This window comes from Gasterosteus aculeatus, chromosome 20 (assembly GCF_964276395.1).
Source record: "Gasterosteus aculeatus chromosome 20, fGasAcu3.hap1.1, whole genome shotgun sequence".
NCBI classification, from domain to species: Eukaryota; Metazoa; Chordata; class Actinopteri; order Perciformes; family Gasterosteidae; genus Gasterosteus; species Gasterosteus aculeatus.
In genome coordinates this window covers 13,162,359-13,234,447 of record NC_135707.1, presented here as the reverse complement: position 1 = coordinate 13,234,447, position 72,089 = coordinate 13,162,359, and the positions used below count along the sequence as shown (strand labels likewise).

At 41.3% G+C, this 72,089-nt stretch overlaps 1 protein-coding gene and 1 long non-coding RNA gene across 2 annotated transcripts; one reads left to right on the top strand and one right to left on the bottom strand.

Moving 5' to 3' along the window:
- Positions 1-37,294: 37,294 nt before the first annotated feature.
- LOC144389460 (uncharacterized) lies at positions 37,295-38,678 on the bottom strand. Its single transcript, XR_013453545.1, has 2 exons — positions 38,511-38,678; positions 37,295-37,726 (listed from the first exon to the last, which is right to left on the bottom strand). It is a non-coding gene; the product is annotated as an uncharacterized LOC144389460 (long non-coding RNA).
- Positions 38,679-39,744: 1,066 nt separating this feature from the next.
- On the top strand, positions 39,745-45,272 carry irx2a (iroquois homeobox 2a). The gene is made up of 3 exons (XM_040166244.2): positions 39,745-40,331; positions 41,514-41,919; positions 42,682-45,272. The coding sequence occupies exons 1-3, from the start codon at positions 40,092-40,094 to the stop codon at positions 43,587-43,589; spliced, it is 1,554 nt and encodes a 517-aa protein (XP_040022178.2). The 5' UTR covers positions 39,745-40,091; the 3' UTR covers positions 43,590-45,272.
- Positions 45,273-72,089: the final 26,817 nt, after the last annotated feature.

The window sequence follows — 72,089 nt, the reverse complement described above, 5'->3', positions numbered from 1 at the left end:
TGGACGTAAACCAAAGGCAAGAAAGCTGAAAAGGATGGAGTAAGAAAAAAAAAAAAAAAAAGCAAAGGGGGGGCAGTCGAAGAGTAAGAGAGAGTCTTTACATTGCTGGGCAACTGCAGGGTGTATCTCCTGCCGAACAGTTTAGCAGACTTGGGCATTTAAGGGATTGTGGGGGAGATCAAAAGGGTCAGGGATCCTTTTACCAATTAACAGCAGAGAGACGGACATCAAATAAGGTGTAAATTTCAGCTCGGCACTTTTCACTGAGCCGAGCATGAGATGCATTCTAATGCTCTTTTTGAGCTTTTGAACCACCGATGATGTCACCGCGGCTCTCGGGGAGACGAGCTTAATCGCGTCTCAGAACGGCGTGTAGCCGTCGCGTCCTCTGTGTAGGTGTCAAAGCGAGTGTCGAGTCAGTTATTGATAACAGCGGGACAATACGACTCTAGATTTAGAAAACCGTAGAGGAGACAATGCACTTGCAGTGACAGAGGTTTGACCTCTCGGCTTGTGCTGCAGTACTATTATAGTCTGTTATTGATAAATCCGCAAGCCCTGCAAATGAGTGATTACTTGAGTGATTTGTTTGGGTGAATTGAAATGTGTGCTTTAGCACTGAAGGCATCTCTTATTGGATTTTCATACTGCACAGCAGGGCAGCTGCTATACACATTTTCCAGATACCCTGATAAAGTGATCATGGAGGAAAATGCATCCGGGGCAGAGCATCACATGTTTCTGTAAGAGCGTTTGCTACACTTTGCCTTTACCAAAAGATGATCTTGTTTTGACTGCATTGGTGGTTCCATTATGTTAAAGTCCTTGAGATTCCATATAACACTATTATTAAACTCGTATCAGCGTTTATGAGCAAACCTCCATTGTGAGTTTCCATTTGGATTAGAAGCAAAAAAATAAAATTATGAGTTATTGAAAATAGATAATTTGACCAGACGCTGCCCACCTCGACCGAACGCGGGCCAGACCATCATGGTCAGGGGAAGATGGGGGTGTGGGCGGATGTGGGGGGGGGTGCTGACGATCCGACCGGCGAACGGTGCCGCGAGTTGCGAGTTTGAGACCCCTGCTTTAGTACTTGCACGCCTTTAAAAGTGGAATTAACTAATGTAATTTCTACAATGCAAACGTTATTACATTACGTACATTAATGTGAGTATTTAGTATTTTGATGACATGTGACGGCACACTGAACATGTGTGAAATGTGCTTGTTAAATATACTGTTGACAGAACCTGTATAATAACCACCGAGACAACGGATCTGTATGCATTTGAAAATTACGATCACGGGAATGGGAAGTTACGTATCATCTGCCGACGTAAAAACTTTCCTCCCGCGTATAATTTCACACTGACAGTGTACTTACCAAGAACCATCATTATTAGCATCATTAAAATCATCATGTAAATCGAGGTGAACACGTCTCCGGTTCACAGTCGCATCACTGGAGCTTCTGCTCCATCTTCTTTCCCTTTCCATTATGCAGGCGCTGGCTAGGGGTAAGTAAAATAATCGTTTGTAATTCAATCGGGCGATCTTAACTCATTTAGTTGTGCTAAAGGCTGAGTGAGGGAAAAACAAAGAGCCTCAACATTTTGCCACCGCGCTCATTATGCTTATTTTAAAACAATTTGCAATTCAAGGCCACACAAAGTGGTGGGTAGAGGGAGAGAGAGAGGGAGGGAGCGAGCTAGGCGCCTCGGCTTCAAAGGCTGCTGCTTGAGAATGACCTCGTACCCCACTTCTGGGGTCGCCCACCCCTGATGAGAGCCGGGAAGATGCAATTAAAAGAATTTAAAAACAATGTGCAACCAGAGATGGTTGGTGCTTATTATCCTATGGTGCCTTGCAATATCAATGACCTTACTTCCCCCCCACACCCCTTTCTCTCCCTCTCCATCTCTCTCAGGGCAGTCACCTATTAAAATATCAGGCTAGTTCTTTCACATGGGTGTAGTATTAATCTGGAAATGTACTTACGTTAAGGCTACTAATTGTAGGAGTCTTTATACTCCACGCGTGCACATCCAACTTATCTCTATAACTACATCTCCAGAGATGTAAAAACAATTGTGACACAACAGTTAATATACACTATTAAATGGATCACGGCAAACCTGCGCATACACACAGCAACATGCCCAGCAACACAGAAATCAACAGTTGAATCTTCACATCATATGTTTGCGTTACAGTTCCTATAAATTACAGTCCTTATTGTCAGTAAAAGGCTGCATGTATCAGCTCTTATAATTCAACACAGAATGCTCACACTATTACGAATCAGTTGCTATCAAATTACAGTTTGCTGCAAAACCCATTATTTCAGTCCTCATATTAAATGTGATATCTGTCTGTACCACCCATGTCAGAGTCACTTTGGCGGAACAGTGATGTATTTATTTTTCGGGGATGTGTTTTCACATTCCCTCTCCTTGTGTCTGTCTCCCTCACTCGCTCTCATAGAGATATTGTTGAAACAAATGCAATCAAAATGTCATTGCAGAAATGAAAAGGAGCTGTTTAAAAATGCATCAGGAACCCGCCACAGAGGGTTCATTAATTCTACTCAGGCTCTGTTGAGCAGTCTTGCTGAAAGTAGTACTCTGAAACCCTAAAAATTCTCCGAGACTCCCTTATCTTTATGGTGTAATTTCCTATTTAGCGAGTTAGTTCCCAGGGAGAGCACAGTGTTGCTGGTCTAATTGGGCAAATGAGAAGATGATATTAAACAAGCTCAGTCACTTTGTTTACAGAGCTGTCCCCATTTGAACTCTATGAACTTTATATATGTATATATATATATATATATATATATATATATATATATATATATATATATATATATATATACATTATTATAATAACAATTATTATTATTATTAACTATTCTAAGGCCTGGCATTGTAAAAGTGAACCCCGAGCATGTCTAACCCACACCTACATAAGGGATTTTAAATGCAGCCAGAATATTTGATACGACTTCTTTGTCGAGTCCATCATTGTAAGATAGATGGTCACTTTGACAATTTGAGGAAACTATTCATAAAAGTAATCGAGTAGATTTGAAGGCATCCACATTTCCTCATTCACTGTATCAGCGTGCTATCACTTAAGTGACAGAAGTGGAATTACCATACACGTCATCAATAACTGAAGCCGGGGTGTCACTTCATTTGATGGATCACAAACGACAGGTGGAAAGCTGCTTCAGGTACTCGATCCAGCCGGCTGTTGTTTCAATAAGCGATGCGGGCACACACACAAACACACACACACACACACACACACATTTGTATCATTTCCTTATACGGTATGTGGCAACATGCAAAGACCTTCATGTACGCACATGTGCACTCCCCAGCCACTTTCAGTCAGGCACATGAACTCACTATTCCGTAGGATACAAGGAAACACACACTCCCTCACACAGAGTGAGGAAGGAGAAAAGAGGGAGCTATTAGGTTGGATTGCTAGTGGGCGGGCGGGTGGGTCTAGTCTATCAGCACGCGGCTGGTTCCGACACTGACACAAGCGATCCATCATGTCATCAGTACCTGGTGAAGCGTCTGTGTGTCTGTGTATGTGTGTTTTCACACGGGTAGGAGACATCCGTGTGCTTTTACGTATCTTCTCATGTGTCCTTATATGAACTTAAATGTGTGTACACACATGGTGGTTTGGAAATGTTTTTTTCTGTGTGAAGAGAAGAAGAAAATATTTGTCCCTCAACCCGGTCCGTCAGTTGTTGCTTAACTCCCACCTACCACCTGACGGAGGCCTCAACCCGTCAGTCTGTCACAGCCTGGACAGCAAATCCATACTAACTCTCACAATCTACCATCATGGCCATTTCTCCACACTGTAGTTCTGGCCTGCAACAGAATGGCAGGTGTTAAAGAGCTCTGTGTCTGTCCAGTGCTGTATCAAAGTGTCTGACATGGACACATTTCTGGCCCTGATTAAAAAGTCCGGACAGAAATGCCTATACAAAAATATCAGTTGTGTGTAGAAATGTGCTAGCTACTCACTGTACAGTATTGCTAAAAAATGCCCAAATAATTTTACAAGCACTTTATTTTGATGTTTGTTACTTGAATGGCTCTCCCCTTTTATCGAGCACAAAAAAGGGTATCAAACAATTTGTGGTTAAATAAAAAGTATGCCTTTGGCTGTATTAGTTCCAACGTTATTTAAAAAGCTGTATTTTTTGTTTTCTTACTTATACATACCATTTTATATCACTGCTGTGAGAATGAAGCTGTAGTTTTGGGGAAACACCGGTTAGTCGGTGACAATGATCAACAGCTCAAGTGGAGATTTGCCTGGAATGCTTCATGAACAGAGATAAAAGAAACCGTCACATATTGTTATTTATTTCGTTTACTTTGTCTCCAGAAAAAACGGCTGCCTTAGCTTAAAAGTGGAATGCATGCAGCCACTGTGCTTTTTATGACACACACTCGTGCCTCCATGCACATGTAGCAACCACACGGCCTCAAAGCATCAGTATTGTGGTTCCTCCTGTACACATTTCTCAGGAAACAAATGTGCCCTATTGCAAAGACAAGCAAGGCCCAGCTGTGGCTTCTAGATGCTATCAAGTGTTTGTCTGCCTTTTTTTTTTTCCTTTGAGGTTTTATGTGTGGTAACTTACAGGTCGAACGGCACGAGAGCTAGATGTTATCTTAAAAAGCAACCAGTTTAAAGTGGGAGAATAATGCGTCTTTCGGCTGTCCGGTGACTCGCAGAGGTTCGTGTCCGATACGTAACAGTCAAAAAGCTGCTCGCCACATGCTGCATCCCAAAGCACATAACAGGCAAAGATGGAGGGATAACGGAAGAAAATATGTGGGGGAGTGAATGAAAAGATATGAGCAAGTCTTGGAGTGAGGCAGCGTCTTTTAGCCACATGCTACGCAGATGTCTTGCAGCTAACGTTGAAGCGTTAAATGTCGTCAAATGCATTTGTTAATCATGAAGAAAGATTCTGAACATTTGTGTGGCAAATGTGTTCTGATCCTGTGTCAGGAGTGATGTTGGTTTATTTCAGGATCAAAACACTGTTTCTTCACATGGCACACTTTCTAGACGGGGGAAGAAAACATGCAATATCAAAAGAGGAAATAAACAAAACTGATACAAAATTCAAACAAATTCACTTCCACTGTGGCATGTTGAAAATAAACACCGACGTGTTCAATTATTAAAAGCTTTTGCATATTCAGAATGATAATTCACAGAGTAATACAGTGTGGATGGCAAAAACAAAATGTGCATAAAGTGAATTATGTATAATAGAATCTGTTTTTGTATAACAAATGAACAACATTTCTCTATTTCTGTCCCCCCATCAGATTCAATTAGTGACAGAATGTCATCTTCACAAGTTTTGTTTCTGGTAAGCATTGCTTTGTTTGTTACTTTGTTCTTCCCTCGCTATAAAGAGATCTGTCATACACATTTGCATGACAAGTATCTCAGTGTAGCGCTTTGAGAGCGGTTTGCTAACAGTGTACTGTTTTCCTTTGATTGCGCAGTCTCAACATTTCTGCAGTAACTAAAGGAGTATCTGTTCAATATATTTTATGCCTTTCTGGGAAAACGGATGTGCGGCTAAAAAATAAAATCTGGACTGAAGTCTATTATGTAAACATTTTCTATTACTGTTACTTCAGTTACTTTAATATTTTACAATGAATTAAGCTGCACGTTTCCGGTATCTATGCATTTATTGCAAGAATATGCTTGACTCTTCTTAAACCTGTGTAAAGCTTTAAATAATAATAATGATATCATGTGGATTTAATGTGCAGAAACACTCACGCACACAATCTCCAGGATTATGTGCAAAACAGCATGCAGGTCCACAGTTGCAGGTTGTTATTTTTTAGTGAGTACTGTACCATTGCAAAAATAACAGCCCACTGTGAACACTTGTCTACCCCGGCCGTTTCCCACTGTTAGCCTAATCTTTATGATTATTGGAATGGCTTTAGCAGCAGGCCATGTCTTCAGCAGACAGCAGCTCTCGCTGTAGGGGAGACGCAGCACACACACACACACACACACACACACACACACACACACACACACACACACACACCCAGCCTTCAATCAAAGAAGGCAGACAATTAGCTGAGTTGTCAATGTTTTGCAGGGTATTTTTACTTCATTGATTGTTTACAGTGAAGGGCAGGAAGAGACAGGGGAAGCTCGGTATCAATGCGATGGTAATTATGATGAGAATGCTTAAAATTAAACATGGTAAATACGTTGGTACGGTAAAAATAAAAATATGAAGGCGCAGACAACTCAGAGCAAAATGATTGGCATGTAGCGTAACACATGAGGTTTGATTGAAACAGAGAAATGAAAACATTTAAAAAGATTCAGACAATGAAGTTTAAGTAGCAATGAAAGAAAACAATCAAGCCAAATTTATACAATTCCCACAAATCAGTATAGATTATCATTAAAGAAATGTTTTGTTTTCATGTTCAGCAATGGGTCTCGCTCTGTTTTCATTATCTCTCCAAGTACCACATGAGGTGTCACACTCAAAGAATTTCTGCCCAGGGCCAGTGACCTATGAGGCCCTTTTAGCACAAGGCAGCACCGCAGGAAATCACTGAAGATGATTCCTGCAGCATTTAGCGAGATAATACTCCCCCCTCCCATTAGAAAAATCCTCAACAACAAACCGCAGACGGAGCTAAAACTAAAAGATGGCTGATAAGGTTATTAGCAGCTCACGCTGAGAACAAAGGGGGAGGCTCACAGCTCAGATCAATAGCAGATGTTAGCAGGTAGTCTTGAATAGTTTTAGATTACAAATACCCCCCCAGTTAGAACTGGGTAAAGCAAAACAAATCTTGTTATCAACCCCAATATAAGTGTGTAATACCGAGGAATTGGGCAAACCGTATACAACATTATACTTAACCACATTAAATTAAACATTAAAATGAAAGGGAATGAGAAGTTGACTGCCACATCCATGTGTCGGTGCATGTGTTTGTGTAACTGTGCACGTTGTAGTGCACAGGGTGCCTGCTCTATTCTGCTCCTCACCACAGAGAAGCTTTTCTTCCACAGAGCTCAGTCAGGCGTCAGCTCGCATTAACCAAAGTTTAACATCATTCAAGGGCCAGAGATGACCTACTGAGGAAGTACATACGTAAATGTGTGGCAATACAGCGCTTATTACTGTTCCCCCTCAGGCAAATACCTTTTGCTTAAGCCCCACGCATGGGAACATTTTGTTTTATTACCTTGCAAGATAAGTCGTGAGTGAAGACAGAGGCGTGGGGGGGAAAGGGGGCTCTTAAGTACACCTGGGGAATTAAAATATCCTGGTTCATCATATCAGTGTCTTAGTTCTTGGTTTTCATGTGGGGGCACGTAATTATAACAGTGTTTCAAAATTGCGCCCAGAAGAGGGATGGGTTCAAGTGCAAATTAATTTCAGATTACCACAACAAAGCCCATCAATTCTCAACGAGGATGCCAGCAAAATACTCTTAAAAGGGCCCAAGGTCTCTTCAACACACAAACACACACACAACTCAAAAAAAGACTTTCCCTAAATGATACTCGAGATCTAAAGCAGTGTCCATGTTTACCTGGTACAGCTTCTTTCTCCACAGTTTTTCTCCTCCTCCCTAACGCCATCCCTCCCTCCAAAACCATCCCTCCCTTGTTCCACTTCCGTTACCCCACGTCTCATCTCTTTCAGATGTCTCTCTCATTAAGAGTCGTATCAACAGTGGACTATACAAGGCCTCATTAAAGCAGCCTGAAAGCACGAGCGTACCTCTGACTTTAAAAGTCAAAGTAAAGGAGGAGCAGGTGGGGGGATGAGGGGGGGGTGAGGGATGAAGAGTCATCCTGGCCTGGCAGTGTAACACAAGGTCAACGACAGGAATAGTACATTTTCGTCAAGCCAATTTTCCAGATAAAGTCAGAGACTGAGAGCATCAACATAGTTCAAAGGAGAGCCGAGAGGACAAAAGGACATAACATACAAGACAAGAACATATTTGAAGATGTTCTCATCATCAATCTCGTGTGTGAGAGACATTGAAAGAAAATGTATTGTTTAAGTTAAGATGATTTAAGAATGAGCCATACTTGTCTTCTTGCATCTGTATAGTATTGTTATTAGTATTGTTAATATCCATGAATTAAACATGTTTTTATATTTTCTGTAATTCATGGATATGATGGCGTCTTACTCAGTGTCCACTCATTAAATCAAGGAATTTTCTACGCCAGCAATACTGAACTCAACTCAATTCAACCGTTCATAGTCCAAATCCTTGTGACTATGTATGTATAACTGTTTAGTTCTGCCCCTCCATCCACTTTCTTTACTGCCTCTTGACTCACTGTAGCCAAACCACAAAATTGTTGCACATTCACGCGATCTCCCACAACTTCCCACCTCTCAGCGGTAACAAGGGGGTTATCCACACTTCTGTGGAATCTGGCCCTCCCTCTCACTGTACCCGTCCTCCCCAACATCTCTTCCCCACCCAGTTTAGAAAGGCCTAAATATTCCTCCCATCCTGCGTGATTCTCCTTGGGGAACCTCTTGTGGAGAAGAGAGTGGAATGGCCACTTAGATTCTCATTACCTTCGCAAAGTGTGACATGCTTTGTGTTCCTATTCTATTCGAGTCAAATACCAACATTTACCCACATGTAAAATATTAGACATATGTTAGTAACTTAGTTTATGTTCCCCCCTCTCTCTCTGAACCCGATTGGCACAAATACCCAGAGGAAACCATCAATACAGCCAAATAATATAAGGATTTAGGACACAGAGTTCTTGCAGGCTGGAGGTGGTAGTGGCAGCATGTGTGCACACGTATGAACTTGTTTGCGTGCATGTTTTTGAAGGTGGGTCACATTTAGGAATGGGTTACTTGTATAAATTGTGCTAAGTTTAGCCATCAAACGGGTTAAGGGGTTAAATATAATATGAAGATTTCTTTGCAGAACAAAAGCAAGGTAGTTTCCATTATCAATCAATCACTCGCAAAAGTATTGAAGTTGAGAGCCCTTGATGTGAACGATGGTGGAGTCACTCCCAGTCGGCGTGTAGGCCCTCACACAGAGAAAGAAAAAACAAACACGAGAGTCACGTCAACATCATATTTTCACTGAAACATGGTTTTCGTATCACACCACACGTGGGACGTGCCGTAGATTTACTCAAACCGAACAGCATGGAGTTAAGAAAAAATGCTGTGGATTGAGAGAACACAAGTGCTCCCGGTGCAGGTATTAAAGAGGAGTTGATTAAATGTGTTTGTCATTAGTCTGACCCTTTGTTTATGTCGGAGTGTACTTTACCAGTGAGGAATGGTGTTTCAGAGCGTTGCCAGCTCACTCGACATACTTCAGAGCTGTTGGACAAAAAAGCCTCTCTTGCTTTCTACAGGATCCCCTTATCATCTAGATAGAAGTCATTAAACCAAAATTGTCCCTATTAGTTTGCTGCAACCTGGCTTCAAACCAACCATAACTTTTAGTTCACTCAGTGTTGCTAAGATACCTTTCACCCATCCACTTCTGCTAATATGGTCTCAAATCTCAAACACAGAAAAAGAATTAACGGAGAAACAAAGATGGTTACACAGGGACAGAGCAAGAAAAATAAGATTAAAAAAATGGAGAAAAACAAAGCAGCACAGAAAAGACACGGAGAGACAGAAACAGAAAGAACGCACAAGTTCACCTATTCCAACTAATGAACCCAGCTGGTATGGTGCGGCGTGGTCAATTGGGGTTTGAGTTCTTTGTTGGGCATCAAAATAGGATTATCCCCTTACAGTTCAAGGCTACCTTTCACCCACTCACCCATAATCCCTCGTGGGTCAATGGATACACACAAACATGGAATTTAATTGTAGATTGAGGCCGTATTAACAATTTCTCCTTCTACCTTTTGGAATTATGCATCATTGACATTTGGTTGAAATGAAATATTTTGTAAAAATGAATTGAAAATCAATTACATCTTTGTTCATGTGGCCAACTTTCTGTTATTCTGGGAAACTGGTTGTATGACATTGGTGAACGGCGCTCGATAGACCCTTAAAATAGAATTACGATGATGTTAAAACATCCTAATGTATGGTCGTACATCTTTACATAAAACAAAAATGTCTTTGAAAAATGTTTTATTTTTTCTGGACATCACACCACTACGCAGCTATTTGAAACAAGATCTCTGTTCGGCATGTTCTACTTCTTTGTAGACGGCCCTCGTGATCCTGATCAGTCCCATATGCTGAGATCACATTTACACATGCTCTACCCGGAATGAAATGAAAACAGAGTCTCCATTCCATTATTTGGTCTCATTAACTGAACTTGTATTATGTGAAAACAAAAAACTTTTCTTCTGTATGCATCTGATAACTTTTTATATGTTATTCTACTTGGTGATAAACAGGGGAGGGGAGTGTTCTTACCTCCATATTTATTTCAGTGCCTGGAACCCAGCGAACCACAGCCTATCTTTGAACAAATGAAGAGAGAGGGTTATGTGATTAATGAAGTGGCCAACAATAGCAAACCGACTCCGATAACGGTTTCCCTTGCAAATAATAAATTACTAACGTAAAATTCCTCTCGGAAAAATAGCAGGGAGCTATGAGGGTAGATGAGGAAAGCGAAGGAGAAAGAGTTGAGAGTGATAAAAAGGGGGTGGATGGTGAGATAGAAAAAGATAAGGGAAAAATACATGGTTAAATAACAACACTAAAAAAGAGTAATGACACATATGCAGCCGAAACAGAATAGCCATGGATATAAGGTATTCCTTCTTTTGCCATTTATTGTTCTGCTTGCTTTCCCGCTGCCCTCTTTGCTTTTTGCCACACTGCCTCCGCCGTCCTTAACAACATCTTTCCTTATTTCTATCCAGAATTTTACTCCTCGTCACAAACTAGCAGAGATATAAAAGAACAGTATGTCCATTTGTATGATGTAGTTTGTGGACCATACTGTTGTCTCTTGTGTGATGTTTAGCCTCAGATCAAGGAATCTAGTATTCCCACTGAAGGGGAAGCAATCTCTCAACTTGTTTCTGAAAGGTTTCAGATTGTAAAAGTTTTATCAAGAAATAAAAAAATATTACATTGCAATATTGGTCTGTTTTGTAAACTTAGATTACATTTGATGACAATACTAGTCTTAACTTTGTTATATATTATCCACGGCAATTAAACACACGTGTTTTCTTTCTATACTTGCCATTGGGAATCAACCGTGCAAGGTGGAACTGACGTACATGAATGTGATTTTGGTCTACTGGGTTGAAACAACATGTCCACAACAGGCTGACGGTAGTGCAACTTCATACACCAGCTACTGTGTTGATGGTTGTCAGTGCGTGAAGGTGCTGAACCTAACGAATGGGCCGTGCAGTAGCTAAAATATTAATTGAAAAGTGTATGAGAATAAAGACAGACTTTGCACTAGAATTGAACAAAAAAAAAGAAGCAACTGTGACAGCATCACCTTCGGCCCCTGCAGCACACAACACAGCTGCAACCAGAGGAAGTTGCCAGGCCCACAGAAGCCTTGGAGGTAATTAATCATTTTAACCTGAAGCCTGTCAAGATACCGCTCACTCTGTCTCCCTCCCTTTGCTGATTTCCCTGTCAGTTATCTGTCCAGGCAATTCCACCACCTTTCAGTCCGTCTTTTGGCCACGCTCTCTCCAAACTACCATCTGTGATTGTTTAAAAATGTTGCTTTAAACCTACAGCAGTTCCAACATTTCTTGAATGCCTGCTGTTTTAGTGAACTTGCTTATGAGAAAGGGAAAGCGGATGTATAAAAAACTTTAAATAAAACCACAACCATTTGCAAAATTATGGATCTACAGGATGTGGTCAACCAAACAGAAACAATTGTATTCATTTATGTCATATTGGTATAGTTACAACAAGAGCTAATGCAGGCATTTTATAAATACAGTGTATTCATCAAACGCTTTGAATGTTTGCTTTAAAAAAAAGAAAAAACACTAATCGTCTCCAATCCCTGTAATCTAAATTTCGGTCCATTCCAGCCTGCGCAGTGCGGTTGTTTCCCCACAGAGGCCCGGTCCCAAGTGTTGGCGCCCCCATTTCCCAATTATAGTTAACAGACTTACTAAAAACAACACCAACACTTCCATATTGCTGTCTTTAACTGTTTTCACTGCAGTGTGGTTCTGTGTGTGATGTGAGTTTTTTTTGTATCCTCCACCCCTTCCCCCCAACCACCATGCCTACATCCCTCCTTGTCCTCCAGGGAGCGGGTGCAGGACTAGCACTGCTGCTGTGCTTGCCAAGAACAGATGTCCAAGAAATACCAGCCCAGCGAGAGAAAAGGAGTCAGTGGGAAAGAGAGAGGAAGCACATGGAGGCAGATTATGTGAACCGTAGGATCGGCCTGTGCCGTCTGGAAATGTGGGATTCCATTCAGAGATTTGCTCTGAAACCTCTGTTGCTAAACTTATGGTTCTGTTGTTCCTACAGCATTTGGGATTATATTTTTTTATGGGGCCAGATACAAAGTCATGAATAACAAAGGTTAAAGTTCTAGTCTCAAGTCATTGCCAAACAACAGTTTTTAGCTGACCATAGAGGGTCAAGAGCCAAATCCTAAACTAATACTTGGTATCTGCTGTGTTGTCATACCAAGTATTGTCTGTCATTGTCTGTCAAACTGTCTTAGACAGCCAAGAATAATACATTTGTTTAATTTGCAATGCCACCTTGTTCCCTTTGGAAATATGTCCGCCATGGCACTTTCCACTACACCACAAGCAGCGGTGGCTGGTCGATGCAGAGCCATGGGGCCTGCCCCCCCCCCCCCCCCCCCCCCCATAATAAAAAAAAGAAAAGAAAAATAAGCAATGTATTCAGTAATATTTTTAAAATATTATACATTCACAGAAAAATATTCTTTCCCTGTCTCGAAGCAGTTTGGCCAATTGCTGATTAAAGACACAAATGTGTGACATACAATTTAGCGAGGTACACACAGGGATTAGCATAAACTAATACAATTAAAGTTGAAGTTGAAGTTGAAAGCAATGTTGAGTGCCTGGAAGACTACAGCTCAGGAGGTTGAGTTAATCGAGTTGGCGCTTTTGATCCCAGCCTCCTTCAGTCCACATATTGAAGTGTCATTGAACAAAACACTGGACCCCAGGTTCTGGCTTAACTTTTCCTGTTTCCAAATACTGACAACTCCTCTCTTACCCCTTGATGTTTTCAGTTTAACATTCCTTAAAGATGTTGGCCAGTTCAAAATGCACTCCACTGTAGCAGCTCAAAGAAATAGTTGCATTACAAACACATCTGCACTCTCTCTGATGTAGAATACTTGGCCAGATTGTATTTATGATCTCAAATTTAACTCTATAATTTGTATTTTATTTAATCTCACACTGCTCTTCTATTCCCTTTGGTGCAACCATACACAGGTGTTGTGGTACAACAGGTTCACACCCAAAAGCATATTCGGATATCCAAAAACATAATCGCTAAACTGCTAGTATCCACGTTTTTAAATCCATTCACGCTGACGAACCATTCTTAAATGTTCGTCCAGCATCCACCCCTGTGATCGTAAAATCCCAAATCACATACAGACGACAGTGGAAATGTAGAGAGGCAAGGGAGTGATGGAATTGCAGAAAAAGGAATAGAATGAGAGAAAAAGAACAAAAAAGGAGTGCCTGCCGTGGAACAAACCAGTGACCCAGGTAACCTGGGTTCATCCCAGCAGATTATTATGGGCACGGCGTGATTAAGGCGAGCCTTATTAGCATAATGATTTCCCATCCTCCCTATTCTTCTCCTCCATGCTGCCATCCATCCCTCTTTCCCTCCCTCTCTTCCTAGGCCTTGTGTTGTTACCCACTAGCTCCCAGTGCTCCTCGAGTACTTTAAGCTTGTTAATAATCATTATGGGTGTGCAGTGAAGTGGGGGAAAGGAATAATTACCTCACCTGAGCCAAAGCAAATTAACCCCTTTTCAATTTTTTTTCTCCCTCTTTTACTAATGTCTGTTACCCATTCTATATCCCCACCCACCCACATGCACACATGCACACCCTCCTACATAGCATTCATCAGGGACCTATTAGGGTTGTCTGTTATTAAGCGCTGAAATAATAAATGCTTACACACACCATTTGCTATTCAGTGACAGAAGTACCTGTTTGGATGAAAGCTGAAGAGTCTTGCATCACTTTTCAGATCCATGACTTTTTTTCATTGGTAAATGTATACCTAAGAAAAATTAAAACAATTATGTATATATTAATGTATTAAAATTATATACATAAAATCAAATTAGATATGCCTTAAATTTATTGAAAAAATACTGTGTTTAACCGGTAAAGTACAGAAGTACAGGAGTGGACATTTGTGTTTTTAAAGTTGTTCATACAGGACATGCAGCTGCAGCAACTTCAGTCGTCATTTTGCATTTAAAGTTACGCTCATGAGTGTAGGTCAACTGTACGTTGGCGTTACTCAAAACCCAACTGACAATGAAATGGAAGAAGAAATATCGGTTACATCCAAAACCTGATTGCTCAAGAAATCAAGCAAATCTTTCCCTGCTGGCCTTGGATTACGATATGTGAATGGATAATGTCTTCTTGGGATCAGCGGGAAAATGAAACGCATAGCTGGCCCTGCAATGCAAATACAGCCCAATACTCGTACCTCAGAATTGTGGTACTCTGCAGACACCACAGTGTATATGTTGAAACATGCATTGTATGATGTACATTAATAAGTGAACAAATGTACGCAACTTTTCTGGGTGAACATTTAATTTCCTGCAGTTTTTTGTCCGTCTTAAATCTAATGTCCCCCTCTCAGCAGAGGCTAGACGAAAGACATATGTATTTAATGCAATCACCTGATGCTCCAATAGAGATGGATTAGGGGCCATATAGAATGAAAGATGTTTAAATTGTTTGGGGAGAGAGCTGATATTTTTCATATTTCACTGTGCATTTATCAAAATGACATAATCTTAAATGGGAGGAAACAGGAGCGAACGAGGAGAACATATTTCTCACTTGAGTCAGCTGAGAAGTAAAAGGCGGCAATATGTGGCTGCCCTAACTGAATTAAGAATGAGAAGGAAAGGCAGATGTTGCGCATTAAAACATGAACCTTCCTGCAAATTACAATATTAAAGAAAAACAAAGGCAATACAGTTCACACTAGCACAGCATAGCGGAGGACTGGGAGTGTAATATACAGTATGTTTCCATATGTACTGTGCAAGCAGAATGCTTGTTTACCAAACAGAGTCTATTAAGTGTTTGAAAACCCCCTAGAGCCCCCGCCAGGGCTCAACTTTGCAAAAAACCAAACATCGGCTCCAGAAATGATCTCCTTTAAATGCCTATAACCACATTAAACACGGGCGTCTCCACCGGCCATCAACGGCGAGCATTCGTGGAAGGGGTGCGTAATGAAAGACTCCGCGCACAGAGGGATAACGCTACACGCAAGGCCATCATCACTCAGGTGAGTGGTTGAGATGAAGGATCAAAGGCAGCCTCCGCCACTGGCATGACTCCGCTGCGCTGCCGGCCCCCGCTGCCAAAGAAAAAAAATCACCGGGTTTATATCGGCGGGGATGAAGTAAGGATTAAGAATAAAGGAATTCTTCAACACACAACATCATTTACACAAGAAACAACAAGCTGGATATGTGATAGGCCTTTTTGTATTTCAATTTGAATGCTCAGTCAGAGGGAGACGCTTAGAGTGAAAAGGTCTGAAGAGGCACAGACAAAGCGCATTCATAAAAGCTCGCGGAGATGTGAAGGTTTGAACAAGGTATGGTGTTGCGAGATTTTCTGAGCGCGGAAGCTGTTTTTTTTTTGTTTTTTTTTGATGGTGACATAAAGTTGCGTCTTTTTTGTGGAGACAGTTCAAATCCCGTTCCAGTCAGACATTGCAGTGAGTGTTCCTGGTAATCCCTTGTTCAAGCCGAAAAGTGATTGAAATGCGATTCTCTGTCACAAAAAAACAAAACATATCATTCATTGTTTAATGAGCGTAGGCCTCTGGTGTGTGTTTATCTTTTATTTGCACGTGCATGAGAAAGTGTACATCCTCACAGTGTTTATCAGAAAGGATTTCCATACATGCAGCAAAGCATGCCAGCTCCCGATTCATCCCCCCAGCCAATCCATTCCTCTTCCCATCTCTTCATCCAAGCAGTAGGATGTTGTTTCACAGGCACAAGCCCATGTTTTGTTTTGTTTTCTCCCCTCTTTGTTTTTAATTGCTACCGTGGAGGTCAATTAATTTCACTCCCCCCCTCTCTCTATCTGCAGCCCACACAGCTGCGACGCTCCGTGTTTGTTAGCCCATCTCCTTCCAAGGCCCTAATGCCACACATCACTTCAAATGGATTAATCGAGCCACTTTGTTGTTTAATCTTGCCTCGGCAGGACTAGGGTGGGTTAGGGTGTGGGTTGTGTGTGGGAGAGGTGTGATCAGAGACTCAGGCTTGTCTGCCTTTGTCGCGGAAAGACCGACTGACTGGTCAGACAAACGGATGCGTAGGCAGCGGGATGGAGGGTCAGAGGGACCAAATGATGGACGGAGGGAGGGATCGACCATGATGAGCAGCCAGTACCACAGTTAGAAATCACTGACGGACACTGGACGAAAGAAAGTCGGTTTTAAATGATGTGTTTTAACACAAACGTAAAGATGTCCTCATGTAGATTTGTATACCTCTTTTCTCAAAATTCAGCTACGCTGACACCGCGTTTAACCTGTTCTATTTAATGTGACAGCTCGATAACTTATCATGCGTTAATGCATAATAACTGTTTAGTGTTCTTAAAACACCCAATCACGTCAAATAAATTAAATCACACAGGCCCAAGGGTGTACACGGCTACAATCACAGGCCTCCAGACTTAGACTTGCACATGATTCTGAACACCACCTCTCCAGATACACACACACACACACACAAACATACAAGCACAATTAAAGGTCCCGTTTGATGTTTTGATCCTTTCATGTTCTGATGACAATTTCATCAGATCGGGGGGGTGTATGGTTCCAACCTCCCGGCTACAGGCGCAAAGACATGCTGCCACCTTACCGCCACCGTTACACACAAACCATGCAGATCCACATGCATGTGCACAGACCGCCTCCCAGCAACCGGCAGTACGTTACTCTCTTGTGACATGCTGAGTCAGCCCAAGCCCTTTAAGACGTCTCGCTTCTCTGTTGCCAGATATCAGAGAGAGAGAGAGAGAGAGAGAGAGAGAGAGAGAGTATGATGGGATAGAGACGGAGGACGTAGAAAGACTGTCTGGGACCAATCCATGGACCTTTTGTAGTAGCACTAGTAAGAATTCACTTGGCTGGTAGGGGGAAGAATGGGGACCACTAACCTGTCATTGGATTCATTGTATGTTATAGAGCCATTCCTTTAAGTTTTGAATCTGTCCTGCTAGTTTAGCTTTTCACTACACGTCGAGTCGTGTAGGAGAGAATTACTATATATGCACTAAATTGGTGTTATTGTCAACAGAATACCTTTCAAAGGAGAAGTTTGAATACAGGCCTTAGCGAGTACCACGGTGTGGTTAGATTAGCATAACACCTTCTGCCGGTTCCAAACTCTATATACTTTGAATTCGGAGAACGTTCTCACAATTTGTTGACTTCCAAGTGGATCAACCAAAAACTAATTTTGTGTCCAGTTATTTGGGTTTTGTCTCCCTGCCAATAAAATCTATTAAATTTAATAAAGGCTTTGCTAAGTTGCTGATCACTCTGTTTTTGATGAGCATACCTTAAAAAATTTAGGTCAGGAGCTTTTAGAGGACTGACCTCACAGGATTGAAAAGGAGCCAACAGCACACACACCTACACGTCGAACGAGCGTGTGTGTCTCTGCATGTGTGAGTGCACGCTCGACAAACGCACACTGAGAGAGTGTGGTTTCCTCAGCTGTAAAAGCAAGGCTTCGGGTGAAGCCATGAATAAACGGTTGTCAGTTGGCCCTAGATGGAAAGTGCCTTTACTGATAAGGAGAGCTCGAGAGCCGAGGAAGAGGATGAGAGAATTGAGTTGGACGGGCCACTGTGGGTTTCAACCGACAGTTTAGTAATGTCAGGGTTGCTATTACAAGTAACAACACCATCTGAAATCAGTTCAGAAAGATATTTAAAGATTCAGATAACTGTAGAAAACAATACAGCATAGATTTGTTTTGTTTTTGTTTTTTGGGGATTTTCATAAGTAACCTGTTATTTATAAATGTCTATATATATATATAAATGTATTTAAAGTAGGGCTTTCAAAATGAACTCTTTAATCTATGCGATTATTGTGGCTGAGAATAATGCGCTAAAATATTCTAACGCAGTTCTTTACTTTCGGTGTGCTTTGTGCCCGACGCAAAACCGCTTGCGTGGCCGTAGTCAGTTAGACAGGAGAGACCGAGACGGTAGGCTACTTGAAGACGGAGAGAGATTTTTGCTGGGGTGAGTGACAAACGGACCACTTTACACACTTCTAGGCTAAGCTAGCTGCTAGGCTAAGCTAGCTGCTAGGCTACTTCCACTTCAACATATACCCTGTTCAGAGGACCACCATTGTGTCCCTAAAAGACAGTGGTTTGGAAAACATCCTGGCTAAATGTGGGGACATTGTTGGCGAGAGTTGAGAGCAAAGTGCACGAGGACAGCAGGAAGAGTTGCTAGTTCAACATGTTCCACTCGGTGGAATTCGGCCTTCAAGATGATCAAATGTGTGTCGTTTTTTTGTTCAAAAAAATACAATTAAACAACACTGTCTAAAATACACGCTTTCCAATTACCTTTTACAAAGGGGGCTGTGTGAGCTTGTGTGGTATATCCAGTGCATACACTATAGATTCGACAGTATGATAATTTGATTTCTAAACGTGAAGGAGAGAGCAAGAAAAAAAACAGTAAAGCTAAATTTCTTGTGCTCATCGATTACACTTTATTACACAGAAACCAGTGCTGGAATTAGCAAATAGCCCCCCATAAAGCACCGTAACGTTCTAATCTGTTTATAATTAGCATTTCAATGATCTTACACATTAATGTCCGACCTTCAAGAACTCTGACCCGGTTCTAATTGGTGCTAATATCCGATCATCGCCATATATGAAACTAGCCATGACCAAACAAATGGACCTCAGGTACAGCTAATTTCTGGAGCAATTATCTTTTCATGTTGAGCGATTTAGCTGATTATCTGCGCAATTTCACACCCTTTTTTTATCCCAGTGAGATTATAAATGGAATTACATTATGAAAAAATAAAAACAAAATATCACTTTGCAAGGCACGGCCCTGTGCAAAAATTGTTCAGAAGTAACTTAGAGACTTAGTAGTCTCTTAATCTCTAACAATATGTAAATGCACTGAATATCGTCTCGTCCATTAAAATGTAAAGTATGGGAGTGCCCTGGTCTTTTATACCACAATAAGCACATTGAATGTATAGAAATAAATGATAATATTCTATTGGTCATTTAAAGTATGTTTAGAAATAGGAGGAAAAACAAAACTCAGAATGTCTAACAACACTTATAGATTGCCAACAATTAGTTCCCTTGAGAGCAATAAAGTCTCTATTTATTTTAACGTTATAAAGTATTTCATTAGAATTACTAAACAATATCTGAGTTTCTTTATTGTTGAAAACGGACTAAGACAATGCTGAATATTAGCTGGGTTGGGATCTATTTTTCATTTGAAGTAGCACACTTGTATGCAGTAACGTACTTCATCTGGGCTGCAGGATTGCAACATGAAAGGTGGTCAAACTGGGTAATTTAACTCAATGTACATCAGGTTGTTAAATACATCCTGCTGTCTGACGGCTGAAAACAATGATTATAAGGCAAGAGTAAGAAAATTGCTGTAGCATATAGGAAGCTGCCTGTGTGGTCCGAAAAACTCTGATTCAAATGTCCCCATTAGAGTCAGTGACAAAAAGCACAATGACAGTCTGCACACTGGGTATAAACAGTGATTATATGCAGGTGCCTTTACACGTAAATCAAAGCAGGGCACTGAAAAATACGGGAATTGTCGTAGGATTTTAGAAAAAGAACAATATATATATATATATATATATATATCTATATCATTCACAAAACAGTTCTCATATCATCAAGTATTAACCTTCAGCTTAACCCTCTGCTGTGTGGTTCTTCTTGTTAACAGATATGCGTGACGGCGGAAGTGTGATTTCTCTCTCGAAACACTGCCTTTAATTTAGAGATTTTCAATAATGAGAACATTAATTGTAGCACTATCTTATCAACCCTGCACAACACAGGGTTGATCAAATGAACACATTTCTTGTGGTGGGTCTTGGGAGAAAACAGAAAACTTACTAGAAAGAAATCGGTTGAGGGAAATTTGAAAGTTAAGAGGAAAATGAAAGAGAATGAAATATACAGTGATTAAAGACAATAAAAGAAACAAAGGAGTTCTGAAATCCAGTTAGGGGGCTGCTGGATTTCATAGATGCAATGATCTGATCTCTCTGCTGTTGTGCTATACTTAAAAATAAATAAATAAAAAATTCAAAGATTTTAAATTAGGAACGCAAATACATTTTATCATTTTACATTATTTCCAATAATGCACCAAATAACAAGAAAGAGGATTTCTTCCATTTCCTCCATAGGCAAAAAAAATAAGTCAATCCAAAAAAAACATTTCCCTTAACTTATTAAATAGGTTCATACACACATTATAAAGCCGGAGACCTTCTGCTTGTGCTCACTTTGCTTAGAGATCATTTAAAAAATGCATTCTCATGAATTGTCATCCCATCCTCCACACATCCAAATGTGTATTTTTCTAATGCATGAGAGGCCATATTCAAATGAAGGAGGGAAAGACCTTTCACACCAAGCTGGGCTATAATGGGGAAAGCTTAGCATAACTTTCGTCTGATTTCCAATGCAAATATTAACAGTCAAGTTCAGTGTGTGGCTGCAGATTATAGTTTATCCCTCTCACACACCACAGACTTCTTTTACGCTCTGGAAACATTTTTGCTTATCAGTGCAATGCAATGATCAACTCTCCTCACATCCTCCCAGTCCGCCTAGGAGACTACAAGTGGTGCAGAGAGAGAGAGAGAGAGAGAGAGAGAGAGAGAATGATAGGGGGTTACGGCAGACTGAGAGGGGAAGATGAAGAGGGGAGAAAGAGACTAATGCACATTTAAATGTAGTCGGAACCACCCCAAACCTCATCCACCTCCCATGATTATTATTTTTTCCCCTCTTATTGTCTGAATCCTCAGTGCTTAAATCCTTAAATTAAACATCTTAATTGATGTAAGCCCTGCTATCATAAGGGGAATTACAGAAGAACTCAGTGGAGTCCCCCCCCCACTCCCTCTCCTCACTCTCCCCCGCCCCGTTCCCACTTCCACAAAACTCCCCACTCTACTTCTAAAAACGCATGAAATATTATTGTTTATGTAATTACACTGTGCGAGAGGCGACATCCCTCCTATCTCCCCCTGCTCTCGTTGTGTGTGTGTGTGTGTGTGTGTGTGTGTGTGTGTGTGTGTGTGTGTGTGTGTGTATAAAGGCAGCATGACTGATAAGTCATCTCATCAAACAATACATGGAGAATAGCACAGGGAATTCTTATGAATAAAGCTTCTATAGGCACTTCCACTTCTATTATATTTTTCTCTTCTACTCAAAGAATGATCCTTCCTTCTCATGGACAACGTACAGTTGTGCTGTGAATAAGAAATAAATGTGGAAGAAAGTTATCGCCTCAGTTATGTGAATTTACTGTATTCTACAGGGGAACATGTTCTTTCACACAAATATGTGGAATACACAAACGCCAACGGTTTCCGGATACACATACATTTACAATATCAGAGAATGTAAACACAAAAGAGCTGCATTTCTAAAATGTAGTGTATTCATTTCATAATGATTAGTGTGCCTCTATTCATGAGGTCAACCACGTTCTCTGTAAGGCTCTCCTCCCCACCGGCTTAAATACAGTTGTAACACTTATTGAACCTGTTCACTACAATCCTAAACGTTCACGTAATTACAGTAGCCAGTGATTCTTCAGTTCATTTTTGGGTTTATGAAATGTAAAAAAAAGAATAGAGAATGACCATCAAATGTTTTCAAGGCCATCGCAATCACTGAAACCGTGACAAATTTGTGTTCATTTTTGCCAAAAAATTTAATTTAGTTGATCGTTTTTACATTACATTACATGTCATTTTGCTGACGCTTTTATCCAAAGCGACTTACAATAAGTTTTTAGGTTGAACGGCTAACCCTGTAATTCCATAATTGTTTCAGGGTAATTAAAAAAAAGAGCAATTGAACAAATGTTCTCATGTGTCTGCACTTGTTCCCCAAGAAGGCTTTTCATCAATACAAATAACCAGTAAGTTGTGTGTTGTGGAAAATCTTTGAAAAAAGTAGATCCATCTATTATGTGTCAAAATAGAAAGGAAACAGTGTTTTCACCTGAAAATGATCTATTTACATAATGTATGTCGAGTGTTGTGCCTTCAAACAAGAAGTAGCAATATATCAGTAAATAATAGAGCAACGAGAAGAAACCACTCATTTGTTTTTGCTGGATTCTAGACAGGGCCGCAGCACTTTTGTTGGACTGTGTCGCACTAAACACCAGAGGGGTGGGTAAACACACAGAACCGTGTGGCAGCACAGCCAATTAGAAGTTGCGTGAGGTCAGGCCGAGGCCCGAGGGAGTAGAGGAAACAATAAATAATTTGCAGAGTAAAAAGCAAAGTGTTGCCCAGTACAAAATGCATTGTGTTCTTTAAAGTCTTTATTTTCCCAATGAATTATACATGTGAGAACTGCTGCAAACATGCGTTGCCCAGTGAGGGGGAGGTAATCTTCAATCTTTGTAAGTACTTCAACAATGGTGTGTATGACAAACACTGGAAGAGATTTGATGCTGGATGGAGACGTGAAGTGCTCCCTGTATTATAACATCCGCCAGCTTTGGAAAACAACCAGCCAGCTCCAGTTATCCTCAGCCAATGTTTACCGATTGTTTCCTGTACTGGAGGAAACCGCTGATGTGGTAACAGTTTGTTTTAACCTGCTGATGGCTTAAGTAATGTGAACAATGTATGAATTCCATTGAAATGATAAAACATTGTGATTTTTTTGTGTTATTTTATGTGATATTTCTTTAATTTGGTAAAGATCCTGACATTGTAAGACAACCGCTCCATGTTGCCTAAGTTTACACAGACACTGACATAAGTTGCCTCCGCTGAGAGGAGTAATCAGTTTCCTGACTGTAAGCTGTGGCAACAGTGAATACAAGAAGATTGAGTGAGCCTCAAGAGCTGCTTTTGTGTTTAAAGTTTTCAGCTGTGAGATTAAAAATTTCCAATTGGATGTATCACTGGGAACCTTTCCCCAGAAACGTACGTCTCCTTTTCAAACCAAATCCAGTCACGCAGAGCCATTTGCAGCATTCTGCTTTTCCCTATTCTTGTTTTCCAAAACATTAGTCTTACAAACTCTAATGCGTGCAAATGCAATGATTTAAGCAGGCCGCCTCTCTCTCGTTTCCTTTCTTTCCCTCACACTTCCTCTCCCTGTGTTTAGAAGGCGGTGAGTAAATCATATGGTCAGGCTTGTGTAAATCCAGAAAATAATGGGATCATATTCCTCTCTCTTCCGCCTATCAAAGTTTTGTACAAAAAGCAAAAAAGCTTCTCGATTCAATACCCAGGAAATTATAAAGACTCTGACAAATCAACATCCCTTGACAACTACATAATACATGACTTTAAGTATGCAGCCTGTGAAGCACCATCACAGCCTATGATAGTTACACCGACTCACCTACACATATTGCCAACCACTCTGGAGAGAAAGCGAAGGATTGTATGAAATGAAATGAAATGTATGTATGTTTTACAAGCTTTGATGGATGGACATTTTGCAGGAAATTTGTGTTTATTTTTTTTTGGTTGTTTTGAAAATAATGAGTGTAGAAAAGAGACCCATGAAGAATTCCGAATTGTGTCATTTGCAAATCAGAAAAATCATAGCTTACACTTTTGATGTGGCACATGGATTGTTTGCCTGGTTTTGTCAAGATCCCCTTGAGTGGCTCCCAAATGTTAACAATCCCGTCCTGATATTTCTATCTAAAATGCAAGTGTTTGGCTTCACTATAAGCAACCGTATTCTGCATATATGCTTCCTGCCAGACACCAAAAAATGACAACTCTTTCCAAAACTAACTTTTCTCCCTCTTTTTTTTCTTTGTTTCGTCTGAAGTGTGTTTTCAAGGACATCTGGAGAGCAGCAACGTAGAAAATGTTACAGTATCTTTGCATGGTTGCGCTCTTCGACAGCTGCGGCACATATGGCACTGCATAGAAATCAAACGGAAATCATAACATGCTCGGTGCTGTAATTGCATTGTAAAAATGCCCCCATATTCACAAATCATGTCGGAATAACCAAAATAAATGATGGTAGACAGGAACTGCAGCACGCACACGACTCCAAAACAAGCATCGGGCTAGACACTCTAATTCAGTATATCATACATGCGTCAGGGTCGTGCTCTTTACTCATGCACACTCCCAACATTTCCCGGGGTCAAAGTGGAAGTGGGTGAAAGTCACATCCAGCAAGCGGCCTCTGTCGCACGTGGCCTGATGGGGTTGATTAATCCGCAGCAAGCTAAGGTTTGTCTTCTACAGCTGAGTGAACAACTTCATTTCAGCTGATGAGTTCAAGCTCAGGTCAGGCCAGTCCTCATCTGTGACATTACAACAGCCACACAATGAGAATTAATTTCTTTCACACCGAAAACAACCACGCGGTGCTGGGAACCCGGGTTTTAAGACATCGCAACTCGGAGTGGAGTTAAATACCGAAGTGATATTGTGTGCGTGTAGGAATTTTTATTTTATTTTTTCTACTTTGTTCATTCTTTGTGGCTTTGGTAATGTTGGTCAAGTGTAAACAAAGATGGCTTTTTTCCAGGCCTTCTTTGCATTTGACAGATGATTGTTTGGAGTCTGCCCCTCTGTAGTTTCCGTTGCCTAGAAATGAATGTGCTAAACACAAACAGGTGAAGCAATCTGCAATACTCATTTTCTCTGAAAAAAGGCGGCGCTGGGGAAAGAAACCTTCAAGCAATGTTTGTGTTTGTTTCTGAGACCATCCTTTCTGTAGTATGGATTCCATTTGCATCTAATATTACCACTGCGAAATCACAGAAAAATGAAAACTATTTTTTGATTTCTGCATGGTTTGCCATCTGTTACCATACTTCTGAATTCTACATCTCGACTCCCTGAGGCGTTCACTCACTTTCTCTCTAATTCACAACCGTTTATCTCTTCTTTTTTTCTTCTCTTTTTCCCACTTTGCAGTCAATCGTAAAAAAAAAACAGAACTCTAAGCTTTCCTCTCAAGCATTACCAATGTGCAGAAGTATTCGTTGAAATATTTAAACATAAGACTTATAAACCACATGATCCCAGGGTAAACTTTACGATTGAAATGAGACCGGCTTTGCATGCAAACAGAGAAAATGTTAATGCAGAGGAATTTATATTTTGCATTTCACTGATTCATAGACACAAACATGCACACACAGAAGGTTATGTAGACTGAAAGTACCGTCAAAATGAAGTGACTTTTAAATGGGTGAGCATTAATAAATCAGCAGGGCCTTTCTATGGACTGTGTCCTGTTTCTGCTCAGTGCATTTTCCACCTGTCTGCCTGGTCTTTGACGGAGCGACTTCTGCCATTATTACAAATAAATATAGGTTTGAATCTATGGCTCTGTCAAATATCTGTATTATGGTTTCAGAAATAATTGAATCTCTGCAGATTGTGATCTAGGTGATTTAGGGGTTGTTTCAAAGGGACCCGATGCCATGTCATGTATGGGAATACATTTCACTGTTTAGCAGGGAAAGGCATATTGTGAAATGGGCGAGAGGTGTCCCGCGATGTATGTCACAGTCACTTTTATCATCAACGTTGTGATGAAACTTGTGTCTGTGGGGTTGGAAATAACTCTCCGTGTTATCTTTGCCGTGGAATATTCATTGCAGCAATTATTCAAACCTGCAAAGCGCCTGTCTGCAGTCATATGTACTGAAAGGAAAAAAACGTTGGTGTTTGAAAAGTTATTCGCAATTTTCTGTACATAAATCAGCATCACATTATGAAAGTCAACACACAGATACGTAAAAAACGCACAGCTGATAAGAAATGCTTCCGCCAAAGCGACATAGAACTCAAGATGTACTGAAGTTTCACAGCCCTCCGGAGTTAAATCGGCTTTTTATGAAGTTTTCCATTCAGCTTTTCAGTCTGAACTTATTGTGAGTGAGAAAAAAAAATAGAAGACCATAAAAAAGACGAGAAAAACACCCCAAAAGTTGTCAAGATGGAGAGAATAAAGTGCGTGTCGCCTGTGCTCTATCCAGCCACATGAAACACAAGTTAGGCACAGCAAAGACAAAGGGCTCGTCTCCTTCAAGCATGAAGGAAGACAGACAGAATATGTAACCATCCTTAAGTAATTTTGTTTACTGGCCCTGGCTTCTGTGCTCTCGGGGCAAAGTCTCAAGGCGTTCGCCCATCTATTGAACAAAACTCAGCAAATTGGTACCTTTAGGTTTATTTCTCTTTGAGCTCTCTCACCTGGGAGTCAGGGGAAGAGCTGCCTTGTAGGCCCGAACGGCAAACAGCTTCCCTCTGATCTGCTCCCTTCGCCCTCGCGCTATTTGAACTACGTTTTCTCCCCTGGCGTTCTGGGAGCCGTTTGCTCTCTTTCTCTGTGTTGAGAAAGAAAGAGGTTGTGTTCTTCATACATATTTTAAAGTCGGGTGTACGTTCCCTCATGCAAACCCAAACACACACCGACACACTTTCTCCTCGGCACCCGTTGATGCTTTCGGGGCCAGTTCGATACCTGGACCTGAGCTCTTTTTTTAAAAGCCAGTGGTCCACCAAGTCGCCCCAATTTGTTAACATGTTTGGTGGACATGAGCGCATTAGTGTCGGGTCCTTGTATACTCAGCGTTAGGAAAAGTACGTGTCCAATGCGGCGCTTTGATGAAGCTGTCAACGATCAATAATTCATCACTACTTCACTCGGCTTTCCAAGCATCTCAGTAACTTTCTAAGCAAACTAGAAAAGACTTAAATGAAAGCAAAGGGATCAGAAGAAAAAAAAGAAACAAACGCACACATACACACCGTGTTTATATTTAATGGCTTTTTGCTTTTGGAAATGCCACAACGCACTTGGTCAGCATGTTTAGACGGGACGAGAGGAAGGCAGGAGTGTGGAAGACCAGTGAGGGAGGGAGGGGGAACGGGGGGGGGGGGGGAGTAAAGAACAACTTTGTACAAGCACCTTTGGTTTGTTCTCATTTTGTTATTTTGCTCCATAAAGAAAGAAAAAAAATGCTTTGGCCACCATCTTGTGGTATTTCCCACTAATCCCCACAACCTCCAGCTCAGCGGCAGTGTGTATCTGTGTGTGTGTGTGTGTGTGTGTGTGTGTGTGTGTGTGTGTGTGTGTGTGTGTGTGTGTGTGTGTGTGTGTGTGTGTGTGTGTGTGTGTGTGTGTGTGTGTTGCATGTACATATGTGCACCTGCGCGTATGTTGGGGCTCTAGTTTCTAGTGTGTGTGGCCAAAATCTAAATCCATGCCAGGACAGCAATCCGGTCTGAAAACACAGCTCCTAATCCTTTAACCTTCAGAACAAGAGGAGAGGGAAAAACAGCTGAAGGGCCAAGCATGGTGAAGCAGAAGGAGAGAGAAAGACACCCAACTAAGACCCGACCAGACCCGGAGCCACCCCACCCGCCCCCCCTCCCGCTCCTCGAGGCAGTAAAATGGATTTCTATTTCGGGTGGCTGGATACCGCTGATCATGGTTCATAGCAACCTTTCAGGGCCCTGGAGTTAAACATCGTGGGCTGATGTCAGGATGCGAACACTGATCAGAGCCAGGGAGATGGGTCCTGATGGCCTTCCAATCTGCCAAAGCTGTGATGGCTGCTTTGCTGATACCATCACAGTAAATTCTATCACTGTCACTCTCTGTTTCTATCCAGAAGCACTCAGGGTATGTGTTGGCACGTCTTAGTGTGCGGGTTGGTGTGCACGGGCCTTTTTCCAGCTTTCCGTGACTGACAACTTATCTGATGGCATTGTGCTCTGTGTTATGTACTGTAGCATAACCTCGATGATGCCTTTTCCACAAAAGCTTGAGGAGCTGAAAGAACAGAACAGAACAGGTGTGATACCTCATAAGAATATGAGTTTCTGATGTAAAAATGTCTCTAATTTTGTCATAAAGCCATACGGTAATGATTTCTGACAAATTTGTTGGCACGGTTTGTTTGCATAATACAGACTGAAACAATCACTGGCTCACAAAGACAACAAATCCCTTATTGTTCCTGTCAAACCAAAATGATGTTTTGTGTTGTCTCACTAAGGAAGGTAAGCAGAAAACGTATAATCTTTTAATGAGGTTATAATCCATCAGACAATTTTTAACTGACTCAATAGTCATGAAAAATGCTGAAAGAATAGTTTTTACCTAAATGTAACCTCAGATTGCCCTACAATCATACGTTATGTGCATATGGTGTAGACACACTGCTCTGTGTGTGGCACAGATCAACACCTCCATCTTCTACTCCTCCATCATTATCCGTGCTACTAGGAATCAAACCATACCATCATCTTAGCAGCATTTATTCCATTCTGAGTAATAATTCCTCAGAATGGATGAAAAAGGTGCTCCTCCTACTCGTCTGCGTCTGTATGGCCCCCAGCATATTCCTGGGGCTTCAGTCTAGGAAGGGAAATACATAAACAAGAAAAGATCTGACGAGAGTTAGCCAGGGGCACCGCTGGATACCCACAAACACACACAATCACACAAGGACACATAAACACAAAACTTATGCATCACACATGCACTTCGACACAGGCACACTTCATTCATATGCATAGCAATAGCCCTTCACACACACACACACACACACACACACACATTCATACACAGACTCACTTGATCTCTAATGGTCAATGAGCCAAGTGTTTTAAGTAATCAGAGGCTCCTATGTTGAGTTTTGATTATTCTCCAGATGAAAGGCATTGGCTTTTGAAGGCAGGTCATGTTCATTACACCCCTTTTTCATATTTCTATCCCAACTTCTGCCAAACTAGTGGATTAACTGCTTTGCCAGATTCTTCCTTTTTTGTACCATGAGATTCCATAAAACATATAAGATGAGAGGTGAGTGTGTACCGAGTGGGAGTAGAACATGTCTCTGGAGTGCAGCTGCTGGCTTTTTGATAAAGGCTGCTTGTTTCTTTTTTTTATATCTCCAAAATAAATAGTTTGTTTTTTAAAAGACGCATATTTAAGTGGCCATAGAACTCTTAACAAGCAGACAATATCATTGAATAAATAAAACCAGATACACGTACTGCTCCCTTCCCTTGGTGCAGGACACTGTTCAATACAGTGCATTACATTTCCAGTGGCAGGCAGTTTCCCTCATCCTCTGTACCATTAAGGCCATCAATGTTGACAGGATCAATACATGTGTTTTGGCCCCAGTGCCCCTGCAAGAGATAGCTTGTCACTGCTGACAGACAAATATCAGCGCTTGGCCCTGTGACGGGGGGGAAATCACAGTACTGTTCCGTTAAGATCATCCAACATGGTATTGATTTGCCCTGTGCTAATCATACATCAGAGCTGAATAAATGGCTCAAAGGCAAACGTCCCATTGTTCACAATCGGGAGATGTAATAAAAAAGAGAGACATTTCTTTTATTGCTCGTAACTCGGGGCTAGTCATATAATCGCGCCTTGATGGGAAAAGGCCTGGTTAGATCGAGGCCCGTCAAAGTGTTGTTGGTACTTTTTAGTGATGACCCCATTGACTGAGGCAGGTCCTGATGATAACAGTGTGTGTCTTTGTGTGTTTGTGGATTGTGGTGTTTGACAAATAGCAACCTCACTCTTATATATCTACAGAATACCGCAAATCAAGCCTGCTTTTAGTTTTTGTGGGGTGGTTTGCTCACATCAGATTCAATGTCATCCTCATCCAGAATTGCCCCCCCGGTGGCTTTGTTACCTATTCCAAGCTTGAGTAGCAGAATTGTTAACAAATGTGCCACTAATTGGAAATGCAGCAGTCTTACTGACTTCTGTTGTTAACTAGAGATACAGAGTTATGGCTCGGAAATGGGAGGATTGTAATCGCACACCCGTTTATTCACTGTTGTCAAGGCCTTCAACAAGGAAAGGCTGCCAGTTGGGCACCAGTCATTTTGCACATGCGGTGTTGGCAACAAGCGGCTCCGTCTCGAACACAGCTACGAGGAATAATCGGAAGTAGCCAATGTCAAAACTTCTGATGAGCCTGTGAGCCTCAAGATACACTGATTTGCTTGTATTTCGCTGTTTTATTCTCACTGAATCTTAGTCAATAAGTCACAATCCACTGAGCAAAATCAAAATCGTAAAGGACAACCAACACTCAAAATCCATATTTACTATTATGTAAAATCAGTTAAACCCTTCAAGCTATTTCCAAGGCAATAGTCCAATAAATCTCCCCCACCGCCAACCGCTTTGAGTGCAGCTGAGTGTGTTGAAAGCTATACAGCATGTTAAAGGTTAGAAATAAATCTCTTGCTATGTGGAGAAGGTGCAATAATTATTTGAGAAGCTGCAGTTCTTGATCTCCTGTTTCCTTCCATCTTTTTCTGAGTACTCAGTTATCTACACTATTCCATCACGAACTCAACTGATAACAGACTGGAGAACTCAATTGACCTTGACTGAGCGTAGGAGAGTAGACACTCGTAGTGCTGAGGAGGAGAGGGCGAAGGAAACCATCTTTCTGACTGACTGTCAGACAATCTGTTTTCACAGATTTAAAATAATAATAAATTACATTTCCAACAACAGCATGAATCACTGATGAACAGTTAATCAGTTTTTGCTGGGTGTTTAAGGTTTGGGAACAACGTGATCGTTATAGCTGTAGGACAGATTTAGGTTTAGTGCAGCGGCCCTTTTTTCCCTCACGGACCGGTTTCATAGTACTTTGTGAACCGGTCACACGCCGAAAATAAACCACGGCCAGAAAAACGCTCGGAAACAACAACTACATATTGTTGTCTTGTCATAAAGGCTAATGTTTAATTGTGGTCTTAGGGTACTTGTCAACTGATGATGTCATTGTTCTTGGCAAAGCACTTGTGAGGTCATGTAAGTTGAGAGAGAGTTAAGTATTTAAAATCTTGTGTTTTACATAGTATTTATACTCTAGTAGAGTTCTCTGAGCTGAAATTCATTTGTAATCTAATATTTTTCCAGTGTAGAATCCTGATAACAGCACGTAATGAAATCCTTCAAAGGGGGGGAACAATAAGGTTACTAGACTGGGGAGATTATTTTTCGACAACCTGTTAAACCAGCTTCAGACTTCTCTCTGAGCAAGGCGGGAGAGATGCGCCAGACAAAAGATAGCAGCTGTCAATACAATGTGAAAGTGCCAAAAGCACAAAAATAAATCACAAAACTTCCGCCTGCCACAAACAATAATGATTCTCCTCTACAAAAACTGCTGACCGGTAAATTATTCATATTCATGCTATGAATAAATAAAATAAACAGGCCCCACACTCAGTCTACAAATCTAGAAAGTATTTGCCCATTTAATCATCAAATTTTAACAGAAGCTGCAACACATTGCATGAGCACTCGGGACTCCTGGGACAGTTGCAAACTTGAACAACTGCCAATAAGTGGTTGTGCTTAATTTTCAAGAGCCATTTGCCTCCTATCTGATTCCTTTCCCACAGTATAAACCTTTCTATCTCCCTCGGCCCCTACACATGGCTTTGTACTGTACAGCACAAATGCACATCCATTTCTAATTAGCAAGCCAGTGGTATGTTACCAGTACCACATAACATACAGTGTTTTAGAATGGCTTAGTGATATTCTTCCACCTATACCTAGTGTAGGTATGTCAATAGTGTCAGTGAACCGCTGCTAATGAATTTAACGCCACACATGCCTTGCAGCAGAGTTTCTAACGGTTTTCTTCTCCACATGTAAATGACCTCCTGTCCTGGATCTTTGATTGCAGATCAATGACTGTTTGCTTTATTTCAACATTCAGCACCAGTGAACCACGACGCCACAGGGGCAAATGTTGAACAGAGAATTTACAGGTTTGCTATCGAGCACTTTGAAATAATAAAGCTGCTAGTGAGCTATTAAACAAACGAGAGAATAAAGTGGCTGCTGTGGACCTAGATTAACACGATAGATACAATGTGGAAGGGTGTAATTATTCTTTACTGACACAAGCGTTTAGCCCCCAGAGCGGAACAGTGTTTACCACAAATACTGCCACCACGCTTGACCTAATCATGGGCTGAGATTTACCTGACTGCATTTGAAATGTGTTAAAGCTGATTTGTGAATTGTAGCTGATATTTTCCAGCAAACAGATCATTCTATAGTCTGTCTTGCTGTTGCATTTGATAATACCAACGACTACCGAACAATTATATGTTCCCTTTTGTGGTTTTAAAACAGCATGTACTTGAGGAATTAGCAATACATTCCACTTTGGTATTATACATTTTATATATATTTAAAGTGTATATATTTATTTCACATGATTGGCATCATCATATGATAAGATCAGTGGCTGGATTTCGGTTTGTCTGTTGTTTTAGTTTTTTATACCTGTATGAGCCAAATAATTCTCTTTCTAGGGATGAAAAAAGTACACTAAAAAAGTACTACAAAGGATGTTGACCAGACTTGATTCAAATTTTGATCTGATAAAAGATATATCTAGAGAATTTCAGGAACAAAAGTTGAATGTCCTGCTTTTGAAAACTAATCACAGGAAACACAAAGCATGTACTGATAAATAATGCAAGATTGATGTGTATAATTGCAAGGCGAGGGACTCCAAAACGCGTATACATCAATATGCATCTAGACCAGCAGGGACAATAGAGGACGGACTTAACTGTTACTGCCAACTCCAGGCTGCAGAAATATGGCAATCTCTATATTGTCCTGCCAATGTATTAAATCCATGAGATGCATTCCAGGTCTTGATTATGTGAGTGATTTGTCTGGTCTTTTGTATGAATGTGTGTGTGCATTTCCATCGAAATACAAATGACCAGTGATGTGCACGCACGCAAGTCTATGTTGCACATCTTACGAGTCGAGCGTACATGTGTCCACGCGCTGATGTGTGTGCATAGGTGAGGGCACACATATGTGTGTGCACTTGCTGGCATGTCAGCTGATGTCCCCAGTAATCCAGCAGTGGGCCTGTTGTGGATTAGTAGCAGGCTCCAGGGGATGGGAATCCCATTTCCGTTTACAGCTCTCCCTGGCAGGAAGAAAGGCAAGGATGCCTTCTCTCTACTGCCTTCACACCGGTTGGAGCCTGAAGGTGTGTGTGTGTGTGTGTGTGTGTGTGTGTGTGTGTGTGTGTGTGTGTGTGTGTGTGCTTGTAACGTTATGTTGTTTGGATGACATGTGGATGTGGATGTCAAAGGGAAGCTGGTGAGTCTGTTTTATATTTATATGTATAATTTTTAACATTAAATCCAGCTTTCTCCCTGTCTCTTATTATTGCCGCTGAAAAGGCCTTAATTTATTTGATTTCCTTCTTATTTGTGTCACCGTTGTGTTGCGACCATGCGTGATCATTTAAAACAAACGTTTAATGACGCCTAGCTGATGCGAACCTTTAATCAATATATTAAAGAAACATTCCAATAATTCCAAAATCTGACTTTTTTTCTGTATTTTAAATATTGCAATTTTTTGGTAGATTGTTACAAAAGTAACATGAGGTTTCTTTTTCTCCTCTTTCTTACTTTTATTTCAAATAAATGTGCCTGCTCCTTCCATGGCGGAGAAAAAAAAAACGTTTCTGTATCAGTTTGGCCTCCTCCAGATATATTATTTGTAAGAACACGTTGTAGACTAGTGGCGGCATTTCTAACACATCTGAGGAAGATGCACACAGACATGCTGCACGGGTGAGAACTACAAGAAATCTTCATCGCGATAGGATTTGTTTTGAAGTCACTCGAACACCATTCTATACAAGACATGACCTCTTGAACCTTGAGATACCACCTTACCTTCTCCCCAGTGACAATTTAAATGCCACCTTTCTTCCTCTCTCAGAGAAAGAGAAAACATTTTTTTTTCTTCTTGTGGCTTGGATTTGAGGGAACTTGATAGCACAACAAAAGAGCTGTGGTGGCAAGTCCCCATGCAGACATTATATGTCAGCATCACCGTCATACTGTTAGCTTGTCCCAACTGTACAAAGCCGCCCTCATTCAAGGCACCTAACCAAGGTCAGCCTGGATTAGCCGCTAGTAACCCTATCAGGTCCAGCACAATGATTACAAAGCCCAGTGACACTAGCTGTCAGCAGACTCCTTCCAGGAAACCCTATCTGCCCGACCCTTGGCTACAGAGCCACCGGAGAGGTTTAGTCCATTTCAAATTGTCCCCCCTTTGTGTCTCCCTTTATTTCCCCCCTTTGATTTTCAGGGACTCGTTTGGTTCATCAATCAGCCTGTCTGGATGTGTGTGTGTTTGAAACCCATGCTGCACATAATTCCTATAATTTGTGGATTTTTTTTCTTCTTCTTCCCCTTCCAGATAGCCCATTATTTGTGCTTGTTACTTCTGAAGCTAACAGTCATCTCACCTAAATCCCCCACCCTTCCACCCTGTAGATGAATGAGCCCTGTAGCTGAATGCTAGACACCCCGACGATCTCCAGCAAACACATGTAGAATTATAGTAGTATAGTAATACAGTGATCATAGTTGTTGGCTTAATAGTGCTGGGGTGCTAAACTTTGAACAATATGTAGCATTTTCTGTCACACGTTGTGTACTTTGTTTTTATAGTTGTATATATTGATAGCACTGTTGAGAGACGTCTTCCGGCCATGAGCTGGGAAGCAGGCAACCCGTTCTCCTTGTCCTACCAATTAAGAGAACATGTCAGAATAAAGCAAGTCAAAGACTTGAGTTACACTTACAAGTGCGCTTCCTTTTTTCCTTTTTTTTTTCAAGAGGAATTACACTTCAAACCCATCGGTTTACCGCTTCCCATCCCTCCCTGAGAACTGTTTTTGTCAACATCCATGTCAGTTAGCAACATGTTAAACAAATCAACTCTGAAGACAGAGCTGCCTTGTGATTTTGGTTTTAAAAACTATGATAAGAAGCACAAGTAAAACGGCAACAGTGCTAGCAGCATAACATATTCAAAGCAACGAGGCAACCGATGTTCTCCACTTCAGCACATCAGAGGCGTGCGTCCCTGCATCAGTCGCCCTAAAGGTACCCGTTTACAAAGTGATAGGGCTTAGGGTTTTTAACTCGGGGCGAGAAGCTGATTTGAAACCCCCTCCGCTGCCAAGCACATGGACGACTGCTGATTAGAAGAGGGTTGGCAGCAGTGGGCAGATGCCAGGCGGAGAGAGAAAGATGACGGCCTGTCGCCAGTCTGCCACCCAACCCCTCACCTCCCCCAGCTGCCCCCTCCCCTAATGACCCCTCCCCCATTGTACAAAAAGAAGGGACCAAAGACATTTCAGCGACAAACCCGGATGGGGGATGGGATGGATTGTACCAGCGCTTTGTATCAAAATGCAGCAAATGTGCACAGACATGCAAAGACATGAAACATTCCTCCATTTTTTTTTACAGATATACATGTTTGATCATATGAAGCTGTCCATGAGTCAAGACTAAGTTACACATCTTCACGCCCCACACAAACATAACACTGTGAAAGTTGGGGATTCTGAAAACTCATTTTGCCAACTCATGGAGGATAAAACAATTTTCAACTTTCTGGGGTGTTTCGAAATTCAGGAGAGTAAATTGTAATTTGTAGCATAATAACCTCACTCTATATAAAACAATTCAGGAGTGTTTCAAAGTCAAGAGCAAAAGATATGAACTGATTTTGGAGGTGGAATCAGTCAATGAACTGTTCCAATCAGTGCCAACAGGGCGCAGGCAGTGGTTACTGTGAACAAAGCTCTGTCAACCTTTAATCATACACAGTATATTGATTTCAGAGCAGCTCAATATGACTCTATAACTAGTCCCATTTCTCTGTGATCTGCTGCACTGTTAGTCATGCACCTAAAGCCGTGCATAGTTGGAGTGTTAGACACACGGGCATTTACACATTTACCCCGCTCCACCCCCCATTGCCCCCAAATGCATTGACATAATTAAAATGCGAACCGCCGCCAGTAATGTAGGTTGATGAAATGCAGAAAGGCCACAACAGCTGTATTTCAAAGCTTCAAACCTCAAAGGTGCACGCACAATCTCAAATCAATATTTATTTAGTGATATGTGTAATGAGGAAAGAGCATGACATCAAAACCATACCTTTTAACATTTCAACTTAACTCTGGGTAAAAGGGTCAGGCATTTAGCGATCACCAATGTAATAAAAGCAACTCTACCAGTTTGATATTATTCCGTGGTAAATTATTTTGGGAGAAAATGAATTAGAAATCAATATATGTTTCCTTCAATTGTGAAGGATGACGTTTTTCATCCAAAGATTATGGAGTTAAATAAAGTAATCAAAGGTAGAAAAACTTGACATTAGTTAATTACTAGTGCTGATTTTCATTTTAACCAATATCCCGAGTCAAATAATGTGAGGTAACCTCTTGCACTGTGACTAACGGAATGGGGCAAAAGAAGGATTTACAGATAATCTACACTTTTTATAAAAGCCTTGATAATTAAGTAAAAAACCTTCTTGACATTCAAGCTCATCAATGTTTATAAATCATTACCACTCACTAACATCATCAATATAAGTGTGTTACACCATATATTTATAAACGGTGTTGAGAGTGAAAATAGCTTAATCATTTTAGTCTAACTTGGCTGTGGTTATGCAGGACAGGGCGTCTCTGTGACCCTACATCTACATGTCTTCATCTCTGTCCGTCTGACCTGATGCTTCATCTGTCTGCCTTACTGTCGCTATACTCTCAATACTGACTTCATCTGTCAGTCGCTCTGTCTTCCTTGTCTTTCTGACTGCCTGTCTATCAATGCCCCCCCATCTCCTTTATCTCCTATATCAGCCTGGAACTGCTGAAATAACTTTAAAACATCTTAAAATACACACCTTAACAAACCGACAGGTGCACTTTCACACTGACAACATGCAGAGGCTGCATTTAGAAATTTGCATGAACACTTAAATACAATGAATATGATTATATTTAATGACAAACACAAAAAAAGCTATCCATGCATGCACGCACGCACACACACGCACACACACACAGTAGAGGTACAGCACTGATGTCGACCCTCTGGTCTGTGTATAGTGGAGACAGTGCCCCCTGGTGTGAGCCAAGCAGTACTCCGAGTCACCCACATCTCTAGCCAGTCCATGCTGAGAGGACTTTAATTTGCTCTTCTGGGATTGATTAGTCTTGTCTGAAACAGAGAAACCACCTTTATCTTCCTCAACAATACAAACCATTCCCTTAACAGAAGACAGACTATTGCAAATAATAGAAGGTACAATATATAATCAGTGTCTCCAAAAGATGTGAAACTTACTTAGGCTTTAATGTTGATATCTCAGTAACCAGCCTGACTTTCCGAGCATATCAAATCAGATGTTATGTTTTGTAGCCGCGTGAATATAGTTCAATAGTATTAGTCAAAGATAAGAACAATTTATTAGATGTAAATTGGTATAGAGTATTTTCAAATATTTTAATATAGTTTTTTGGTTGATATGTGTTGTTTGAAAATTAATTAAAAAAAGAATACAGCAGTTGGATTGATAAACAACAACCGAGATGTTTCATAAAAGGTGTATTTAATTCACCTGAGTGTGCTGGTCGTGCTGTGTACATTACAAGACAAGAACATGGTCTAATAAAACTGCTTTATACAAACATTAAATATGTTGTGATAACAAGACATTACGTTAGACAGTATGTCATAGTCTGTCAGGTCTACTTTCTCCTTTCAATAGTCTAAAATGGAAAAGTTCACGCGGTTTTGTCTGTAATGATCACGGGACATTGTGTATAAATGATCAAAACTAAAATATATCAATATTACTTGTGGGCTTCTTTTTTGTATTATAACACACGCAATAAAGTCATTAGTCATTCCTGCTAGCAGGCGAGCTGTATTGCACCTATTCAAATTGGGCTGTTGTTGTTTACAACACTGTCCGACCACACTGCAGTAGAGGAACAAGCACCTGATGGATGAACACGTTCACGCCGATGAATACTGATGAGGAAGACTGCCAGGCCCCTCTTCATCCCGGGAGTTGCCACCTTGACTGCCCGTTTCAAAACCGCTGTCACAGCTTCGGGTTTCCGGCATGCTGTGCTGTATCGCTTGTCTCCAACAGAGGTCATTACGCCTGTAATCACAGTAATAAAGGACGGGAGGGGGGGGGGGGGGGGGGGGGGCTGTGCCCCGTTTCGCATCGCAGACAAGTCCAAAAGTGCGTTCAAAGTTAACGCGACAGTGTAAGACAACTGTGTTCCCAAACACTGAGTGCAGAGTGCATGCGCAAAGACTGTCAAACGTGTCCACTGCCATTGCGCACATGGACGGGTTAGTGGTTACTCATTGTCTGTATAGAGGAGCGTGCCCCCCCCCCCCTCCTCATGCAACTACGATCACCACCAGCCTCATTATTCCCGACGAATGTGATCGTATTAATAAGGAATGAGTGTATTTGAGGTGCGCTCAAACGAAGGAGCCGGATACGCCTCCGACAGACCAGAACGCGCACTTCCTGACGAGCGCGCTCGCTCATCTGTGCTCGCAATACGTATACGTGGATGCGTCCTGCGTCTGGTGGATTGATTTGCGTAATAGCCATCTGCAAGTGGAGAGCGCTGACCGTTTTGCACTTCCCCTCTCTCTCTCTCTCCCTCTTTCTCCCCGCTATATCCCCCTGTCCTGTGCAGTTTGTAACACGTGCAGTGGCAGTTTGTGCGCGCAAAGATGTGCAAGTTTGGATCACACAAGACGCCGGGTGCCGCTATAAAGCCGACCTTAGCAGCGAACTAAATAATTTACGCAACGGCACACAAATGTTTGATTAAACTGGCCGAACTAATCGCGGAACTACGTCTCTTTATCTGCCTGCCAGACGTAACAAACAATGCATTGTTTCGCCATAATGGAGTTGAATTTCAAATGAATTCATTCATGTTTCCCCGAAATAATTGACTAAAGCAGCAGATCGCATCTGTGGACAAAGGAATTGGCATTTGCAACAGTTGCTTTTGTACATCACCCACTTGCTAGATTTGTCTGATTTTCTGTAAAAAAAAAAAAAAAAAAACATCAACAACTGTGGTCCCCTACTTTTTGCAGTGTGGAGCCTTGGTTTTTGTTCCGAGGCTCCACATCTATTTGGCAGAAAGGGGGCGGGGATGGGATATTCAGATGAGCTGGAGTGACAGCTCCAGTTCCCCCCAATGCTCTGTGTGACTGAAACTCCACTGGTTCCTTCCCACCTAACTCCTCACTTCATAGTGCTGCGTACTAAAAACATCGGACGCTAGGGGATCAAGACGCATGCCACATTGCCTCTATGTGGGCACTTTAACAGATCTTTCGGGCTTTTTTTTCTCCCCAGTAAGGGGGCTGCGGAGGGAGGACTTTTTCATTTGAATTCTCTGATGACTGTTTGCATGGCCGATTATTGAGTTGATTGTTTATTATTTTGGCTGCTGTTTGATCGCCGCCCTGCGCGTTTTTTTTTTCTTCCCCCCCCCTCCTATTTTTTCGGAATCGGCGACCTATTCCGCGCTCACCAATGTCCTATCCTCAGGGTTACCTCTACCAGCCTCCGGGCTCGCTGGCTCTTTACTCCTGTCCGGCTTACGGAGCCTCGGCTCTGGCCGCCCCGCGCAGTGAGGACTTGGCGAGGTCGTCCTCCGGCTCAGCCTTCAGTCCTTACCCGGGATCGGCTGCTTTCTCCGCCTCGGCTGGTGCCGGTTTCTCCAGTCCGCTGTCATACTCCACGGATCCAACTGCGGGATTCCCATCCTACATGGTAAACATAGATTCGTGTGTGGTTCTGTATAAATAGGCTCAAGCCGAAATATAATTGTCGGCGAGTATACAAGTCTGGAAGTGAAGTGCGCAAAATGTGCAGCTTTCTTTCGCTGGATATGAATGTGCAGAGCTTGAAATGCTCGTGTTATGACTCAAACATCAGCAAGTACTTGGGAACTTTTATTGGGTGCACGGTTTCTGTACCTCTAAATCCAGTGGCCTTTTATTTTAAACCGAGTTAATTTATTTGACAAGGAATTTAAATGCATGCGCTGCAAATCGCAATGGCTCGAACCAACGCTAAACACCGCGCAGCTAATTATGCGAGTTTTATTTTCAGTCTTTAGCCTCCAAGCAGTTCATTTGTGTGCGATAGGAAATAATAAAACAAGTCATTACTCTTCATTCCTCGGCGGTCATTAAATTCACCAATGGATGAAGTCGCTGCTTTTTTTCTGCGTTGAAAAAACGGATTTTTAACATGAAAAGCAAGACTTGCAATGCTAATGTCACAGGGCACTTCAAGCGTTTTATGAAAGGTGCATTGCAAGTGATTTGCTAATGGGATTTGTAATGCTGCAAAGAGAAGATATGTTAACACATCGCGGCTGCCACCAAACGAAAAGCAGCCACTGCAGAAAATGAGGTATAATAATGAGTTAATGGGCGATTAAGGAAAATTGAAATTTTATTTTTATTATCTTAACAGCTTTATTAACAGGATGCCTGTTATTAGTGCATCTGATAATGATCATAACCATTAGTTTACTATTATTTTGTGCTTTTTTTGCGGCCTGCTTTTACGCACCGTATCGTTCTTGGATTTTAGTGGGATTTAATTTAGAGATTAGCTTTGACAAATTGTTAAAGCTCAACATTAAAAATTGATTGTTTGCTTTAATCAATACGTCCGCACCAAGCCCAGGTGATTTATACTAATTTGGGATAAGATCAAGCGGTGCATTTAAATGCCTCTTTGGCCCTGTTTAACTGTTCGCACAGGTTCTCAAAAACAAATGACTGTTGTATTTTTGATAAAGTGCTCTTTTTTTAAATGATTTGAAATGACGTGAGGTGCTTTCGTTAGACATAAACCACATTCATGTCACACTTAAATTAGAACAACATTTTAAACAACAATGGAAAACACATGGTTTGACTTTTTCAACTTTCCCCCCAGAGCTCTCCATATGACGCGCAAACATCAGGCATGGCGGGGGCTTTGAGTTACCACCCATACGGGAGTCCGGGGTACCCCTACCAACTCAACGACCCGGCTTACCGCAAAAACGCCACCAGGGACGCCACGGCCACCCTAAAAGCCTGGCTGCAGGAACACAGGAAGAACCCGTACCCGACCAAGGGGGAGAAGATCATGCTGGCCATCATCACCAAAATGACCCTGACGCAGGTCTCCACGTGGTTCGCCAACGCCAGGAGGAGGCTCAAGAAGGAGAACAAGATGACATGGGCGCCCAGGAATAAAAGCGAGGACGAGGACGAGGAGGACGGCGTCGGGGAGAGGAAAGAAGTGGAGCATTCAGAAAAAAACCTAGAGAACAGCGAGGCTTCCGCGGAGGATGAAGGTGGGGTATAATCTGGCGACCGAGCCGATGATCCATTTAACATTACGGGCTGGGCTTAGGTGGACTGAAGGGACGGATTCCCCTTTCATCATGATGTTTTGTGCCGTAGTTTTGAGTAAAAAAAAGAAAACGAAAAATCTAGACTATGTAATTAATAATTCATACAGACATGCAAATAATTTGAACGTATATTTTTTTATCTCCAAGAGCTGGCTCCATGTTGTTTTAGTAAGCGTGTTGATATATATAAATATATATATAATCTAATGAAAACCAGTTTTACACATGTCAAGTTACTGTCAACGTTTAATTTTCTTTTAACCTGATTAATGGCAGATAACTGGAAAGGTACACATAGCATCCACAGCCTTAATGTTTAAGTTATTATCCTGGTCATATTTTTCTATAATTATATAAAAAAAGGAAATAATTATTGGCTTCACAGGAGGTGATTTTAATTGTATCCTACTATTTAAATTGATCTGACTAATGCTATTAATTAACTTAACACTGGTTGGTTGTAAAACATTATTGATTTCGTTGAACACACATTGACATGGGCTAATTCAATACAAAACAAGGTGGATTTTGTTAATTTATTTCATAGCTTTTGTATTTTTTTTTTAAATTTATTTTCAAATATGTCTCATTATTGGAATAGAGTATACAGTCATCATTGGGTCGTCAGCTTTTCCTGTAACAACCCCTTGGATTATTCTCAATACTCCAATCATGATTGTGGTTTTACTCCTCCTCTGCCAGGTATCAGCCTGCACGTTGACACGCTAACGGACCACTCCTGCTCGGCCGAGTCTGACGGGGAGAAGGTCAGCTGTCGCGTGGGGGAGCTCGGCTCCGACCAGGTCGGCAACAAACGCGACGAGGACGGCGACGACCGGAACCACGAACCGCAAGCTCAGCTCTCACCCATATCCGTCACATCGTCGCCTCTGACGGGAGTAGAAGCTCCACTTCTTAGCCATCACCACCACCAACACCACCACCACCACCACCAACAGCTCCATCATCTCCACCAGCTCCATAGCCAGCACGAGGATTTGGCCCGGGGCCTCATCAATAACACCATCAATACCAATAAATCGTCTCCCTGCCTCGATAGCAGACCTTCACCACAGAACCCTACAGTCAAGCCCAAATTGTGGTCGCTGGCGGAAATTGCTACCTCGGACCAAAAGCAGCAGCATCAGCAAGTGGGGCCCAATTGCCCCTCCTCCAGCAGTGGCCTCCTCACCCCCCCTACGTCTTCCGCCACCTCCCCGGCTGCCAGTTCCCCCTCCCTCTACCCGGCCCCGTCCATCCTCGGAAGACCTATTTATTACACGTCTCCCTTTTATAGCAATTACACAAACTATGGCAACTTCAGCCCCCTGCACGGCCAAGGGATCCTGCGGTACACTAATTCATCGGGAGTGAGTCTGGCCACCGCTGCCGCCGCTGCCGCCGCAGCCGCCGCCGCCGCCGCTGCCGCAAACGAGGGTCTGAGCTCCTCCTCGCGCCAGGCTCCGGAGGCGAGCGCCAACCCCAAACACAGGCCAGACTCCCCCCTCGTTAAAATGAACGCAAACCAGATTGTTGTCGCTGAGCAGCAGCAGCAGCAGCAGCAGCCTCATTTCAGAACCGCAAGTGTAGAAGCAAAGAAAGGTACGTAATACGTAATGATACGAACCAAAAAAAAGGTATATATATATATATATATATATAACCAATTAGAAAATTAATAAAATCTGGTGTTGGATTTTGAGATTGCATTTTTCTTGGACGCGGAAGTAAAAATGTGTCACTTGTTTGCAATGCAAATCAACTGGTTTTCTTTTAGTCACTTTCACGTGTCTTAGATGTCAACCCACGGGATGCAAAAAAACAAAGAAAAAACACTTCTTTCAGGCGGGCGTGCACGAGACTCGAGTGTCATTAGCTTACACATTAGCTTACACTCTTAGCGGATTATCACTTGTTTTAAAATGACGATTGTAAGACTAAGCATAAGACTTCGTGACTTCTTACAATGGATTAATCCGCACCATCAAATCGAGTGAACACAGGCTTATATTTCGTTGATAAACGCAGTGCATTTTCTGGAATAATCCATGCATTATGATTTTAATCCATATTTTCAATGGTTCATGTATTTTTATCAGCAAGTGAATCATTAAGCGTCGCAGAAGAAAGCAGTACAGATGGAGACATTAACATAAATCCGTGGAAAGACATGCCTCCAATCAGCCTAACCACACGCACCGACGCTCACGCACGCACGTGCACACACATTCAGTCAGTTTGTGATTCAAATAAGTGAAGACATGTTGCCATACCTTTGACCAGTCCGACGTGTGTGCGTGTGTGTGCAGCCGCACAGCAGGCCCCAGACTTTAATAATAATCACAGTTTGCATTCAACGAGCAACTTTGCATATTCCAATGTCACGTGTGGGTACACTCTTTTTTTTTTTTTTTTTTACTCCAGTAATTAGGCATTGGGGATTTCAATAAGCACTTGCAGTATTGATATGTTATGGGCAGAGCCGCCCTGAGATCATTGTGTGTTTCCTGGGGTTGTGCAGCGAGTGGATCGTGTGGGATTTATGTTTCCACGCTCTGCAGGTAGGTGTCACAATTGCTTTGACTACAAAGAGAATAAAGACACCACCTTTTGGCCCCACGTTTTAACCCCTATAACTTCCACTTGATACCGGATCTGGTGGCACCACGGAGTGGAATAGAAAGCTGCTCCTCAGCGCCACGAGGGCGGAGACACTCACTACATCACGTTTGTGCGACTATTGCTTGTGTATTATTTCGTTTTGGACGCATTGTGGATAATCATTACATAATTATGTGGGTTTGAAAAAAAAAATCTCCCTTTATATGTGATTAACATGTTATTTCTCAGGTTCCCGTTGTTTGCTTTTTTTGCCACGGTATATTATTTCAATGAATATTCACGTGTGAAACCATATTTGTAAAAGGAGGAGTCTTGGGACGCAAAGCGAACGGGACTGAGGTGAACTTGAGGACTTCAAAGTGGAAAAGCCTACATTTGATATTTATTTTTTTAAGTGATGGCGAAATGATAAGTGTAATTTCTGCAAGTTGTATTGCAGAAATGGGAAGCTGACATCGTCTGTTTGTTTGTAAATATATAAACATATATATTATGGACAGGTTTTATTTTAGATGCGTTTGGGAAGAAGCTACACAATCTTGTTACCAGGAGGACTTTTACTAATTTATATCTTTGAATGTAAATGAAATAAAACGCGCTGGTATCGATGTACTGGTGCGGTATGATATCCATTATTCAAAGGAGAAAATATTAAACTGTTTTCCCAACTATAATCTTGGGGAGTCATTATTTTATTCACAACAGATCTGTATTTAACACCGAGGCGTTTTTCCCATTTACTCCAGTCGTTTTTATTTTGTCAATCACACGCAGATGGGGAATTGCTGATGAATATCGCTTTTCATAAACATTATGACATTTTTCCACAGATTGCACAATATATATTCTTTCTAAATGGACTATGGCTTCCTTTCAGGGCCTCGTTATGGTCAGGGAATCTCCATCGGACACATATTCACGACCTTGATTGGGATAAACGACATACTTATTTCATTTCCCTCCCCCCATTTCCCTCCCCCTCCCCCTGACACACATTTATTTTTCAGTGTGATTAATACTGCCGTGGGACGCATCGGGCATTACGGACTCCCAGCGGGTCCCATCCCTGGAGCTTTTTAGGCCGATTCAGGATGGGTCAGTCCTGCCTGCTTCATTACGACACGGCATTGAGCAATCCATAAAAGTCTATCTAAGCATCTGCCAGCTCCAATGGGCTGTGTGATGGGCCCTAATCGGACAGGCTTTCCTTGCTTTCCATCACGGCTTGGTTATTACAGCGGCTGTGGGACACAGCTAATTAAACAATTTATTTTACAAAGCTTAGATTTGATGAAATTCATTCATCATTATCATTGCTTTAATAATAATTAGTAGTAATAACCCTTGTATTACAATACTACTAAACGTGTAATATACTAAAATCTCTTTTAGACATTATTTTATTTAAGTACAGTATTTTCACTGGTTTGTCCCCCCTCACTCGTGGCCTCGTAGAGTGTAAAAAAACTCAATGATCAAATACATAATATCCCATCCTCCGAGATGAGGCCTCTATCATCGCTCCCAGCCAGGCTAAAAGCTAATCCTTCATTTTCCAGTTGAATTTGAGCGTTTGAGCGAGAGTTGGTTCACCTTGGTTTTCCGCCCACCTCCTTTCCGAGTCGCCTCATCCAGGGACGTTGGGCCATCAGGGATGTGTTGGACGGTAAAACCAAACTGAGTTAACCCAACGTTCACGCTGACAGAAGTCTTTGTGACATGAACGCATGGTTTGACATGAATGGTGTCACATTTACAGCGGTGTTGTCAAAGTCAAAAAAGAAAACCGTTTCCTGTTTTCTTGGACGTTCTTCATTTGATCAACATTGCCTGGCACCGCGTGTTGCACCTATACCTTCTTATTTAACTTATACTTCACTTGCTGCCACCAATGGAAGTCATGCACACTACAGCCTCTGGCGTAGAGCGCTTTCTTTCTTCAGCCCAAACACTTTCATTATGGGTTGATTTATTGAAATGCATGCTCTATTCTCAGGTGGGTTCCCCCAGGGACTCGGCACTGTTGTCAAATAGCACCAGAGGCACTCTCCAAAGCACACAGAGGTCCTGCCTCCCTCTCCCTTTCTCTCCCTCCCTCCCATCCTTCAACCGCTGCTGCACCCTCCAAATGTCAACATTTGTTCTCAATAAAAAGAGTTATTGTTTCTGTTAAAAGAAATTGCTCAGCAACCGGTTCGGCTTTGAACTCATGAAAAGAAACGTCCACCCCACCTCTTTGTTTGATTGGGAGCAATGGTAGGTGAAAATGGGAGCGAGGCGTCCGTTGCACATGACAAGCCTCAAGCTGTGAAGCCGTTATTAAGCGATTGTGAATTTATGCCACAATTAGTCACAATCGCGCTAAAGCATTACGGCCCCTTTTGAACAACACGCTCTTTGCCCCACATTCTTTCAACTGTGAGCGGAAGGAACCAGGGTGCCCTTATTGGTCTAGATATTGATCCTCAAGGGCAAAACAGGTAATTCACTGTTTTGCCAAGTTTACTGAGTAAGGCCGAGCTTAAGCCTATATGCTCGAGAGCTAGGGGACAATTCAAATCTATCAAGATATTCTTTCGTTTCATGCATTGCATGTCAAATGCAGTCATAATCCTACAACATAGTTCACCAAAGAGGGTGTGTTCATCCATGCTAAGTACTAGTTGTCATTGCGAGATAAAATGATGATATCTTGGGGCTCATAGGCTTCATGTGAGTGTAGAATGGAGAGCAAGTGTACTCGTTCCTCTTATCGTTGATCAAATAAGCAGCTCGTATATGCAGATAATTCATGAGCTCTTTGTATCCTTTATCCTCCCATCAACCCTTTCTCCTACAAAATGCTTCAGACATTAATCTCTGACGCACACCTGTGCGTCGCTCCAACAGGCAGTTAATGCAGCTGACGTTTTATTATAGCATTGGAGGGATTATCATATTCTGCAAACAGCAATTGTAGCAGTTAATCGGGTGGGACGTTAAGTTAGACCTGTAGGATTTGATGGATTTGCTACGTATGCCAATACCAAGGAAAGATATCCTCCATTATTGAACAAGCAGAAATAATTAGCCCTCTTCCTAATTATAATGATTTAATTCGGAAACAAAGTTAATGAAGAGAGAAAAGGTTTTGAAGGGTTCCAGGATGCCACAGGACGTTGTTATCCAGTTGAGATTTAAATACATGAACTTTGCATTAAAAAGTAAAAAGTATAAAACAATATCAGCAACGGTTGCAAGTACTTTATTGCGCATTTGTAGTCTTTTATAATGTAGAACAGTATGACAAGAACTTCACCCTTTGAACTTTCTTTTTTTTAAATTCCACCCTTATCAATCTTCTTACTTGAATCTTACTTGAAGCCCATTAGGACCTAGCTATAAATACTTTTCAGCCTAAACACGAAGTAGCACTGATATTCAGTGGCCAGTGAGGGCCGTAAAAGAGAGCGGCGCACAAATCAGGTACAGGTGTGTTTAATAACGCACATCAAAGTGAACAGGGACTTTAAAAAATGAGTCCAGGGTCCTGTCCTCTCGTAAAGGTGTCAGGTGAAATGTTCGCTGCTCTGGATGATCAAGGGCAGTAAGCTGGGCAGGACTTTGACACGCGTGCACGCAGACGCAGATCCTCACAGGCATGTCGCTCCCTACAGTACACCCACACGCTCTCAGACTGGGAGACGCTAACGCGTGTCCACACAGCGGCCCAAACAAGGCCATTAGGAGGCCTGGCTTCAACTCCTAATTGACAGTTATGTTTAATGCCTGTGTTGAGTAAACACTTCGGCGTAGTAGAACAAACGTTTGCCTTTAAATTAAGCAAAAACCTGGAAGCCAGTGTTTGAAACGGAGGGGGTTGGGGGTTGGATGAAGGTGAACACAAAAGGTGAGGCACAAAATCCATTCGATTTGTTTGTGAGAGAAACTTACTGTTGCACTTGTGGAGTAGTGACTTGTTTGCTGAGACAAATATAACACAGCAGACACAATCACTTTGATGTTATGCAGTTTAACATCTACACATGTTAACACACTGCAACGCTCTCCTCTCTTTCTCTGGGAAATCATAAATCCTATGTCAGTTTGGAATGTCATGAAAAGGTGGTGTCAATGTGTGTTTCGAGGTTTCACGTGAAACGTACAGGTAATTCGTCTAAGAAAGAACAAAATCTTCAGAGTTTTGAGTTAAGTGAGAAACAGTATGAATGACATGAAGAACAGGGAAATGATGCAATCGTTGTAGAAGTTTCCCTCTCCATTATTCTATAGAATCACATTACAACTCACAAAGAATAAATCTGCTCAACGCAGTCACAGACACAAACCTGGACCACAGGTTTAAATGCAGCTTTTATGAAGCAGACAATCGAGGCTGTGCATGGAAACATCCATGGAAGACTCACGCTGGAACGCTAAATTGTCATTCCATGTCAGGCACGGCATCTAGAACAACCGTTAAGCATTACATTTCCCTGGGCCATAAAAATAATGGAATAAGGATGTTAAATCTTTTGATTTGAGTGACTTGCTTCTCCCGTTACAATGAATATAGAACAAGTTTTATATGCAATTGTAATATCAAATATAACAAACAAGTTAAAAGAATGGTGGGAGTTTTATAAAATACTGAAACTATTTTATATGTTGTGCTTTTACATCCTTTTTTCACACGGCAACATGTGTTAAAAATCCCAATTTACTGCATATTGTTTACTTTTGTGGCTTGATAACAATCACAACATACAATATATCATGTAATATTACTGTGTGAATGTGTTTTCTGTAGATCCATAGTCCGCCCCTACTTCTCTACATGCTTTGATATGTACAGTTAACAGTTAAACTTCCATCCTGAATTACGAACTGTCATCTTTATAAGATCATCGAGTCCAACAAGCTGATGAGCCAAACCTGATAAAACGTTGGTTTTCTCCTCCTGTCCGTCCCGAGTGTTTCATAAATGAGCTCAACGTGTCTCCACAGAACCTTTTTTCCCATCACATACTCTGTGAGACATATCAGGGAAGCGCTTCATGTTAACTACTATCTGTCTAATTAAATGAAGCTTTTGCTTTAAGCGTGCACTTTAGTGTCATAACTTTTCACTTGATTCTACAGCTTTCAACCTAAGCTACTCTGCCTGAGTAATGGGATAGCGTTCAAATCAAACCGCATTAAATATGAATGTATTGAAGAAAAATCGTGACCCAAGATGCTTGTTTAATGAAAATAAGCCAGAAGACATGCCTTGAGGCGTAGTTTGAGGCACTATAAATCTGCCAAAATGTTCATTTTCATAAAACTCTTTTAACAGGTTGCATCACTTCAAGTTCTATCTATATGTAATGAATCAAAGGCAGCTGAAGAAGTCTCTCGGACAAGTTAGGAAAACATTCAAGACCAAAGAGCCAAGCAAAAAGGATTTTTGTTTGTTTTTTTGTGTTCAGCGTCAAAGTTTTCAATGGTCTTGTTTCTCTGCATATCTCTAGTAAAGGACAGATTGTGGTTTATGGAAAGTTGAATTTGTTTTGGCCTGGTTAGGTTTTTGGCAACTGATATTCTTAGTTATGGTTAGGGTACGGTCAACGCCAGGCAACAAAAAGACAATTACTGTTAAGGAAGGAAAAAAGATGGTCTGCTGCATGGAAGTCCGACTGGCCATTGGGCTTTAGAAATGAACGTAGGCACGTTTAAGACGTGAGGTGCAGAAAAATGTATCTCTGTTTCAATACATTCGGCTTGGAATAAAGTTTCTATGAAAATGTGACTCTGCCTCCTTGGTTTAGTTTATTTGGAAGGTAGACAGCAAAATGTCTCCTGCAACAACCCTCACATCTTTTCTCCCGTCTCCCTCTTAGCATCCACGGTTGTCAGAATGCCATTCGGTCAGCTCCAACCCAATCGTCGTGCCACTGGCCAGAAAAAGCGTCTACCCACCATTATTTTCCCTTTTCTAATTGTGCTCCTCCCCTGCTTTAAATAGTGGTTAGGAGAACAGGGCCACTGCTCTTTGCCGGGCACACCCCCCCTTTCTTACACTTCCGCTCTCCGCCTGCATTCCTCCATCTCGACCTCTCTGAGAACAATCGCCTCTCAACGCACACAGAGAAATTAGTCTCATCGCATTTAATCACTGAATCCTAGTACAAATCCTAGTACAAATATTTCAATTCATTAAAAGGAACTGAGATATTCAGGCCCGCTGCTTCCTGGCGATGGGCTGAAGACAAGGTGGAGACGGACGGCCTGTTTGTGCGTTCGTGTTGTCCCTCTCTCTGTCTCGGGGGAGACGGGGCGACCCGATCCTCAGCCATGACCTGGCTGTGCTCAGCACAATTCGGCAACACCTAATCACACTACACAGAGGTGGTTCTGCTTAGTATGTGTGTATTGTGGGTTTGAGGTTAAAGGAAATGTGAGGAAGAGTGCACTGTGTGTGTACACTTGCAGCTGTGCATGCATATGTGTCCACACACACACACACACGCGCGCACAGCTTTGCAAGGCTTTTAAGAGAGACTGTTGATCCTTCCACAAGCAAGCGAAGCGGCTTACATCTTTTCAGTTACAGAGGATTGGAGGTGCATTCTAATACAATTACGCTGACGAAATAAAAAGGGCTTGTGGGGGGAAGGAGGTGCTGTAGCATCATCTGCAGCTTGAAGCTGTGCAAAGGCCCTTCAGTGGAGAGACCCTCAGACAACGATGGAAACGAGTGGAACGAGGCCATTGTTGCATGCAATTGGACCGTGGTTTAGAGTGGACACTAGAAACCACGTTTGGAGTCCATGACAAAACCTTTCTTGTGTTTTGTTGCTCTTTCGAGGCTCCGTCATCCCAATCAAGCCCGCGTGAGTTCAGTACATTGTGTCTTTGTGTGCACGTTCAAGTTCACGTGTCTATTTGCATGTATCTGTGCGCTCATCTTCATGTCGGCCTGTGTGTCGGATACATTTGTTCATGTTGCTGTGTGTTCGAGATGTGCCCTCATGCACCTGTGGACGTGAGAGTGTGTTTGTGTGTGTCTGTGCGTGTGAGTGTGTTTCATGCAGAATATACTCCACAGACCAGATGGCTGCAGAGTGGCTTAGGAATCAATATTTAAGAGGAAAACATACCAACAATGCATCTGCATGTGTTTGCCGTACCCCCGTGATAAAATATTGACTCTCTGGTTTTTGCAAGAATTATCGGCTGCGGTCAAAAATAGGATCTGCGGCTTACCAGGGCTGTAGCTGCTTTGTGGAAGTGGTGATGACGGCTACACATTTGTGTCAAATGGGGATGTAGACAGGCAGTGTGGATGTTTGTCATGAAATACTGCCACCAACAGCAGATGTCAAAATGTGTTGCTGGCAGTTGCTGTTACTTCTGTTTGAATGAACAGAAGTCAAGAGAGAGAGAGAGAGAGAGAGAGAGAGAGAGAGGGAGAGAGAGAGGGAGGAAGAGGCAGGTGGAAAGAGAGATGCCCCACTACACTGTTCAAATTCTTAATCCAAAAGGGCTTTTAATACATCAGACTAAGCAAGGTTGCTATAATTATATAGTTATACTACTCAAGAATGGAAGGCAAAAACAATCCCTTTAATTTTACGGTTTCATTTCTTGCAATTTATTATCAGACATATTGTATAGTATATAGTGAAAGGTGATAAAAAATAATAATATATCATAAAAAAAGATACTAATTTATAACCTTGTAAAATGCATGTTACAAATATGACTAAATATATGTGATATCACATCACATGGACATTTTAAAGATACCATCCTAAAAAAGCTTTTTTTAAATGTCATGGAGATGTTATTTAGTATTGAGTATTAGAGTAATATTTACATGACACTACTTTAACCCACATTTTAAGCACATTGAAATGAATGAGAAAATGATTTCAAAACCGATCTAAAACAAAACAAAAACAAAGGTCAACCAACAATGTACAACCAACAATGTAGGCTGTACATTTCTACCAACCCAAACCTGGAAGACCGCAAATGTCCTGTTCCTTGGAGAACACACTTTGCAGCTGACAGCATGTTGACTGGAACCCAATCTGACTTCTCCACTGGTTCTTATGAAAAATGAAACCATAGCATCTTTTCTTTTGAGTCAACAATACAGTATGTGAATGAATGGCGCAGCTGATGGGGCTGCTTGGACATATCAGAGATTTCACAGTGCAAACAGATTAAGTTCTCCTCTCATGAGAAAGTATGCAGTTAGGACATTTGGGCGATGAGGGGTATGATTTACTGTATATCGTCCATTGAATCACATCCAAGGGAACACAGAGAGGATTGAATATCAAGGAAACATGAGTACTTGTTGCACTTACAGAGGAAGAGGAGGGGGAGCAGGACTATTTCTAATCTTCAATCCCTTTCAATCCTCGCCATAAAAATCTGAATGTGACAACAAGCCCTGTAAAAAATATCAAACCCTAATGATATATAATCTGAGGTGACAATAGAATATAAACTGCAATAAAAAATTATTGAACAATTTGTTTGGCCAAGCCAGGTGTATTTCTTCAGTTACATTTCCTCCTGCAACGATGCTTTATCCTCGCGTTTTACAAACGCTCTCCATAACTCTAAAGAACCTTTACAAATGATGCTTTTCTCGACCTTTATTGAAACATTTCAGATGTGTGGGGAAGCTTTAATTAAAGTGAAGCCCATCTTAGATATTTGGCTCCCAGGTTTAAAAGTACTTCAATCTTAAGTGTTTACTGTGAAATGAAAAAAAACTGTAACTCCGGCTTTCTTTAATGTTCGTGAATAATGAAAAAAGAGGACCTCTCACAACAAACACACTACTTTTTTCAGGCTGACTTTGTTTTATTGTTCATCATGTCAGGCTACTTTAGGAATGAAGTGCTTTTCTTCATCATGTGTTTCCCCAAAGCTTTAGAAGTCTGAAGCAGTGTGGATGAAAATAAAAATACGCACTTCAAAGAATTCAAAGCATTTTCAGTCTTGGAATACAGATTATGTGACATATTGATGATTTCATTTCCAGCACACAGATATACGCACTTGTACACTGAAATAACAATGCAGATAAAAGAAAGCCGTCAGTTTCAGGTATCGTGGCTGAATGGATAATTGTGTTAATGAAGACAGACTCAGACGTTTGAAACAACGCCATGCACAAGGAATCTTTGTCCAACATTTTGCCTCAGCAAGTCTAATGCTCCCGATATCATGTAAATCTATTAAAATACACTTTTTCCTCTTCATGTTTATGTCATCTTTATTTGAGTATTTTGATTATGAGTTGTTCTTTTGACCTATAAATAACTAAAAGGTAAACATTAAGAATATTAAATGGATTTGGGGTATTTTAATGAATTCTTTGAAGCGGGACTTGAGGTCATAATCATGCACTACCTTTTCACATTTGGTCAATCTAAACTCACCCTTTAAAACAACAGAGTCAGACACCAATATAAACAACCTACCGATCAAGGCAAAGGCAGACCCGCTCTTCAATTGCTTTGCGATGATAAAATGACAGTTTACAGCAAAGAAACCTTCTTCAGTTGAGAAAGGGAAAGGGCCGTCTGAAGCCATGATGTATTTTACATATTGTGCGCACTTAAAGTGACCTGGATTTTTAGATGCCACTTTTATTTCAGGTGGCTAAGATGTGTTTCACTGCTGCCAGTAGGACATTAATCTTGGTGCTGGTAGTCCTGTCTGGTTCCCACACGTTCTTCTGTAGTTCAAACACTGACTGTGGATAAGTAAGTCACCTCCTGCAAACCCACAAACTATCCCTTCATCGAACTATCCCTTCATATGCAGGCAGAAAACATTACCGGAGCACAAACTGACATTTTGTTATTTAGAAGACATCTCAACCTGGTAGGCAACAAATCCATCTGAAACTTGGGATCTTTGACGGAAGAGTTGGAAATAATCCGGTTGTATGTTCAGCTTAACATGCAAAGCCATGGATATTGTTACATACGATGATTTATGTGGTCGTAAACTTTTATACTTCCTCCTTTTCAGTTCTTTTCCTGTAAACTTATGTCATTGGACCGTGCTGCAGCAACTGTAAAACATCAGGGGAACAGTAAGTTGAACATAAATATTGGTATTCCATCTGGTTTCAGTGCAAACATTTGACTTTCCAAAACCAGCCGTTGACCTTAGATGATTCATTTTATTTTTCCATTTTGCATGTCGATTTCATGTGTTAATCATGTAAAAAAAAAAGAGCGGACATAGAATGATAATTGTAATTATACGCTTATTTAAGGCATACATTTGACGCACCTTGTGCCAAAAAGCAAGAGCAGGGACCTCTGAACATTAATGAAAGTGGAGTGGTGGTCTCGGAGGAGGGAGTCCTTTGGTCCCTCTGCCTCCCCAGACAGTCCGAGGCGACTGGGCATGCCTTACAAGATCTGATTAGGTGTAAATTAAAACTTCATTAAGCGTCGGTGCCGATTAACAGAGGGGCGAGAGACCTTTGTTTAACTTTACATAATGTATTGCGATGTCGCATTGTTATTAATGTTTGCATATATAATTGATCTTGAATGTCTTGATCATCAAATGATATATTACATTTTTAATAGTTATGGCATACTCATGATGATGGGGTTAATGAGGTCAAAGTTCACACTGAACCCTCGGTAGGTTGCAGTGTTGAAAGTGAATGGAAAACATTGGGAGATGTTTTAAACATACCTTTAACCATTCTCAAATCTGATGACAAACTTATGTAAAGCTATTATATTTTTGTCTTGTTGTTGTATTCGTATTTTGAAATGTGCATCTCACAAAATGAATTATTTTTTTCAAAGAGTCTACTTACTACTAAAACAAATTAGGTGTTTATTCATTTTGATTTATTTTACAAAAATGGTAAGACGGTAAAGCTCACTATGTAAAGTTCTGCTGCAGGCTCTGTGAATAGCATGGATGACATCTGTGTTCACTGTTTATTTCTTCCCACACAAAACCTCTCGTCACCCTTCTCCGTCCATCTCTGCTGCATCTCCTCTGTCACTTACCAGCACATGTGTGCTTTGCAACGCAGATGAACCAGGACACTGTGTAAATCCTCTCTGCCACACATGACGCACACATGCAACACCGATGCAACCCAGGGAACAAGTGGCTTCATAAGAATCTGCAGGCTGGGCCAGACAACAGGGAGTCGTAGCTATTCACAAGTGTGTCTGCAGGCAGAAAATTCATTACTTTGTATTTCTGTGTTTCGCGTGTGTGTCTGTGTGTGTGATACTAATCGCTAAAATCCCACTGTCCCCTTCCGTGTCTATCTCCTCCTCCTCCTCATAAGCATGTGACACACACACATTGATACACACACCAAACCTTTGGTAGTTTGACACATCATGCACAGGCATCATCATCAGTTTGAGATCATGCTGCATTATATCATTAGTCTCTCAGATCACTCAGTTCTTTTGTACATTGTCAGAACCTTTTCCTTTATATTCCTGCCAACCAGGTTTGGAAATCCTTTGGGTTAGGTTTGAATTTGAAACAGTACAAAATAAACTCTACATCACAGAAACACACACTGTGCACCTCTGCATTGTATGCACAATTGTCCCATGTATTGGATGTAGACAAGCCATCAACTCCTTTCCAGCAAACCAATGATGTGAATTTCCTCACTGATAAGTGTGACTGTGTGTGTAAGGTGACTATGTCATGACTCTGCTGATGTTACCCCCCTATGATTAACACTTCAAATACACACACAGACAAGTGAAATAGAAAAAAAAGGGGTTTCTGGCTCACTTCTCTTTAAACCGCCTCAGGCCTTTCCAATTAATGCAGGGTTTAAGCAAGTGCACATATACATGAACACATCAAAACCTCTGCTTAGGGGTTCGACTCAATGACAGATAGGTTACAGCCCAGTAAAAACTAATGATGAAGACAAATTGGAGCAGCACCTGGCCAGCAATTTATCAAAGCCCCGAAGCTCAGATGCTTTTTTTTGCCTGTGAGGGAATTTAAAGCATTTCAGTGACAAGTATTTTTGAACCACAACAGAGGCCGAGAGAGAAAAGGTAGAGGGAGACACACACACACAAACACACACACACACACACTAAATGAACTAATTTACCTTATTACAAAAATGTAATGATTAATACATTAAAGTAACAGAATCAAAGTTTAAGTTTTACTTCTATATAGACTACACAATTTCCCTCTGAGTGTGATGAGAATGAAAACCTCATATGAGGTGAAAACTAAAAAAATGCAGCGGCACGAGAGAGCAGTGACTTCCTTTTCTTGTAAAGTTATTAATACGATTCTTGCCCACAATGCATTTTGGCAAATCACCACACAGGGCATCAGGGTAGTTTGACTGGGTCGAACATGGCCTCACACCTGGATTATGATAACCTCCCCACCTGCACATGCTCCACCAGCAACACTTCTCCTGCAGGATATTTGATGGGAAGATAAGCTCAGAAGGTGTATAGATACTCTTTTTTTCCCAACAGTGAATGTATCTCTAAGGCGAAAACAGAGACCTAAAAAGGATGTGGGAGGAGCGGTTCCCACACTTCCATCTGGAACCGGCTGTCAATCACATTCTTTGATAGAGGAAGACGAGGGGGGGGCGAGCTTGAGTAGGGCTCTTTGAAATCAGAAATGGCCAATTAATGAACTGTCAGGTGTCGTTTCCTTTTACCGTACTTCTTTAATGATTCTTTTCAATGCCATGTGATCTTTAGCAGATCTGTTTCTCAAGAACGTAAGTGAGGGTCTTGATGAGGGTCAGGTTGTACAGTTTTTACATTAAAAAAAGTCACTAATGACGGTTTGGAAGGAATGAATCTTACAGGAAGGAGTCCAGAATTTTTTGGCCCATTTTCTAATTTTCTCTGACGCTCTTGTAAGGATCACAGACCTCACACACTGAACAGTGAATTCTTTACCAAAAGCACAAAAGTATGCCAGCAGAGGTTTCAGCTCCATCACAAAGAGAAAGACGCGCTATGACAAACATTTCTACATGTTGTTTAGTTACTATTTTCTGAAATGAAGGGCAGCCTATATTGATAAATTGATCCTGTGTTTATGTGAAGTGTTTCTTGTGGTGCAAAAAAACATTACCACTACTTATTTAAAACTGTAATAACTGTAATAAACAAAAACCGTAGGCACCAGATTATTTTCTTTTACCTGACTACAAAACTGGTGCTCTGATTACTTGATCATTTCAACCCTATCGCGCTATAATCTACGTCTTATCAGAAACCTTGCAGAGCATGTGTCCCTTCACATCGTCTCAGAGGTCACAGACTGCAGAGTACAGTTGGTGGTTCATCTTTGATTGATGAGTGGGAGGACCACATAAGCTTACTGGCCCTTCAAATACACCGTGGGTCAACCGTAGCGTTTGCTTGGAGGTATTTCACTCAAAACTCTGTGCGCATTAAACTCGATACACACAGCGGGAGCAACGATTAGTCCACAGTGAATCTCAGCCGAAAGTGACGGCCACTTACGAAGACTCAACACTCAAATATTGAGTTTTGGAATGTTTTCACAGTACAGATGATTTGATCTAATATTCTTTTTGTATAAAATCCAGATTAATTTGATTAAATAAAGATATTTAGATACAGATGGCAGTGGGAGGATACCATATCTGTATATCCATACAGAAGCTTGCTTCTTAATATTCATACGTCCATCACTTTCTTGTAAACACACGCTAACCCTGGCCATGAAAACGCACACATCCACACTATAGTGGCTGAACCGAGTACATCACTAGAGGCAAGGTTAACCTCTGTTGTTTTGGCTCTCCTTGCCAGATGCCTTTTGTAGGTGCCTCTCCCTCAAGCACTTTGCAAATGCTGGAATACACTCTTTAATGTTCACACAGACACACACAGGCTGGGAGACACAAGCGTGCACTCACTTGCTGATGCGCCTGGACACATTGACACATAAACCCCCCCCCACATAATAAGTTACATACAGGCTCATACACACTCATGTAACAGCCCCACCTTGTAACTCCTGGAACAAACACACACATGCATATAAATACTCACAGAAGCCCACACAGTAGACCCCCACCACCCCTGGGTGATGAACAACATCTGCTTATCCGTCCCTCCGTCCCTGCCCCTGGCGTGGCTGCTGGCTTCCTCCTGGCTGCACTGCCACAATGTCATCTTGTCTGCTTCTCTGTCAGCCATTACTTAAATCTGGAGTGACAATCAGGCTTTTTTTTTGCAGAGGACCTTCCATCGCATCAGCCTGGGACCAGTGGTTTCAACCTGCACAGATGACTGAGGAAATGATGTTGTGCCATCTTCCCAGCCTGTAGGGACCGGCCCTGTGATCCAGGACATGACTTAACATGATGGGTGCTATTTATATTACGAAAATATAATTGATTATGTGGTATTGGCCTTTTGCGGTTTCTTTCCTTATTGTCACATGTAATACTTTTTTTCCCACTATTTTAATTACTGTAAAATAGAAATTGAAACAAATTTAAAGGTGAAAACAAGAAAACATTCAGATTTTATAAGCCTATAGTTCTAAGCAGAGCCCTCTACTTGACTCTAATGGTGGTTTTCTCCTCCAATCACCCGCATGTTGTACCCAGTAGAAATGTATGTAGCCAATCAGGTCAGTAGCGCAATGGATTGTACGTCAATGGGAAAACACGTCCCTAAAATGTCAAAATCCTTCTAAAAACCACCGGTCCACACCTAAAGGCTCCTTACTATGCTACTAATAGAGGATGTGGATGTTGGTCAACATGGCATGGTTGGCAGACCGCACCAAAACACTCCCACCCCGTATCAAGGCCTTCACGCCGAGCACCGCTCCAGATTCCGCTCCAGATTCCTTGGAATAATGCCTGACGCTTTGTTGTAACTTTTGGCTGCTATTAACGCGGGCCGGAGCTTGTCAAGGCCCATGAAAGTCACCGCCCCGGCCGCCAGCCCTCGACCTCTAACACCAGTCATCTCTACTCAGCTTGTCTGCAGATGACCATACCTCATGGCTGTCCGGAACATGAATACGGGTTTTGTTTTTAATTTTTAAACTTTAATAATACAATTAAGTCTGCATTGAAAGGAAACATTCAATAGGAAACATTCATTACTTCCCCACACATTCCTACACACCTGCATGCACACGCAACACCCTCTGCCTCACCACTTTAGAATTTGCTCCGGCTCCAAATAAACTACTCTGCTGCAGGGGATAGGTCACTGAGGATGTTGCTGTAGAAGCACATTCTCTCTCTGTACCTGTCCTGGCCATTGGGTCTCTGTTACAGGTCTGGAGGCTTGCGGTCTCTTGACACGGACAGATGACATATTTATCAGCTTGTCAGGTTCTCCTTAGCCCAGCCCCCTCTTCACATGAACACACACACACACACACACACTGCTGAAAGGAGAACAAAAGTAAAGCTGATATACACATACGAAGATGCAAACAGTTTGACATCATTTTGTACCCTCATATGGTTTGTGATTTCACTTTTTCTGTCTGTTTCCGTCTCTCCGTATGCCTCTCTCTTTATACCTAAGCTAAACAAAACAATCGGCTCCACCGTCGGCTAATTGGGACGGGCTCCCGTGGCGAGGAGCGGGCAAAGCGCTTGATGAGGCGTAAAATGATGATTAATTAATTTACTGCTCAGTTGGTCATCAAACTGAGAGCTTTATGAGACTCCCAGCAGCCTCCTTCACACACAGACACACACACACACACACACACACACACACACACACACACATTCATGAAAACAATCTGCTGTATATGCACAGCCGGCGATCACACTCACAAGCACACACGCCAGCGCTCCCCGTGGTCAGCGGTTTGCATTCAGTGAGCAGCTCTGCCTTTGCGATGACCTGTGTTGAAGACTTGAACAAATACAGGTGCATGTTGTATTTATTCAGCAGCGACTGTAGTAAAAGACCAATTCACCTAGTCTGTGGAAATCTGTTACTGTAAATTCTTAAACCCTATTCAGAAACATAGGACGCATTTAAATGTGCACTGTACACAATATATCACTTTCATAATAATAGTTCTAAAGACATCTTACATTTAATCCCCGCATGACCTTAAATTTATGACTTCTGTAAAATAATCCTTATATTTTATATAATAATATATATAATATTGGGGTTATTTCTAAATTTAGCTCCTAATTGACACGTTGCTCGGCCTGTAAACCAAGGCCAGTGTCACAAACGGGTGGGTGGAGGCAGGACTCAAACACAGAGTTAAAAAACAAAAAAGGACTTCAATAGTCAAAATTCAAACAAAAGGCAAAACGCAGACAGGAACCAGGAACAGGCAAGACACTCAGGGTAAGACACTCAGGGTAAGACACTCAGGGTAAGACACTCAGGGTAAGACACTCAGGGTGGGACATTCATAGATTCAATGACGCGACCAAGGACACATGACACACAAGGCTTAAATACACTGGGAAGGTGCAGGTGATTGGACACAGGTGGAAACAATCAGAGACACGGCAGACATCACAGGGGATGACGGGACAAGGCAGGAAGTGACGTTAACCCAGGGACACAAGAGGCAGGAAACTACAAAATAAAACAGGAAACCAACCCAAACCGTGACAGCAAGTGCTGCAGTGACTTTGTGTAAGTGTTAACATTATTCTACAACATATCAGTGAATAATTAATTTTAATAATACAACTAGATCTGTTTGTTCTTCATGTAGCTGTTGGTATTTTCTTAAGGGTCAACTGAAGAAAGAATGCTTCCTAGATGAAAAAAAAGTGAGTGGCTTTCAATTGTCAGATTCTTACCAAGTCACTTGTTTTTTCTTTCTGAAATGAAATTATAGGGATGTTGACATACCAACTTAACAACTTGACATATATAATACACCAGCACTGCCAATCCCCCTAAAATACTCCTGTCTGACTCATTTTTTGTCTCACTGCCTCCAAAGTGATATGCAAATCCAGTGGGGAGAGTCAGAATTAACCAAAAGGTGCCAAGTCAAATATTTTAAGTTGCGCCATTGCATTGGGGTTCTTTCAAAGCATCTCAGTGTTGTACAACAATGATCGTCTCATCATTACCAAAAGGCTGCTTGTCGGGATTATGCAGCACAAGAGATATGTGTTTATTGTTTAAGACCTCTGGTTGTCTTTTATGTCTCTGTGGTATTATACGTTTGAATGGGGATCATGGAATATTGTCTATATGGAGGAATCTGCTTTGTCTTTGGCTTAACAGCAACTCTTTACTAAATAAACAATAGTGTTTTTCTGTTCTTAGACTATGTAATTTAACAAGATAGGCCCTCAAAATCCCACCCAGACATTCCTGAACGTAAATGTGTAAGAGATGTGTCCTGGAGTTTTTTTTCAATCAATTTATATTAGAATACTTTGAATAAATCTAACAGGCTATGTTACAGATTTGTTGTATATATTAAAGTATCATTTTGATCACATACTATGTAGTATTGACAAAACAACTTGTCCATGTAAATTCAGCTGGTTACTTTAAAAGATTTAGCAATATTACTCATTTTCCAATTAAATTTTTTATTTAACAACCGAGCCGAGGATCATACCGTATCAAGATCAAGCACAGTGGCATAGTTTGTGAAATATATTTTTGATACCATTTACGTTTCAAACATATAATGAGGTTTATTATATTATATGGTGGTAATAGAAAAGATAACCACGATCTGCTGGTATGATACTTGTTTATGGAATTAAAATAAGAAACCAACAAACCAATACAATACTAACCAGGTCAATACCTTGAAAGGTAATGTATATCCTGTACCCCAATTCCAGTAATTACCGGTCTGACTTGGTATAAAAGAGCAATATAAAATTTAATCTTTGTAATATTCTAACAAGAATGAATGGTCAAAATTGGACAAAAATATATATTTCAATGAGACATTTTTAATTGGTGGCCCTGTGGTCTGAAAGGTAAACCATGCGTGCTCCTGCAGCCTTTCCTGTTGAAAGCACTGTCTGCCGACATTTGTACATCCATTATAAAATCAAACGCATCTTTGGGGTGATTCAGATGACTGACAAAGATTGTGCCAAAGATTATATTGTATGTTGATAAAGATGTGCAGAAATTCCACAACATTGATTCTCTTCAAGTATTTATGGCCTATTTGTCCTTTATTAAGTAATGAAGTAAGATGAGATATTACATTAATCTTAAATGAATAGCCTTAAACCAATAGTATATCTTATTGGGAGGGCTTCCGGCAATGATGTACTCTGTTCACACATCCACGCATCGTATGCTGTGATTTGCCTAAATTATCATAATTGCTATTTTATCAGATTATCGACTCCATGCACAATACACGCAATCTAATCCGATTACAAAGATGCTCTGAAATCAAACCCTTAATGTCAATGTTGCTACACAGAAGTGTATCCCTGTTTAGTTTGTAGTGTACACCGATAATAAAAATGGCCTCCAACACTGAAGCCAGACTACAATCGCAGTGTGGGGCCAGTACAGTTAGTGTTTGGCTTGGTGTAGTATGTAGTAAGTGGTACAAAAAGCCAACCTAATACCTTAGAACGTTTTACCAATGTCACAGGTTTGGACCGAAAACAATACAGAGTTAACCTGGTTGCCAGTTTTCTCTTTTTCTCTTGCTCTCCCTCCGAGTGACTCGTCCTTCGCTTCCACAAAGTCTCGTTATTGCTTTAGGACTGTGGATCTGCTCCCGAATTCAAAAGTGGGGAATAAAAATTGGATTTGCAGCAAACATGCTGAGCTGTGTTGCTTTCACTGTCGGGGCCGGTCCTTGGGGCCACACACTGCGCTTTTTACCGATATCCGAACCACGCACCAAGTAGAGGACGTACAAGCAGGACCCCTTATATGATGTAGGTGACGCTTTAAAGGGAGGTCCATACTAGCTGGTGTATATTGGATATTTTCAATGCTTGAGGTTGTGTATGTGTGTGTGTAAGGATGCATATTTGTGTCCCCTTCCTTTTGGCCTGACAAGATGTCTGTAGCTTCAGGTGGGGAGTCTTGGCCGAGGCCCTGATGCAGTCTCATTGGCAGGCTTAAGACGGTGTCACATCAAAGCTTAAACCCCGGAGAAATGGGAGTGTGCCTTGTGTATTTGTTGTGTGTGTGCGTCTGAGCATATTTAGGTGTTTTGCTAAGCAGTTGTCCGCACAGTGACGGAGGAATGATTCTGTAATTCGGTCTCATTTTACATTTTGTGATATCATTAAGATTCTTTAAAATATCTTGACCACTGAATGGAAAGGTAAGGTGAATTTTTTTAATTAGAAGATGGTTTCTAGAAAAATTGGATACACTTAACAGAAGCCATACAATGATTTTTACTTTATCGATTAATGAATGAATAAACGTTCAAACATTACACGCAGAAAGAAAATTTGAAATGTTTCTCAGCGGCTAAGTTCTCCAATCAAAAGGGTGTTTTTGACATGTTCTCAACGGAGTTATTTCTGTAAATGAGGTGGACAAAGAAAAAAAAAATATCCCATTATTTTGTGACTAAATAGCCTCCCCAAAATTTTCAAAGAAGTTATTGTTTTGGCTTTACATTGCATTTCATTTCAGCTACGAAAAATGACACTCGTTCCGATCGGTATTGTTCGAAAAGAAGGAGATGCAGAAGAGAAATTTGAGAGTTTCACGCTGGCCAGAGACACATAGCAACACTAAATAAAACATTGATAAAAACAAGGGACGCAGGTCATTGTGGTTGTTGGCCATGGCCTGTTATTTGAAATGACAAATGGTCTTTCGTGTCTTCTTAACTTCCGCTGATGTAAGTTTGCATTTGCTCTTGGGCTCTTCAGGTGCCAGTTCCTTCCATTATGGGGCATTCTTCTGGGGCCGAGAGGGGCTGACAGACAGGGGAAAGCGTTGTAATACAGTAGTGACCACCTACAGTAAGAGAGTGTTTTGCTTCAGCATGTCCCGAGGACACATTGCCTCAAACCTCAGTGGACATCTGTACATGAAAGATTCAAGCAAACGAAAGGTCCATCAGAAACTCTTCTCAACGTGTCCCTACGATCTGGAACACATGCAAGACAGGATGGATAGAGAGTGTAGTCTGCTTTGTGCATCTCTCAACCATCTGCTGGGTCAGAAATGTTTCACCTTGTACTAAGAACACGCATGCACACATAAAAACACATTAAACTGGACGGGTGACTGACAAGACGGTACTATAGAACTTGTCAGTTCACTTTAAATTATACCTGACAGTGCAGTGTTCAGAGGCAATTCCTTACCCATAAGAGAGCCGGTGCAAAGGCTGCGGCTTTGTGTGTCTACAGGCTGCTGTGTAACACAATAGACAACTTTACGTTAATCATTTAAAATAAACCAATCACTAAACAAAAGTTAGAATCCTTTGGTTTTGGTTTAGTTTGAGTGACATTTATCTGCTCTCCTGCTAGTTGCCTCGATGACCTCTTAGTCTGTGACAGACGGTGGTTAGCAGTGTTGCCCGAATGCCAAATTATTCATGAGCTGCACGCCAGCCAACCACCCCCACCCGTGTTGTCTCGTTTGGCTTCGTCAAAGTTTGTGTGTCTCTCTGTCAGAGTAAGTGCATATAAACATCTGTGGCTCAGGTGTAGATGTGTTTGCTTGCATGGACGTGTGCGTTTGTGCGCATGTTGCTGTGTGTATTTTATCCAAGTCGTTTATCTTCCATATATGCTTGATGCAGCGACAATGTCCACTAAATAGTTAATGAGTGACTTGATTAGGACCAAGAGGCACCACTTATTAGTGCAGATGAGATCAGTGTCTGGGTCAGAGAAGGAAAGAGGAAAGCAGGGCGTCTGACACAAAGACACATTTTCACACCATCCTGACCAACGTGCTACGCATGTTTGTTTTTCACCAGCTTCGAACTTGAGCAACGTGCAGTACCCTGAGTTTTTGGACACACACTGCGCAGTTGGCATTTATCAATTCACTGCTACTAATGTGCCAGTTTTCTCCAATCCCTTTCATGGACTATTTAATTATCGTGTGCATAAAAACACACAGACACACACAGACACACACAGACACACACACACACACACACACACACACACACACACAGGTGATGTCAGTTCGGCTATGAGCGAAGCTGAGCAGCAGCCTCAACAGAGAGGACAAACAACCCTGTGTTGTCCTCTCTCTGTTGTCCTCTCCGCTTCTTTCCTTCCTCCACTCAATAATTCAGAGCAAGGTGTCAGACAAAGCTGCCCTGGCTCATAAAACCCCCTGTAAAAGACACCGCCGCGTCCTCTGCTGATTTACATCTCCACCCCTCACCACCTCCTTGTCCCAAGTGTTTAGATGTGAATGCTTGCACACAAAACAGTAGTGTAAACAGAAATAAGGCCTATTTAGGAGACGTTAAACCCGTTTGTGTACGCTAAGAGAAACATATGTTCATTGTTGAAATTTGTTTCCCAAAAAACTGTAAATACAATGTAAGGAGGTATTTAGCTCAAAGCACCTCTGCACCTACAGCTTCATGTGTCCAGCGTTGCTTTAATTTCTTTGTCTCCCAAATCTCTCAATTCCCTGTAAATTGTTTTCTTATTTGCTGCCTATTTTGGAGCAGGAGATACTTTAATAAATACTTGTAAATAAGTGTTGTCTGCTGGTTCAATAAACATACAATAATAGTCATTATCATTCAGAGTTACCACTCCAACCAAACTTAAGTAATTAGTATGTGCAACATTAGCAATGCACCCAAGCAGAGAACCACACCTGACTGGTAAACCTTCTTCCTCCTTCACCTCCCTCATCCCTGCATTCAGCTCCCTCCTCCATAACTCTCAAGCAGCACCTGTGTCGCTGGTGGGACCGGGGTGACGCAGGGAGCCACCCGTGACAATGACGGATTTGACAGGAGGAAAGTGTTAATGATATTCCCTCTTTGATGGCTGGGGCTACTTCACACACATTTGCATTTCCATTCATCATCCCAGCATTTATCATTATGGGGTGGCTGCCAGATCTAATTACAGTGCTGGACTAACGGGGTTGACTCGCCTGATATGAGGGGCCCCCAGCCCCTTACCCATCTTACTCTGTGTTTGTCACATCCTCTCATTTCGCTCTTGTTCGTTTTAATTTTCTCATCTTGCTCTGTCTTTCTGCTATTTGTTATCTTTTTGTCGATCTCTATCTGTTTTTCTTTCATAATCTGCTACCCCCCCTCTGTTGATAGGGAAACATACAAACGTAACCAGGCAGGAAGTGCAGCCGTGTAGGACCAAACCCAATTAACTTCACTCTAAATTAAGTCATTTGAGGCCTCTTCATTATTAGTCCAAGAACAGAGGGAGATGCTGGGAGGGAAATAAATAAATATTGGATGAGATTTAGTTCCATAACACTGTTCCTGGAAGTCTCTCTCTCGCTCTCTCTCTCTCTCCGTCTCTACTCTTTAGTGGGGTGATTTAAGCAGTGATCCAGGGCGATTACATTAGGAGGCTGTTGATTATCCCCTGATACACTCATCAACACTAATTATTCGTGACCAATCACTTGTTCCAAAGACAATGTTAGATTTTGCACCGTTTTCATAGCATGGGTTTATATTCTCCCCCCTTTAGGACAGCATCTCATTCAATTGAATGAAACTTTTGACTGGTATATAGTACTAGTGCCTGGGACTCTTTATATATACATATAAATACAGTACCAGTCAAAAGTCAATTCTTTCAATTGAACGAGACGGTGTGTGCTATATGTACTATATTATTCAAGTTCTACCAGTTATCATTTCCTTCTTTGAATGTTCAAATGTAGAATAATCTCTTTCTGTAAATGAAACCCCCTCTCACCAAGATTTCGCAGCACATTGTTCACAGTTGTTTGTTGCCCGGTGCTGCAGGGTCACACGCAGCCTCCCATGAACCACGAGGATCATATCTCTCCATTCATCACGTGCACAGCATGATCCAGCCAAGACTGAGAAGAGTCATCTTTCATGGGCCAGAACAAGAACACAACACCACAAAACAGATAGGCACCTAAAACCGCTCGACACAACTGCTCCGTGCGTAGTAACCAATGAGAGACTGGACATCATTTGTGAGTACAAAATTAAAAATATCTGCACTTTTGGCAGCACAGGCCTTAGACTTGTTTTTCATTAAACTAAAAGAACTGCATTGAACAACTCGGTAAAATGATAAGGGAAACGTAACATTTTTCTTTCCTTTTTTTTCAGATAAGACTGTTATTTGTGAAGCAATATTCTTAGGAAGAGACCTGACACAAGGAATGCAGGAAGACAAGAGCGGCAGGGGTTCATAATGGCACAAAGTAAAGTTTAAAGAAATCAAATCAACAGCAGTTACAGTCCTTGGTGAGTGAAGATGACGCTGGGTGAAAGAGAAGACAGATCTCGTTTGATCAAAGCCAAATGAATCAAATTGATGATGAAGGGAGACTGAAAAACTGTAAAAGGCCTCAGCAGCTGTTTATTATTTTGACTTGATCTTATTGCTATGCAAAAAGATAGGTAACACGTTACAAAGCACAAGTACAATTTTTTACCAGTCAAAGTTGTTCCTTCCCTGAAACAATTCATGCACTTATCGTGCTCAGGATACATAATAAAAGATACAAGCCATTTAATCAGAATTTTCCTCAGATTAAGGAATGAGGGCTGGCTGCTGGGTGGTGAGGGCGGAGCAGGAGACCTTTACTGTGTCATCCTGTGCTGGACAAATTACCAAAAGACCCAGCGAGAAAGATAACAACAGCGTGAATCGAGGCAAAGCCCGGCTTGGAGGAAATGAAAGGTGCCCCGTACGCAGATAACCATCGTGTCGACTTACACAGCAAATTACTGGGATGGCTGTTAAAGCTGGTTGTTGGACGCTCCATCGTTAGATGTGACGCAGTTCATGGGAAGGGAGGGAACTAAAGTCGTGTTCTGGAAAACAACTTCAACCAAGTTGTTTCCGTTATTTTATAGAAGACGGGCCTTTATGATAAGGAGCCGGTAAACTGAACAGCAGATAAAAAAAGATGTCAGACGAGGGGTGCGCGCACATGGCGCACACAGACACGCAAACGAGCGCGCACACACAGCTGCCATATGTTTCAGGAAACCAAGGACCCTTCAAGATGAGAGGGGGTGCTGAATTATTGATCAGTGATTAGCAAATGCAATAGAAATGTTACCCTTGATGTCGGCTGGCTGAGCAGTGCGCGTGTGTGTTTCACCATTCTCCGACGATTTGGTCAGCCCTTCGATTCGGCATGTTCTCATAAACATTAAAGCATGTGTACTAATATCTACTCGTAAGTAAGTACGCATCCATTACGGATGGTTGTGTATTTTTTGCATTAAGAATTGATGCATTAACACGCACGAGTGTGTGCTTGCGTGTGTGTGCGTGCGTCATGAGAGGCAACAAAGGGAGTCACCACTGCATTTGAAGGGGGATCTAATTCATTATTAAGTCAGGGACAAAACAGGCAGTATGGGAGGTGGACGGCGCTAGGTGATTTCAGGCCGTGTTGATTACTGGCAACACCAGGAGCCAAGTGTAGTGTGACTGGTTGAACAAAGCCTGCCGCACACTTGTACAAACAGGCCATGGATGCAGAATGGCCGGTGTCACTGGCCTTGAAGCGTATCGTCCGGGCTGTTTCACTGAGGTGAGTCACTGGACGGAGGCGGGTGGCAGATTAGATCTAGTCTGCTACTTAATGTCGTGCACTCGCTGATTGGAGACCATTGCTGCTGACAGGTGGGCGGAGGACAAGTGGACCTGAAGTCGTCGGCATCGTGACAGTTAGCTTAAAGGTTTTAAGCGCCTTAGAGAAAAAACAAAAGCAAAATAGTGAAATAAGCATCACTTTGACCACATTGATGAAACGTGAAGCAGGTACTCCTTGTGTATGTGTGGGCTGCACAATGTGCATAAAAACAAAAAGTGTCCATGTAGCTGCAGCATTAGCTTAATTTTTGAAGTTAATATAACAGAGAGCAGATCAACCAAAAATATACATTTTATTTGTTGTAGTTTATTAATTGAAACGTCCAATTTTAAACACAAATAAAAATATTAATTTCCTAAATTTCTTACTAATAAAATCTATTTGTCTGGTTTTCTTAGTCTCCCGTGATGGAAGACAAATTACCTTTTACTGTTTACTTGGACTACTTTTCGGATATTATTTTAAACAGATACATGTGTAAATAATATGGTCACTAATTGATAATAAGACAAACCTTTCCATTTTTTTTTTCAACTATTATTATCATCGTTAATTTGTTCAGTTTAGTAAAAATCCATTGCATCCATCGCATTGCTGAGCCAGTGCTCTGTCCACTTTCTGTTTGTCATTTGACACAACCAAAAGGAAGAGCTAGATTTCAACCCTGCTTGTGCTACTCTATCCCGGAAAGTTGTACTGTGTTTGTGTGTCTTTTTGAAAGATGTATTAGACGTTATTACAATTTGATCAGCAGATTTAAAGTGCGATTGAATCATGTTCGTAAGTGGATAGGGGTTGACATATGTTTCAGTATCTCCAAGAGGATGATAAATTATTCTCCGGTCAGAATAAAAACATAATGAAATATAAATATCCATTAATCCTCATATTTCATCCAGTCTGTCAGCACACAGCCCGGCTCAGCCCGCTGGTAACGCGACGGGATGTCCGTGTGTATTTTGCATGAGGAGAATACAGTTGTGTGTTGTGTGTGTGCTCTGCATGTTCTCATCATGTGTGTGTGTGTTTGGTTTCTTGGCCATGAGAGAGCAGTTCACACTGTGAAAGAGTCATCTTTATTATAATCTGCCAGAAGTAGTGGCAGCTTGGGAGAGGAATTGCCACAGCTAGGTAATCGAAAGCCACTAGGCTGGGACGACAAGGGGCACTTGTGAGACGTAGCAACACAAGCCATATGGCACACTGGCTCCATGAATCTGGCAACCCTCCTCTCTATATTCACACTGAAAGAAAAAATGCCATTCTATGTTATGCTGTTGATTGTCAGTTCTTTGTTTTCTGGTTCTTATAACCATCATTTTAGAAAGAAATGATCTCAACCTGGGATGTAAATGTCACCGCATGCACGTCGACCCAAACGCTATTTAGGGATGCAGTCTACTGTAAATAAACCAGAAAGAGGAAGAAAATGATATGAAACTCAATCACATTAGTAATACTGACTTTCATTTGACCCTCGGCGTATTTGCTATAAACACAAGGGTAATACAAACCAAAATAAATATTAGCATAATGCTGGGGGCAGGAGAGGGCTTTTCCCACAGAGTGATTAAAATATGAGAACAGAAAACACCACAATGTGAAGTCCCATGGTGCCACGGCAGTTAGCGTAGAAAAGCTCATTTCATGATAAATTAAAGAAGACGCAGTGGTTTCTCTCGTGAGATATCATTCCCTCGTATTTGTTTTATGAAAAGGAGTAAAATTAGCCTTATCGTATATTATCTTAAACATAATTAATAAAACATTAATTTCATAGTGATTGCTGTTTTTTTTCTTCTTTTCTTTCTCTATCTTTGCTGTAAGGTTCAACTCTCTTAAGGCATGATTTGCATATTCCAAAAAACACAAATGAGCAATTATTATGAATATTTGAAGGCTAACTCAACAAGAGTACAATGGAAACCACACCGACGAGTCAAGTTGGAATCACTGGTATACTCTTCCATTAAAGACCGCTATCTAAAATATTTTAGTCTTGAAATTATAAGAACAATACAATGTCTTATTATTGTCGCTTATGTTGGGACACGACAAGAGTTATCGAATACCTGTATTCATAAATCAGCCAACAACTAAATCTGATTCCTCACAGAGAACGTTGACATCTCTTATTAATTCTCTGCTACTTTATGAATTATGGCGGCTCTGGATCCTGTGCTTAACTGACTGCCTCTACCTACCAGCGTAGAAATGCAGTGAATAAAAATGGAGTCAATAGATCATGGAGGATACTTAACTGCCGACAGGCGTGATTATGAGGTGCGCGAATGTGCCACAAACTTACTCCGGGCCAATATGTATTGCTTACGCTTATAATAAATGTTATCTTTCTGAGAAGAAAAAAAGCTGTCAAGTTGATGAAAGACACAGATGAGCATCTTATATAGCTGACCAACCATGCATAGATATGCACAAATGCAGTATTCAGTGAGGAAGTGAAGGAGATGGAAAATATGCAGCTATATCATCACTTTCAATCAGCATGAGTAATTGTTTTAACTTGTTTGGCTATTGATTTTCTCAGCACCATATGAGCTCAGAACGAAAAAACTGGAAAAAATGAGATACATGACAATTATGGCATGGATATTTTAATGCTACGGTGAGACTATAAAATACATATTATTAAAAAAATATATATATATATATATATATATATATATATATATATATATATATATT

Excerpts from the sequence above, each read along its gene's own strand:
- irx2a (XM_040166244.2), top strand. The coding sequence starts at position 40,092 with ATGTCCTATCCTCAGGGTTACCTCTACCAGCCTCCGGGCTCGCTGGCT. Across the intron at positions 40,332-41,513 it reads CGGGATTCCCATCCTACATG|AGCTCTCCATATGACGCGCA; the intron begins GTAAACATAGAT and ends CTTTCCCCCCAG. Across the intron at positions 41,920-42,681 it reads GGCTTCCGCGGAGGATGAAG|GTATCAGCCTGCACGTTGAC; the intron begins GTGGGGTATAAT and ends CTCCTCTGCCAG.